Source organism: Chroicocephalus ridibundus, chromosome 4, assembly GCF_963924245.1.
Source record: "Chroicocephalus ridibundus chromosome 4, bChrRid1.1, whole genome shotgun sequence".
NCBI lineage: Eukaryota > Metazoa > Chordata > Aves > Charadriiformes > Laridae > Chroicocephalus > Chroicocephalus ridibundus.
In genome coordinates, this window is record NC_086287.1 from 25,461,631 (window position 1) to 25,533,719 (window position 72,089).

The window sequence follows — 72,089 nt, forward strand, 5'->3', positions numbered from 1 at the left end:
CAAATGCAGACAAGACATTAGATTCACATGTAGGAAGAAGAAAAGTGAGTCACCAGTACAATTTGAAAGGATTTTAATGAAATTTTTGCACTCAATACTTTTTATAACAAATGCTGGATATTTCTTCTAAAAGAAAATAGCTGTAGTTCAACTCCAGCTATTGGACCTACAGCAAGTATCAGCCTGTTCATTAGTTGCCCAGCTTAAATTTCAAGCAAACCAATCTATAATGAGTCTAGTCATCTCCTTTAATGCTTTAATTCTGACAAAGTATTCAATTCCCTCCTTGGCTTCGCAATGTCTCCAATTTTCAAGGTTTTTTTTTTATTAAAAATAATATAAATGATATGGATACGTTCTTAGGAATTACTTCTTTTGTTTTAAATGAGGTGGAATTATTTTAAAATATTTAATCTCATATAGTTATCAATTTTATGACTCTGCTTTTGTACTACTTTTAGCAAAGAAGTCATAATCACCATCAACAGATAGGAAGAGACTATGTCTCGACTCTCTTTGCATTTAAGACGGACAGATGCCATAAATTTTTGCAATATTGTGAACAATCCTTGTGTTTCTGATACATTAAAAATAATGTTTAATCCTATTCGATATGCGTTACATTCTCTTAGCAATAAGTTTCTTTTCTCAAGTTCCAGTTATAGAGCTGCGTTCCCACAACAACTGTTCTATTATCAATGAATAATGTTAATTGTTATTTTTGCTACTTCTACGGTGCTGAAGCTCAGGAAAAAAAATCATATCAACCATATTTTTTTTTCTTTTTGTTGTGGCAAGCTGACAGACACTTGAAACATATGTCATGGAAAAGATGTGGACAATGTATTGTTAGTTCTCACTTTTCAATTGCGTTGGTCGAACGGATAGCTACTGCCAGATAAGATCAAACAAAAATAGTTTGGTGCTAATAATGTTCAGTTTCATGGCAAGACCCCTTTTATAAGCTTTAGGAAGTAAGTATGAAGTCATCTGAGCAGAAACCAGGGACTCGTCATTTGTTTTTCTCTTTGAACAGATCAACAATTCAAGTCAAATGTCATCAATCCAGCTACAGCAACAGAAAAAGCAGAACAGTTCACTAGTTATGCAACAATAAAAGAACACTGAGGTATTCCCTGACAGTGTAATTAATGTCAAGACATGACATTTGGGACAGAAGAAAATAAATGAATTTATCAGTGTAAGTGAAATCTCCCCTTCAATTAAGAGGGAGTGGCATTGGTTTTAATTACACATCAAAATCCAGTGCTTTTTAGATTACTGAAAAAATTCGTTGCATAGAACTTTAATGCAAGTGAACTTAAAATTGTCAAGAATGTGCAATGAAACAAAAACGTATTGCCCATTATTATGTCACTGACATTAGCTACAATGAGATTCAGCCTAGAAGCATTTGTTATTAATACTTGGTAATATATTTTAGATACTTGGGAAAGGAATAATATCTAGAAAACATACCTAAGGAAAAGTGATTGTTAGCTTTAACAATGAACTTCAAGAAAAGTATCTTTTTTCCTGTGTGAATACATTGAGAAAAAGTATTGGCAGATGGCATTATTGTGAGCAATCATATACACTCCATTTAGCTGAAGGTGTACCTGCTTAGATGGTGAAAATTAATCTTTTTGTTGGTTTTGTGGTTGACTGTTTCTTTTATGAGAATAATATATATCAGGAAAGTATTTGATTCTAGCTGTCATCTGACCTGATGTAACGTCTTAGAAAGGAGCTGGCACCTATCATATCTGCTCTCAATGACAGGAACAAAATAGACACACACGTAGTGTCAAAACCTTTTCCAATCACTTTGTTCCCTCTGCTGGCCTTTGCGAAGGCTACTCCAGTTTCTGGGGTTCACTGATAGAAGTGAGGTGTGGTGTTTTGGGTTTTGGTTTTGTTTTTTTTTTTCTGTACATTATCAGCTCACTGACCTGGATTCACTAAGTCAAGAGAAGGTTTTGTTGCTCATCAAATTGGGGTTGCTGTGCTACACATAACTAATCAACCCCCCCGTCCTGATTGCCTCTTTATAGCCTTATGTCTTTGTAGCTGCAGGAGCTATTTATTATGTTAAAAAGTATGCTATTTTTTAAACAATCTTTGTGGCAGAGTAAAAAATCATTATATGAAATTATTTTTTAAATTGCTGAAATCAGGGTATTTTTTTCCTTAGATTCTCAAGAAATTTAATTTCTATCCACGGCAATTTTAAAATTATTCAAATATATATTATTCAGTTTCTCAACTGAAATCATATGTGTTGGAATAAAAGCAAGTAGTCTGTACAGATAACTATATAACTATATATATATATAACTATATAGTAGTTAATGTACTGAAAGTGTCCTGTGATGTGTGCTGTGAAATGTCAGTATTGTCTCAAAGTCCAGTCTCTGAAATTATTCAGCCTTTGACCCACGTGCATTTCTGTTTCTTAGCTATGATTTATTATTTTAGATATTTCATTAGGTTTTAATCAAAGTGTTGGAGTCCTGCAGTCAACTAGCTCCTAAATGTGAAGTAGAACTCAATGAAGGGAAAGGGGAGTTGAACAATTCAGCTCACAAGGAACGACCCCATGTAAGATCTTTATTTCAGGTAAAATCAGAGCAGAAGACCCCCACTCAGCCCTCTTCTGCTGAGAACTGGTACTGGGAAAATCAGCAGGAGAATCCATGTTTTTGAAAGACACCTTAGATACGTGTCTCCATCAGGTTGATATGGCTTACCAGAAAAGTGACAGTTGTTATCATAAAATCTGTATTTTCAGAAACATAAATGTCTTCAACTGTTTGATATTCTCAATTTAGACAAGCAAAGGTTTGAAGGATCTAAACTTTGGATTTCAGCAGCCGGGTAAGTTAACCCTGCCTACTTTCAGTGGCGTCTCTCTGCACCTCTTTGAAATGGTTATAATTTTAATTTCAAGGGATGTTGCAACGGCAACTGTCTGGAAGACTGAAAGTATAAGTTAGATAAATAATTAAATAGTAAGTAGCTTTTGCCATTCTTATGTTCACTGGTTGCCCTGTTGCCTAAAACTGCTAATATGTTATTTTCAGTGTACTGGAAACGGTCTTCCAGAAATCAAACTGGAGCCGTCATACACACACATACTGCCATGCCTGCCCCATTCTCCCGGCAGTCTTGAATAGATGTGGTTTCTAAAAGATTGTTATTGCAGTTAAAAGGATTATAAATTTCATAAATTCTGATTATGGACTTGTCTTTCTTTTTATTGATCCTTTTGGGGAGACTAATTCAATAACCTAGATGAGGATGTATCCGCATTTGTTGGGAAAATTTGTTCAGAGCTATGAAAATGACATTGTGAAATGGCTTGACTGGTCCTTTGCCAACATGCTTCCCATCAGGATATAAGCAGCAGCGTAAGACCTCAGAATTGTTACACAATGACAAAATAGCAGGTAATCATGCTGCATAGTTTTGCCCTTTAAAAGATTGTCAATATACAGTAAGGTGGGGTTTTTTTCTAATGCTATCATAATTATACGTTATAGAGCTAATGTTTCAGGATTTTGGTTTCAGGAAGATCTCAGCATCCAAGGACGTTGACTCTAGTTTGTTTCGTTGCAGGTTATGTTGAGTTTTATGCAATATAGCACACGAGAAGTTATATTGCCAGAATACGAAAAAGTTCTGGAACCAAATATCTCTGGGAGAGAGCGTGCTCTGCTGAAATCCATCTTTTGATCCCTGTTTTGCCATTTGAGCTCCATCTGACCCTTGGCAAGTCATTTAATGCAGAGCCACAAATTGCATAGCTGTTTAGATCCAAACCCAATATTCTCAAAGCCCTCAGCCAGGGCTTATTGTAATGTCAAAATTTCCAAAAATACTTCAATCTCTGGACAAGCCTAGCAACACATCAGTTTTGCACAGTTGAGCAGCTTCAACCTATACTTTCCCCTTCTTCAAAGGTAATGCAACAAGCTCCCTTGAGAAACAGTCTGAAGCAACAGCAGGAAAGATTGAGACACCAGTGTTTCTACCCAGCATAAGTCTGTCTGGATGACATGAGTTTAGAATCAGGCAAAGAGGGAACTGAATCCGGGTATTGATTATCTGCACAAGTGATCCAACAGTAAGGCTACTGCAGAAGAAGAAACAAAGCCACTGTTCTCTGCTGACAATGCCTGCCCACTGTTCCAGATTGGAAAGGCTTAGGAACCTTGCAAGGAGATGAAACCGTCAGTCCTACTCACAGAGACACCAGACTGCAAGGTGCTCTATGAACTACAAAGGCTATAGGCCAGGTTCATGCATTCCTCCTTGATTATCTGGCTTATTAAAACAAAGAACTCTCTCTAATTATGAATCCCTGTAGATCACAAATAAAGAAATTTAAAGCATTCATCTTTCTCCAGCATAACTTTTTTATTTTCTCTTCTAATAGAAGTCATTTAAAATTGTAAGTTCAATAAAATGAGCTGCTCTTATCTTAAAGTACCCATCACTCACGGTCATGAAGTAATGCATTTCAGCAGTTCTCATGGGTGAAAGGCACAAGTGCACCAGGCACAGGTGTCTCGCACTGAGCCCATTACTCAATGGGAATCTTGTACATTATTGCACATCTTGTACATAATTACCCAGTTAACTTCTAGTTAGAGACACACCTAGAATTTAATGTCTAAGTCAACACACTTCATCCATCTACTCCTCAAAACAACCTTGATGTGGACCAGATTTGAGGGCAAATTAAAGGTTTTTATGTCATGAGTGGAAGCTTTCACTAAGCTATTCAAAACCACTTCCCCTCCTCCAACCCTTCTCCCAGAGTATTTGTTTCTAACCACTTTTAAGGTTTTCCTGCTTGGTTAAATGTTTCATGGATAAAGGTGAGTCAGTACCTGCAACAAAAAAATTAAGAGCTCTCAGGAAGGCTGAGGAAGAACTGAGATATTTACATGCAAAAGTTTACTGTATAAATCCTATCTGCAACTCAATACTCATCCTGCTTCTGTTTTTGACATACCAGAAGTGCTTAGAGTTATGCGTTTTTATGGATCCCCACATTTCCCAATCTAAGGAGCTAATAAGGTCCTTACTGTATTCACATTTCAACCATTTAGGGCTTGGAAGTCCAATATTCTTACCTCTAGATTTCATAGTAGCCTAGAACTGATTCCATTAAAAAAAAAAAGGTTAGGCATTTGTCAAAGGATGCTTAGCAATCACAGCAGGTTGAACTACCTTCAAAATCGTTATCATGAATGGAGGAGGTTTTTGGGGGTAGTTCTCTTTTAAATCAATAGCAATGATACCTCTTTTAATATAAACTTGACTAGAATGAATGTTTTCACCTGAGAGGGAGATTTAATCCCCCTTCTCCTAACTTGAGCTGGGTGGCTCTAAACCTATGTACTTTGTAGATATTCACACATTTTTCAGCAGAGTAGTTCCAAAATTAGCCAGGAGTTTGAACGGGTGTTTTAAGAGTTACTAAATTCTAAGATCTACTAAATTCTGTTTATTACAAATTGCTTTGTATCCCTTAGCTTTTTCCTACCGTAGCAAGCTCAAATGTGAAGCCATTCTTTTCCTTGAACTTTTAATTCACCAACCCTCTCCCCGCCTCCCTTTAAGTATATTGCATTCACATTCCATTAAATAATATACCCTCTTTTTCTTTTTTTTTTGTGTAGGAATACAAGCAACTTTCCCCTTTATCCTTACATTCTTCTTTCAATGTCCTCTGTCAGAATCTTCTAAGCACAGCACATTTTGATACATAAAATATTGTGGGCATACCTAGGTAAAAAGTCATATTATGAGTAACTATGAAAAAGAATTTCCTAGATTTTTCCCAGAGAAATGTTAATTGCCTCCCTAGCTCAGGCAATATTTATTTACAAGGGCAGAGCAGCTTGGTGATTTTATTTTGGAAGAAATATGCTCTATGCCTGCTGCAGGAAGGCTTTACGTTGATTCTAGCTGCTTTTCTTAGCTGTCAGTCTGCTGTTCTGCGTTTACCTTGCAAAGATGCAGCAAATCCTTACAAATCTGATTAAAAATTAGTTTGGTCACAGCTGTCAGACCTGTAAAAAGGAATGTGTATTAAAAATCCAGTGGTTTAAATGTAAGTGCACTTAGTCCTTGGAATGAATGAGATAACATGGGTAATATTACATATCGGGTTGCATTTGCATTCCAGACTTAAATGAGATCTATCCATTTCACACGGATGTGAAACTCTGTATGTTAGTATTTCTAAAGTTTGCAGTCATGCCATTCCTTAAAACCTTCTTTGGAGCAAGGGAATCCTCATTTTGTTCCAAATTTTGGGGGGGAATACCTAGAAGCTCTATCATTTGCAGCATATTTTCTTAGTTCTCTTTCCTGGCATCATTATATCAGACTGATCCATGGGACAGGCTATATCACCAAGAGCTCAATATTGTATTTACAGAGTTAATGGGCTGGAAATGACCAAAGTACCGGGTTCATAAACTTACAAACAATTGATTTGCCCACTCTCAATGATAAAACTATGGCCCCACTCAAAGCCAATGAAAATCCTATACATTTGTATCCTTTCTAAAAAATGGCTTAACATTCCCTAAGTCCCTTATACATCTTATACGTTTCAAAAAGCTTTACCTTTAGCCTAAATAAATGCGGTGTATTCTATAGGGCATTCCACAACAGCCAGAAAGAGATTAAAATAACAAAATTCCTTCCTCATCTATCATTTCTATGATAATTTTATAGATATGTATTACAGTAAATTAATAAATGAAGAGATACCAGTATGCAAGGCCCTTGATGCACACACATCATTCCAATAACTGCTAATGAAAGTTGCTTCCTCCACCCAGAGATAAAAGAAAAAAAAAAAAAAACAAAAAAACACTCTTCTTGTTCTGAAAGATTTTAGTCCAGAGTAATCCTTGAGATATTTACATGAGAAACGAGGTTCAGGCTTCGCTGGATAGCTGACCGTAGCAGTTCTTAAACACAGCAGGCAAACAGCTTGTTGATAGCACTTGTTAGTTCTGAGACAGTGTGCAATTTCAAAATAAGAGTGTGATTACTCAGTGCTTTATGAAATTTGCAATAAACAATTACGGAGTGATTCAGCCACATTTTTAATACCTCTCTACTAAGCACATTATAAGGTTCTATGTAATTTAATTTTTCTGAATGGATCATTTATAATTTGAACACAGCACATAGTCTTTTTGTTCTTTATAAAAGTAATGCAATCAAACCTAATCACCATCTACAAGAGGTGGTATCGATAATAATATTAGGTCTGGGGTTTTTATTACAATTGTTGCATTCTAGCTGAGATCAAAAGGTTAACTCTCAATGCGTTTCCCAGTTATTCACAATTTCAGCCTATTGACTGAGCTATAGATCAAGATAGCAGCTTCTCTTTGGCTAAAAAGAATAGAGCCATACTTATTTCCTCATCATTGATTAATCCCGAGTGAAATTAATGCTTAATAGCTGCATTATTCCAGTACATATACATTTTGACCTTCTTGTTAAAATAAACATGTCCTTCAACAGCATTATCAATATCATTTACTTGAAGAATCTTCTGGTGTTTGGGGAGAAGGAGTATGCCTCTATTTGCTAACAAACAATTGGATTTTGACCTTTACAAAAGCAGCCTTTGTGCCTATGTAAGTACAGATTTATTCATAAAGCATTTAGAAATTTCCATTGGTACACAGGGAAGAAAAAAAGTGACACTTCTAAATATGGATAAATAAGAAAAATAACAGTAAAAATGTTTGTATAGTAGCACAAAATTTAATTACTCGTGCATTCCCAAACCATAAGCATGTGCAAACTTATTTGGTATCTCCAACTTCCAAACAAAATTAAATAGGTGACCTTCAGCATCTGTCCTCATTGTGCTGCATGGCACCAGTATCAGGAATTAGCATTGCTTTTCAGCAGCTGGACCCATCACTTCCTCAAAGGTTTGATGAAAACAGGTGAAATCTCTCACAGGCAGAAGGACTGTGATGCTAATCTGCCACATGCTGCCAATGAGAAGCTGCCCTTGGACAGGAGTGAACAAAATGTGTGCAATGAGTTTGGAAGTTATCTAAAGATATATAAAACGCCATGATTTTCAAAAGTGACTTTAGACACATCACTCAAAACATTTGAGAAGGCAACAGTGAGGCAGGCAGTATTGTACCATTTATAATAAGAATAACCTCATTCTTAATCACAGATCCGACCAGTCTTCTGGAAAGTGCAGCATGCAGAGCAGAATGTACCAAAACCTGGTGATCTAAACCAGGTTCCATCCATTTCTCAAATGATTATTCCAGCTAAGAAGAAACCTGTCTCCCTGTCTGTTCAGTTAGCCCAATACTGCAAGCACAGGTGGCAGCTGGAACCAAAGCTGGGTAAAATGCAGTGATGAATCTGTTTCCTCACGAAGCCCTGGACTAAGCTTACCAGCACTCTTCACATCTCTCCCTAATTACCATTACTTCCTCTGTGAGCTCAGGAGCAGCCACTTTGGGTGAGAATGTGAATGGTGGGCACCTCAGAGCAGGATAATGAAACACATTTCCAAGCCAGCAGAAATACAGGTTAATTTTTTGGGGTGTAAGTTTTGCACTTTTCTCTGACTCACGGGCACTGGAAAATAACAAACGCAAATACTTTCAGAAAACAGTTAAGATAAGTGCTACCTCTGAATTTCCACCCAGACCTGTTTCCAGGGGTTCAGTCATAAAAAATACATCATCACCAAGATGTTTTCCTTTTGTGAATAATACATGCTTTATAAGCCTTTTGTCCTGAAGCATCACCACCCTTTTAAGAGGTAATTGTGATTGTTCCCATATTACAGATGGAAAATGATGCACAGCTACTGTGATTGACTTTGCCAAGGTCAGGAAATAATTTAGTGGTGCAGCTCAAAATAGCAAATTCCGAGTCCTCTGTTGTAACCGCTAGTCTCCATTTCCTCCATCAGACAATTGCCTCTGGGGAAAAAAGAAGATTTGAGGCTGTGGGGAGAGGACAAATACATATTTTGTAGTCAATACTGATGAAATCAGGTAAAATTCTTTACTCACTCTGCTCTACACTGGTTAGAAAACCTGCCGTGCTATCTACATGTAATCATCCTCTAACAGTTATTTCTGGCATTATCTTACAGGATCTTCTGTCACCTTTCCACTGACAAAGCCTTTATTTCTTATTATTACGTTACTTATAATGTGTGTTGCCAGCCCACTCAGCATGCTTCTTAATTAATTATAAGTTGTAATATGTTTCTGGCAGCAGAGACAAAGAGCTCTCCTGCTACCAGTGGGAGATTAGCAATCTCCTTCATTAGCAATTGTAAAGAATATTCTATTATTATTAATTACATTTTTTATTACTGTTGTTGTTATTATTTAACAGCAAGCTACATGCATCGGCATGTTTGAGATGGCAGGGCTTCCATTTTTATAGCAAGTTCTGCAATAGGAGCATTTCAGTGATGGGTGAACATCCCTGTACCTAGTTTTATTTGTTTAGATATTTAAAGGTATTCTTCACAGGGCTCTCTGAGCACTTAACAACTACATACTTTGTGAAGAGTACTCCGTCACGTCCAGAAAGATTCTGTTTCTCACCCGATTTGTTTGTATGTTTGTTTTGGTTTTGTTGCTGTTTGTTTGCTATATTTCCAAACTATTTGTTCTTCAGCAAATTCTAACAAAGATGTGAGTTTTCACTTTTCCTTAAAGTATTTTGTCGCCCTTTGGGCCTGTAAAAGAGAAGGCTGAACTTTAGAAGAACTTGTGGAGGAAAGATTGCTTTGTCTTCCACTGTTAGGACACACTATTGTCACTGAGGGCATTTCTTTTAGTGACAGGAATTTTTTTAGATCCCACTCAGTTCTGTGGTCCAATTACCCACGCGGCTTCCAGCCATAATAAAAGGAATGACATGGAGGTAGGAAAAGGTGTCTGGGGTGGGATTATAGTGGCGTAAACTGGTGTTACCAGTGAAAGAAATGGTGTGAGAGTGCTTTTTCCTTTGAGAATGGTAGCTTGCCTAAGTCGCTTTCAGAAGGCTGAAACATTTTTAAACATCTGTCCTTTTGGCTTCAGTATGTTCTTGAGTGTTTTTGCATGTAATGAAACAATGAACTAATTTTAAAAGATCTAATTCCTGTGCCCAAAACAAGCTTTAAGCTATTACCTGGTGCTTCTTTCCCCCTTATTCTGCCATGGGAAGTGTCTCATACCTGCAGGCAGATCATACTGGCGTGGCTGAGATGCTTATTGTCCTCTGTAGTCTGGACCAGCCTTTTTGCTAACATTTACTAGCACTGCAGGGGGGTCTGCTGAGCAGTTCAGCTAACATTTTAGGATGCCAGATATTGGCATTATCAGAAATCATCCAGACCTGTGTCCTTTAGAGGCATCTATAAATCAAATGGATTTGTCTCTTCAAAGGGGTTGGTAAGCTGTGGTTGAAGTTTGAGGCAGACAGCAAAGATGGTAACCATTTCATTCAGCCTATCTAAGTCTACTGGCATGAGTTAGAAGCACGTGATGCCAATACAAAATCCCTTAAAGTACAGAAACGTTCTGCTGATGCAACTTACAGAAGAAAAAGAGCCTTCTTTCTTAGTCAGGATAACAACTCGTAGCTGTCACCCACAGCGTCTGTACACAATTGTAATTCGCTCTCAGGGCTGATCACAGACATTTCTGAACTGAGGACTGTCATCAAAGAAGTCCTGGAGAGAGAATTGCAACCTTGCGTGTGCAGTAAGTGGCCATCTCTTATTTCAGTGTCATAGGTTTCCCAGAGTTCTGCTGGGAAAGTTCAGCTGCCAAATTCCTTTTCCGCTCCTCAACAAAGACAGAACAAGGCAAAGTTTTTTATATTGTATGACACTGGATCCCATAAGTTGTCATCACAATTAAGCCCCATTTTCACAAATCCCCCTACTGAATTCACACAAGGTCAATTAGAAGTAAGAGGCATGTTTACAGAGCTGGATGCAGACGTAACTGGGGTCCGCTGCCTGCACAGGGAACTGTCTGGTCACAACATTTATGATCTGGAAACTGTCTGTGCACTGACCCATAGGAGTAGCAGTACAGGCTGTATCTACATCTGGAAACATGGAGTATAGAACAGGAAAAACGTCAGTGTGACTATTGGCTATTTTCATCCATTCTGCAGTGGGTGATAATAGAAATTTCAAATTGAATTTCCAGGAAACATAAGAAAATACAGATGGAATCATACAGAGCAAAACCTCATCTGGATTATAACATACTCTATCGATTTGCCATACCTGAGAAAAGTGAATTCAAAGTGATATAGACTGTGCCATCAAGCTTTCTGCTTTTGAAGGAGGAAACATTTATGGTGGTAGATCTGTTACTGCTCTCCTACATATTCAAATGGCCATGGCATGCAGCAAATTGGCTACTGCAAGGTTTCTAGGTAGCCTTATATGTGGTATAATACTGGCCTAATAATGTGTAGATTCTTGTCCTCTACACAGAGATGTATTTTATTTGGGGTTTTGCTTCTAGGAGGAAGAATCTTGACTAAATCCATTTCAAAATACTTCTGATTCTGAGCTTGGGCAACCGGACCATCCCTCAGCTGAGAGACATCACTCTTATTCAAGACAGAAATTCCCCTTTTTTACCCACCTGCCACTGGTACTTGAAAATATGATATCTTCACCTGACAGAAGTACATAAAGCAATTACACTTCCAATAGTATTCGCCTTAAAGCTTTTCAAAAGTATTGGATACCAAGATGATAACTCCCACACTGCCTATGAAAGGATGTTTGATAAGTTATCAACAAATAGCCTCACAAGTCTCTTCCAATTTCTGAGATATATATTTATCTTTTCTTTATTCAGTTGGACAAAGTACTACGATGTCTCACCCAAAGATAGAAAGCACGTCCAAGAGATCAAAAGAACCTGTAATCTAGTTTCTAAGTTTTGACCTTCAGTATCAGCAACTTCCTTCAGTGTTCATAATTTCACCAATACACCGTGGAATTTTACAACTTAATACAATAGGTTTGAGAACACAGAACTGCTTTCATTGGGGAAGATGTAAATCATAACGTTTAACAAACCTTGATGATCCTTCTATGGCTATTAATGAGAGGTCATTTATGATGGTGGTGATTATAGCTCCCAGAGCTGTGGTCGGAGTGATCAGAATGTCTGTTCAAAGTAGGATGGGATCTGAGATAAAGATCCCAAACAGACACTCAGCAAAGAGAGTGCGAACAATGTGATAGAAACAACCATAAATAAGAGAAATAAAGCACTCTGCATACCTGAGCTATGCTGGATAACATCTAATCCCAGGGCAGCTGTCTTTGGAAAGGACTGTTCGTTTGCTTATTTGCAACATTTTGATTCGATCATCTATCTTTGGTTGACTTTACGGCGGTAAGCAAATGAGAGAAAACTTTGTGATACTGCACAGAGCGGTTTGCTATGCAGAAATCTGCATTAATGTCAACTTACTAATTTTTATTATATACAAAGCATTTGGGAAAGTACAGCTTGTAATGTCTGCAATAACAGTGAAGGCATGTCCAATCCATCTCATTACTCCTCTTTGTTAAGGGTAACTCATGCAAAGTAATGGGTCAGTCTAGCGCCCACGAGCCTCTTAGTGAGGATCTAGGCATAAGAGGTAGTAAGAGAATCAAGGAAATTTCTGCAAGAGAGGCTGTCAGGTTTGCAAGACTGCTCCACAGAAATAACATTTTCCAATGTTGGAAAGGAAGAAAAGAGCAATTGGAAAACCTCAACTATGTGGTGATGCATATGGAAAAACATAGATGTTTCTCAGTTTAATTTTCTATATTACAATGTACTATTTCTCTGGTATTTTAGTTAGATTTTCAAATGCAGTGTATACCTGCTCTACTATGGGAATAGTTCTCACTTTCTCATTTATCTGAGCAAAATCATATTAACTTGCAGGTAGTAATGACTCTTTGAACATACTCTGATACTGAAAGAAGCCCTATGTCTTTGGTGAGAAGCTAATAGGGAAAGAGAACGTGGGAGAGCTTATTTTGGTAGCGCAAGCCCAAAGCAACTTAAAGCGTTTGTGGACAGCTGCTACCAAACTGAATCACAGTTAGAAAAGTTTTAGAGTTAGAAAAGAGTTAGAAAACACCTTTCTTCCTAAAGCGTTCAACATAGTCAAGATCTTTTTGACTACTTTGAAGAGGCCTCATACGTGCATGAATTATACAAGCAGAACTAAGGGACAATGACCATTATCCTGGGATGGGGCAGGCACCTCACCAGCTATTGCAGGAGTTTCAGATGTCAGTTGTCACAGCATGCAGTCTCCTGTTTTCTCTGCTGAGTATCCTGGTCTCAGGTAAGTCCTCAGTAAGTCTCTCCTCAGTTTCCCCATCACCTGCAAAAAGGTAGTGGTAACACCTGCTCACCACATACTGTGTATTTGCTTCTCTTTAGGATTTCATTAATCATTTAATGGCTACAAAGCATACAGGAGATGTTAACGAATATTCACAGCAATTCAGAGGTGTAAATTGGTGTTTGCTAATAGAATTTTCTCACAGTGCAACACTTTGCTTACCAAAGTCTGTCACCTGATGCTATTATAGCTGATAATTGAGTCAGTCTCATCAGGAGCATTTAAATATATTGGACAAACTTCTCTTGGGAGTCTTTTCATGCTCAAATATGTTATTTTGAATGCTGCTGGTGAGGTATTTTTTACTGTTTTGTATTTCCTAGGTAGTCCTCAAATCACTCTGCAGACTTTGCTTTGAACTTAAAGGAGGTGCCAACCAAGGGCCTTAGATTTTCTGTTATTAAGTTTTCCTGGCATTAGGAATTTAAATCAAGACAATACTTCGTCACATACAGAATTTTCTCTCCTTAGGAGCAGCAAGCGAAAAAAAAGAGGTGATTGATGTTATTCTTTTTTATAAAATTCTTCTGCAGTCTGATATCCGTGATGGACACATTAGACCACAACTATTACCTCTTCTTGCTCCAAGGCCAACCCACTTTCTCTGTTATCCAGGAAAATACATGAGTAATTAATCCTTGCAAGCAGCAGCAGCAGAGGAGACTGATTAAGCGTATTTTAGTATTACTCTGCACTTTTGTGGAACAATACGATTGAGTATTCAGAAATCTTTTACAAAGGAAGGTAGTTGAACCTCAATCTAAATACAGGTTTAGAGGTGGGGTTTTTTTATTACTTTGGGTACACCCTGCATATGCTTACAAAATATCTCCTAGATCAGGAATGCCCAATTCATGAATATTTTGAGTGCTTATATGGTAAACTGTCAAGTTCTTGTTAAGAATTTATAGTTCATTAAAGAAGTGAAATAAAGAACAAGTTGAAAAGGGTTCTAAAAACTTAAATTAGTTAAGTAAAGTCATGTTTTCATAATGCAAAGTGTTTTGTGACTGTACAAGCTTAAGGTGCTACTGCTGTCATGTTTAAACTCAGCTTCTTGTCAGCTGAAGTGACACAGCTTTTTAAAAGGCCTCACTGTGAATCAAAAGGAGAAGCTTATCTGACTCTCTCCTAAAAAGAAAATAAAACAAGTTATATTTTCTGTTAGTCAGATGAATTCTCCATGCTTTTTCATTACACTGCCCTTCAAACATTTGTTTAGATACAAGTAGGAAGCAAAGAACAAACAGACAGCATTGTTGATAAATACAATGTTTGTCATACAGAGCTATGGTCTAAATCTTTTCAGTGAATCCGGTTTTAGAAAACTTGCCTAAGACAGTTCAAATCCTTTTTATAGACACCAAGAGTGGGAATCAAGTCCTACTGATTCAAATGTCAAACAATATTCTAATAATTGATCTAGTTTTCTCCCACATAAACCCATTTATAATATCACCTATTATCATTATTTGATTGTAAATCTCATGCTATTCAGTGTTCTGAAAGCTCTCACTCTTTGCATTTTAGTGAAATAAATTTCTATCTTCATCCCCCCAACTTCCCCAAAAATATATATCCAGTCCTTACTTCTGCAGACCGAAAAAAAAACCCGAAAAGCTTGAAAATAAAAAAACCAAGATGCGCTTAGAAAGAACCCAAATATGCAACCACTATGGTCTGCAGGAAGCCACGGTCTGGAGGAAGAGACAGTGCCTATGGTTTTTAATGGGTAGAATCAAAAACTTGGAAAATTTCAAGGTTGGCAATGTTATGCTAGAGCCACCAAAGCTCTTATTGGTTAACAGCAGCTCAGAACTTCACATAAAGGCAAAACATTGCTCTTCAGACCTCTCCAATTATGCCTTCTACAGCTCTGAAACACTCAGGGTCTATTCTAACCCTGATTCCACCCTCATTTTCTCTCCCCATCCTAGCATTAAATATTTCATCCTCCTATTCACAGAATGAGTTTTCTGTTCCTTTTTTAAAAAACGTTTTCTTTCTCTTTATTATGAATTATATGTGCAGTAAAAATCCCTTTCCTCCAGTCACGTGACTATGGCCATTAAAAATCATATGTTCCTGAGGAGATAATGTACTTACATTGTTTTAGCATGAAAATATCAATTGTACCTCTGGTACACAATGCAATCTGCTCAATAGTTTGAAGCCAAAAGATCTTGTTTTCAGGTATTCAGTGCTATTACACTGATTACCTTCTGCTTCTGTTGTTGTTTATGTTGATTGTCCTCATCTGTCTAAATTACAGGTGTGGCTATAAAGTTCCTAGGAAAGCCTGTCCAGATCCTAGCACAGAATTTATTAACAGCTATGAAGAAGACTCTTCCTAGAATATCTGAAGATATGGGTATGGGTTGAATTAGTTAGTATTGTGTGCACGCCCTTCAACACATTTGGTCTTCAGGACCCCACTAAAGAGTCTCAATGATTTAGAGAGTCATCTGTAACTGGGGATGCAACAGTAATCAGAGGAGCTTGGCTGATATTGCTGGGTCTCTCTGGGATGGAGTTAATTTTATTCATAGCAGCCTGTATGGTGCTGTATTTTGGATTTGTGACTGAAACAGTGTTGATAACACACACCAGTGCTTTGCTACTGGGGAGCAGTGCTTGCTCTCAGGATTTCTCTTTTTCCCACTCTGCTACCCCTGCAGCCAATAGTGGGGTGGGGAACACGGTGGGAGAGGACACAGCTTGGACAGCTGACCTAAACTGGTCAATGGCATGTAATGTATTGCTCAGCAATACAAAGCAGGGTGGGGGGGAAGGGGGAGCTGTTTGGAAGGTCTCCATTGCTCAAAGACTGGCTGGGCATCAGTCTGCTCGTGAGAAGTGGTGAGTGATTTTCTTTGCATCATTGTTTTTTCCACTCCTCTTTCCTTCACTTATTAAATTGTCTTTATCTTGATCCATGAGTTTTCTCACTTTTGCTCTTCCCATTCACTTCCCCATCGCACTTGGCAGGAAATAAGCAAGAGGCTGTGTGGTGCTTAGCTGCTTGCTGGAGCCAACCCACTGCAGTTATATTTAAGAGGGCAGGAAAAAAATAATAATGTGGAACTCAAGCCATTTTCGATTTTAACAAAAATTACTTTTTCTGTATCCAGCATTGTTCACAAATGTCCGTATTGTCCCTCACCGGTGTCCATTGCTGAAATCACATTTAACACAGCTCTGAAAAGTAACACTCCAAGACTCTACATCCCCACACAAGGCTGCTGATGTAAAGCAAATCTCATTCATCTGAAATCAGAGAAAGAATTCCTCCTGTACTTCAGTCCCTACCGATAAACGCTGACATTCTGAGTTAATCCTCCTCTTTTTCATGTTACTGAATCACAATACTGAAGATTGAAGGATGTCTTTCCCCAGCAGCCCAGCATCCTCCTATTGCCCAGATCCTCACAGGAATGTAGTGGTCATCTGAGGAAGTCTGCCATGAGTCTTCTCTGGTGGTCCAAAATCCATTACTGTATTTTCTTGTTTTCCTTCATTTTTCCATGCTGTGACCTATCTACTTCAGTAGTATTCAGAGTTGCACGTAGAAAGAACAGCTTTTTATCCCTGAGATCTGTTATTTTTTGTTGCTTTGGAAATCATTTGCAACTCAGACGGGTCATTTAATATCTCAACAGTCTATTCAGCTGTGCTTGTAGGACTCACTGAGCCACCAAATGTCTCCAGAGAGAAGCCAGAAGAGACAAAGTGAGACAGCAGGAGATAAGCAGGCCAAGGACCTTGAAAGTCTTCTTTGTCCTCTTTTATCGAAGAAAGAGTACTCCTAGTATCACAAGGACTCAGGAATACTTTTTTGTTTTTGTTGTGTGAAACAGGGGGAATGGAATAGTCCAGAGTTGTTAGTTACAAGGCAGATTTTGCATTCAAGTCTCTCTTCTCTCATGGAATTCCACATTGAGGTTCATAGGTGACCAGTTACGTTGTAGGGATACTCCAGTATGCACACATCAACATCTAAATGGAACCAATAAGAGTTTTATTATTGCTAAATACTTATTTGCATAATATGCTAGTTCGTGGATGGATAGATAGATAGATAGATAGATAGATAGATAGATAGATGCTCTTTTCTAGAAGCATATACCATTGTTTTGCACAGTAGCATCGGCATCAGATTCTGATTTGACAGGAATAATCATCAGTTTAGATAAGCAAAACTGGAAACATGATCCATAGAACAAGGGATCAACATGCCAATTTGTACAAAGTTGGGCTGCATGGTAATTCAGGTCTGAGAATTTGCTTATTTGCAGGCTTGCTTACCGACTTCTCACGTTTTATCTAATACGCCCAAGACTGATTTAGACCTGCTGCTCCACCATCATTACATCACTCTTCTTTGACCTAACATCTCCTCACAGCATGAGACCCTCATGACTCAACATTGCATTCTGACATGTAGGGCAAGACAGGAGAACATTTATTCATGTGTCCATCTGAATATCTTCACATAAGCTAGAAATTAAAAGGGCAGACAAAAGGGTGTAAGAGTGTTGTGTCCTATGAGAACACTGAGAGTCAGGTTTTATACTTTTGAATTTTATTTCCAAAGCCTCTGGGAGCTCAGAGGCTTAATTTATCCAATGAAATAAAACAACCCAAGGACTGTTCCCAAATCCTGAGGCCGTGTGTCATGGCTAGGCTCACAACCATGTGTCTACATTTTCCACTCCCAGAACTGAGTGGTCATATTCAAACTGCACGGTAGGAGTAGCGATTGACACACACTATCCCATGAAATGAGCCTGGTCATGGTTTATGAGAATAACAGTTGACCCAAGCCAAAACCATCCCAGGGAATATGTGTAGGCAGTGATTAGGCAGTATGCATGGCTGTGTATCAGGGCCTCAGTCTGATCACTGGCCCTTCTTTGCTTACTAGTTGAAATTCCCAACACTCTGAACCCCAAGGTACAGAATAACAGATTTCTAATTTCTACACACAAACAAGATATAAAAGTACTGTTATCTGGAAGAAATTATAGTGGTCTTGAGCAAAATACTACACCTCTTGAGGAGGTGAATTCTATAAACAGTTTTATAACTTGTAAGTACTATCTACTGAGGTTTTGTTATATCACGTGGACATCCAAGTTTGCAAGTCTTGGGAGAACTGTATTCTGATTCTACCTTCTCATGAACAGTCTACTGTGCCTTTGGATTTTTCCTCTCTTTTTTTGCTACTAGTCTTATTTTGTGAACTTTTGTCAAAAATCCCCTTTGTCAAAAAAACCAACCAAAAAAAAAAAAACCAACAAAAATCACCAAACCCACAAACAAGCCCAGAAATGAAATCAGAAGACTGAACTCAGTTTGTGCCCAAAATATTTTACAGCAGTGTAACTGCATTGACCTGAGTGGAGGTAGATAACAATCAAGCAAGGCAGTTGTGTGCTGGTATCTAAATCTCCCTGCCTGTTGCGTTACTGTCTGTTTTCTTTTGCTTATTTATGTGACATTCTTTATCCTTCCAGAATATTGAGAAATTTCTTGTTTGTGTGCAACTCACTATCGTATTAAAATATTGTTCCCTAAAAAGTAAGTGTGTGACTAATCCATTGAGGATGCTGCAATGCTGCGGAATTAGATTGGATATTAGTACAGGGATATAGCAAGGACAGTTTAATGCATGTGTCGCAGATGAAAAATGTTATATTCATATGGTTATGGTCAAAGCAAAAAATGAAACAAGAAAAACACAGCTCCATAGTGAAACACTAAGGTCACACTGGGGACTAGACACTCCTTTCTATAGGCAGAATGGCCCACCAGAGATCTGAGGTTTTGTGGTATACATGTGACGTTCCTCAAGGTATTTTCCGCTCTGTTTCTCAAAGAAGCTCAACTGGCTTTTCTGATGCCAAAGGCATACGGTGCAGTATAGTCATTCAGTCTGATGTTCTCACTCAGGAGTCATTACCTCTTCGTAAATGATCTGTGCTCTTCTCTGGGACAAGTTTATCCAGAATTTGCTCTTCACTTATGATAACATATGAGTATATATTTAATACACAGACAAGCAATATGCCCTTGGTAATTGTAAAGTGTCACATTAAATTATATAATTAAAATTTGTCTGTTGAGGATTAACATATCACCTGATCACTCTGCAAAAATCTGTTGACATTGACTTCACGCTTTCTCATTATTTAAGTTTTCATTTCCTTAATTCACATCATCTTTATAACTTTTTTTTTTTAAAAATGTTCCTTGTTCATTCATTTGATGATTATTAACTGGTGATAGCATAACAAAACAAAGCTGGGGAAGTTACACTGTCAAATGCTTTTGATTTGGCCCAAGATCAAGCAAGGAGATGCTTCATTTAATGAGAATGACTCAGAAAGGCACAGGAGGACTGATTGTGACACCAGGAGGGAAAAGAGCTGTCAGTTATAGCGCAGAAGGTAAGTGAAATGTTTCCCTTTTCTACTGGTAAGACAGTCTGCACGTATGGTTCTGGGATGAATAGAGCCTAATCGCAGACAAATTTGTTCTTACTATGCCTCTAAATTCACTCTGCTTTTGGACATTCTGCTCTGGTGATACCCAGTTCCCCAAAATGCTTGAAAGTGAGGGACACAGACAGAATTCCTCTGTTACGAGTGTAGGTATACTTTAGCAACTTTTTCTAGATCTGTTTATGAGTCTTTGTATATATTGTACATGCCTATTTATGTCTGCATACATGTGTGCGTGTGTGTTCAAGATCTTGAAAGACACTTTGAGTATTTGCATGAATGTTTGTGTTTTCATACTTTGGAAATAACCTATGAAACTTAGTTTTTCATCATGTTCGCTTCCTTTTTTAATCTCTTGGAAACCTGTCTCTTATGAGACAACCAAAATCATCTTCTTCAAGGACTGTGCCTTGCAGTGTTTCACACCATAATTCATCTCAGTCAGCCTCCAAAAGTAACTGTAAATAGACTGTATTTCATAATGCTGTCCATGTGCCCAGTATCCATTCGATTGCTGTCTCTGTTGCTCCGAATAATGGAACTGTTTTACATTTCCATCGCCCCTGTGGCTTCATATTCAACATGAGTTCAGAAGCTCTTTGAAAGATCGATATATAGGTATGCATGTAAATAACAAATAAAAATCAGAGGGCTGGAGCACCTATGCTATGAGGACAGGCTGAGAGAGTTGGGTTTGTTCAGCCTGGAGAAGAGAAGGCTCCGGGAGACCTTATAGCAGCCTTCCAGTACCTGAAGGGGGCCTGCAGGAAAGCTAGGGGGTGGCTGTTTGCAAGGGCATGTGCAATAGGATGAGGGGCAATGGCTTTAAACTAGAGCAGGGTAGGTTTAGATTAGATATTAGGAAGAAGTTGTTTACAATGAGGGTGGCGAGACACTGGAACATGTTGCCCAGAGAGGTGGTGAAGGCCCCGTCCCTGGAGACATTCAAGGCCAGGCTTGATGAGGCTCTGAGCAACCTGATCTAGTTGAAGCTGTCCCTGCTTACTGCAGGGGGGTTGGACTAGATGACCTTTAAAGGTCCCTTCCAACCCAACACATTCATTCTATGATTCTCTGATTCTAAACCACAACACGTGACAAATGGGCAGCCAGCTACCTCCATCCCTAGACATATGTCTCAGAGACTTGTACTGTCACTGTAAGCCAGCAATTAAGGACTCTCTAAGACTCGGTTTTGGAGTGTTAGAAAGCAGGCATTCTTTACTGCAGCGCTGGGCACACAGGGGATCACTCTGCCTAGTGTGCACGCCAAGTTGCTCAACTACAGAGGTTATAAGCAATCAGAATATACATATTCATTACATTTCCCAGAAATGATTAACATATTCTTACTAATCACCCTAGAACTCATTAATATATGTAAATGTCATTGACGCATGCGCATCCATGTCCACTGGTGGTCTTCAAGGGTCCTCTGGTGGTCGTTGATAGTCTTCCTCACCATGTCCACTGATTGAACTCATTCTTCGCGCATACTCAGTGTGTCTTTTGGTTTAATTTGCAACTCTTGTTTTCACAGAACTAGTTTATTCTAGCATCTCTCCCTGTCTATTCTACTCAAGGATACAATGTCTCAAGACTTCCTTTTATTCCACTAAACCTAGGAGAAGTTTAACCCATCCGCTTGCAAAGCATTTCAAACTGAGCTACATTATTCCAGTAAGGAGGGAACCATATGTTCTTTTAACTCGGTATCAGTAAGGCCTGAGGGGCTTTTCACCCCAGCGTTTCTTGCTGTTCAAGGCTACTCTATCACCAGCTACTGTATCAGTACCATACAGACACTGGTAATAAAAAGGTAATACGCACACAGTAAAACAGCCCAATCGCACATACAGCTAATGCAGATTATCCCTGGGACAAGAGTTGTAGCCCTAGACCACGGTCACTGCCTAATGTGGCAGTAGGCTCTATGTCGCATGCCGCAGCAGTGCCTGTAGTCTACATGATTCCCATTCTGTGTGAATATATCTAACATTTACCCATCTAAATGTTGTTCATCCAGAGAATGGAAAGCTGTTTTACCCTTACGCATGAACACACAGTAAAATCGTGCAGTAAAGCAGTGTGCAGAGCAGCCCCACAGAGCTTGCACCCATGTGGCGCAGAAAGGTATAGCATCCTGGGGAGACACACATGTCGCACGCAGGCAAAGAACTGGCATTCTCACAAAATTTTGAAGGACTCATTCTCCTCAGTTCACAGCTCTGGTAAATGGGCTGCTGCAGCCATACCTTAAAATCTATTTATTATCTTACGCACACACTGTTTTCTTTTAAAAGGTGCTGTGCAGATGAAGGGGGCTATTCATGTGTCTTTCTCAGTTAATTTTTTTTTTCTTTTCAATTCTTTCCAATGTATTTTTGATTGTTTGCTATTCCTCAAAGGCCAAAATTCAATATGTAAAAATGCTTTTAAAAAGATGAATCAACTTCTAATGTCAAATTCAATAAGCTTAGCTACCACATTCACATCCCAGTATTATATGAAGAGAAAAGGCAATGATGCCCCAAATTTCTACTCTTTTCAGAGACACTCTGAGTTGAAAATTAAGGATAAGTTATTGAAGTGCTTAGAAACCAAATTGATATTCAGAAAATGGACCTCACATAATGATTTTTCCATCCAGTTTATTTATTCTGAGTCCAATAGCCATTAATACACTCTGAACTCCAGGGAAATGAAGGCACAAATGTAGAGTTATTTTCCTTATCTTGTTTGCAGGGAAAAGCTGAATTTCAGGTCTTCCAAAAGTAGCATAATTAGGTATTGTAGAACTGCTTCTTCCCATAGCCTTGGTGCATTGTGTGCCTGCAGGCCTGGGTATGGACTGAGGGTCTGCTTGCAGGTGGCACTGCTGGGAAGCACCATCTCCAGTAGGCAAAGCTCCTCCTCAGGTTCTTCATAGCTCAGAAGATGGCTCCGACAGCCCCAACCCCTTGAGGACTGCAGTCCTGCTCTGTGGCTGGCAATGCCCCATGCCAGAGATGGCTGGCTGTAATTCCTTTATAGGTGAAATGATCCGTGCAGTATCAATACTACTACTCAATCCCTGCCGGTGAACCTGGGCAAGCAATGGAAAAAACCCCCTCAGAGTGAACTGAAAAGGACTGTGGGTGGAGAGACTGAGGGAAGGGGGTTTGATAAAATGAAGACGGAGTTATTTGAAGTTATAACAAATTATTCTGTTTAATTTTCTGAGTTTTTTTTTTTAATTTAAGAAAAACATTGCTTTTTAAACAACAACAAAAAAATTAATCTTGACAAGAAAAAGCAACGCTTCTTTTTTTTGTTTGTTTTTACCTTGTGTTTCCAAAATGAAATTTTCCAGGAAGGATTAAATTCCCTCCACTTTAGACATTACAAGATAGGTGTTGAGTCCTAAGCTTATAAGCATGCTTATCCTGGGACCAGGAGGATTTGTGAATAAAGCAAGTACTGTCTGCCAAAAACCAAAAGGAATTCTTTTCAAATGTCTAAGGGCAGGATTCATCTAAGTCAAAGTCAGTCTAGAGAAACAGGCACTTTAGATACCTAATTTAGAAGGTGATGGATTATTCCCTAGAATTCCGTATTTCTTTCTTCAGTGTCTGTGAAGCGAGCCTAGAGTGACCAGCTTACTCTCAAATGTGGAGCTCTAAGGCATCTATGTTAGGACAGGTGTTTTCCACTCCTCAAGATTTCAATAGTCTTTTCCCCATTTTTTCAGGCATACATTATTTGCAGAACCTGAGGATTACTCTGCTCCCTCAAATCCCATTTGTACTATATTTCACTTCAGTCAAAAAAATTCCTCTGCTGAGTTCATTTGCTCATCTGATGCAGTGAAGCATCAAGCATCTGCTTAAGTCAAACCTTGTGAATATCTCTAGTCGCGGCCAAGAACTATGCCACATAAAGTTTACATTTGTAATTTCTTTGCTGAATGATGTTCAGAGCATGGACCTTATTAAGAAACCAGTCCAGACAGTTCACATGTTGTTTATGCATGCTTTATTCAGCTCTTGCTCTGATACTCCTTATTAATAACGCAACATGTATAGCTTCTTTACGTGTACTGCTCTTTCCAGTAGTGGGTATATATCTATTAAGTGTCCTGAAGTAGGATGAAGATTCAGTCTGAGAATGAATCATGAGGTGTGAGTTTTGTAGAAAATGTCCTGTTAACATTATTGGAAACTGGTTTTATTTTGTGCTCTCTGGATAAGTGATACTTCTAATTTCAGTGCTCCTGGTTCTGAGTTGTATGAATGTGAGGAGCACAAAAAGAATGAGATGTGGACTATTGCATGCCAGTACAGTAATTGAACTAATGTTTTATCATAGAAGAATCTCCACCAGTCATTTGAGGCTGTCCACTGTAGGTATTTCTTCAACAATTTTTCAGACTGTTTACATGAAATAATCAGCGTTACAGAATTATTGCTGTTTCCAGACCAGTATATTTGAGATCAGGTAGAAAAAGTCCCACCTCCCCTTCCTTTTGATTTTAGTGTCTTAACAGAGATGTCTTGATAAAGGTAAAGAATTATACAGAGAAAGATCAGGTGCTGTGGGCGATCCATACGATACCACTTTGATTGTTTAAGAGAACATAAACTAAGGCTGAATAATTATGCAAAAGATAAATCATCTAGCCATCTAGTTAAATCAGAATTACAATGGCAATAAAGGTACAGTTAAATTCTTTTTGATACATTAAAATTGTGAGAAATTTTAATATATTTAATTGGCATTTAACAAGATAGCTATAGCAAGTTAATTAGATATCAATTAACATACTTCATAAATGTCAGCATTTTTAACAATTAAGCTCACATTTAGAATACAGTTCAGCCATGGGTATTGCTGGATACACCAGGTGTGACTGACAGCACTAGCTACGTTAAGTTTGGTGACACTTCTGCTTGTAAGACTTTCCCTTCAGATACTTAGATCATGGTCAGGATGAAATTGGTTAGAATGAAATTACCTGTCCCCTTCCCTTCCCTTTTCATGTTAACTATTGGTACTTAATAAATATAAAGTACTTGGTCCCCAGATCTGACAAACTAGACACTGATAGCTACTGGATAATTTTAATGTTACTATCTCTGTGCCTCACCTTCACATCTCTAAAATACTCATAACATTATGCTGATGGTTTACAAATGAAAAAGGTCTATCTTCACCATGATTATCACTTGCCCTGCTAGATTTGTTAATTGATGGTGCTACAAAGTACAAAGTCGGGAAATTAAACCTGGAAGTTCTCTAAGCCTTTAACTAACTACCACACATAAAAAAAAAACCAACAAGAATTCAAAAAGTTATGCGTAGCAACTTAACAGAGTCACTTTAAAAAGTCAATTGCAAGCAGAAAATGTCAAAACAGTTTGCCAAGTAAGTTTATAACACTTTTCCATTTTCAATAGAGTTTCTTAATCATAAGGTTGCATTAAAATTTCTATGAAGATAAGTGGATCTGCTTCCTCCCCTCCCCCCCTCTTTCTTTTTGCTCCCAGACACTAAGATAAAGGAAACGTCTGGCAAGGTTTTTCAAGATACCATTAAATGAAGAGTGTTGATGGTTCTTTTAGATTTGCTTTGATGAAAGCATTATATAACTTCTGGAATTACAGTGAGAAAGATAGAGACACTTGGGCGGGGAAAGCGGGAGATAGAATGGGAGACAAGGAACAGAGGAAGGCTGAGATGGGTGAAAATTCTCGAGTAGTCCCATGTCTTTTCTTCTGATTTATTCTCATGTGCCCTATTTGGAGACTGTTTGCTGCCAGAGGTGTTCAATATTACCAGCAGGATTTCCAGAGTCGTAAGCAACTAGATCCATTTGAGATTTTAGATAAAGGATGGCTGAAAATGTTAAAATAGTGTCATGAAAATGTGCAAAGTAGCAGTCTGCATGTTTCCAATAAGAAAGCTTTTTCATTTGTTCTGATATTTCATCTAACACAATCAGAGAATGCTTTCATGATGTTTGCGTGATCTGCTTCTGGGAAGACAGTGCTCTCCCACCCATGAGAGTGCACTGGGCTCTTCTCTGGAGTTACCAGGAGATGGCCTCTTGGAGTCATTGTCCTACTTGGCCAGCAGTTAATACTGAGGAGTGTTTAGGAATATGGGATTAAATGGATTTACTTTGGGTTACAGGTGACTCACCCAAAGTCTGCAATAAAGCCCACATCTTTTCTAGCAAGGATTTCAGTGGTTTCCACTGGTTTTAGCGTATAGACTGCTTTGCACCTATTTGGTAACCAAAAGCAATAGTACAGGATTTATGAGACTAGGAAGACAAAGCATCACATATATAAACTTGCTATATATATCTATATATATATATCTATATATATATATCTATATACACACACAGCAGCAAATAGACCACCATATATAACACAAAGTATTCATCTCAGTAGTCCTTTTAAAAGCAAAGAGAATGACAACATTCTACTGAAAGTTTCCCAACGTTGTTTCAGTTTTGCAGGTACTTTAAAACTCAGATAAACAAAATTCAACAACAGCAACACACTGGCAGTTAGTATGCTATGTTCTTATTTTCTGCATCTTTCTCAGTCAGGTTTTAGTCCCTAGTGCCTCAATGGCTATTTCACCACTTCCCTTGAGAAGGCATTCTACACACATACAAATGCCAGGTTTAAGACATTGCACTTGATATTTCTTGTATATTTTCCCACTGTTAGGTTTACTCAAAGTGATGAACCAATTTCTGCTTGGAACGTTTACTGCACCCTTCCTCTACTAAACATTTAGAGATCAAAAATTTTAGCAAATAAGCATCATCCTCTCCAGCAGCTGTGTTGTAATAACACCAAACATGTTGATTTCTGTTAATTTTTCTTTAATGGTTCCTTTGGGCTCATAATAATTCTTTATGTCCTTTCCCAGATTTCCCTGTTTTTTCAGTATTATTTGGATGCCAGAGAAATGATACAAAATGTTATTAGTGTTTTAGAAAGTGGAACAAATTCTACTTCGACCTGGAAATCTATAAATCTGGACAATAAGTTTTTGCTGTTTGACTACTGACATGTGTGGATTTAGTCCAAATTAAAGACAATGTAACTGAGAGCAGAACTGTCCCTTAAAACACAACCCAAGTAATCAAGGACTAAATGTACTGTATTTAGATTATTTTTATGAACTACTGTACTATTTGCATTTTCTAAGTCAAACTCAAAAACAGTAAAATCAGTAAAACTTAAATATGCAAAGTTTGGGGTTTTTTTCTCATAAGAAACACCTAAAAATACCTAGAATAAAAAGAATTGTGTAGGGTCACTAAACATCATTAGTACATATTTACCAAAAATAATCAGTATGGACACTGCAATTTATACCTAATTCATAAGAGTGACATATACATTTTGATTTTTCTAACCCATGGTCACACTTCGAGGGACCTGTGATCAGTGCAGATATCACTTAGACAATAATCTGCACAGAGAATAGACATTTTCAGCTCCAGATTTTTCAGGTAGGCATGCTCATGTGCTGTCACCGTGTTACTTGACCAAGTCTGACACTTGCTGGAGGGGAAGTATTGGAACTCAAATGCACAAATGGTTCATTGGGGTCTGATGCATTTTTAGAGCACTTCAGAAGTCATTTGCTATTGAAAATTGTATGCAACACAAAGTTGTAATTTCATGCATTAAAAAAAATGTGATATTGTCACTGGACTTGATTTTTGGTTTAGCTATATATTTCCCTGTACTTTAGGAACAGTTGGTACTTTTGATTACAGGGTTTTCTGTAAATTCAGAGGACAATAAGAAAAAGAAAACCAAAAGATAATCTATAGAGAGAGGACAGTTTGTAAGTGTCTCCCTTGCTTCTTTGTCATGAGAACTAAAACATCTTCTGAAACAAATCCTGGGATGATGGAAGAGATTAGGACTCTTCGTATTCGTTATGCTGGACCTGTAGGTTGGCTCTGTGTTCTGATCAGTAAGAGTGTTTGGAAATGTAGAGATTGCTACATGGGAAGCAGAATTGTAGTATACTGTGGTTTGCTCCTGTATGGATTCGCTGCTGTCTAATAATAAGATGCACATTTGACTGCTGCCTTTCAAACATGAGTTTTGGTGGACTATCTTGGCCCTTGACAGAATATGTTTTATAGCTGAAACTGTCCAATAGACTAAAAAGTCATTAAGCCAGGGAAGAATCTGGCAGATGGGTACACAGAAGGATGATTTCAAAGGCTTTGTCTGCTTAGAGATAGGAGGAACCAGCATTTTTGTTCCTGACCAGTTGTGAAAAAGCAGAAAATATACTCTCCTGGATACTTATCTAGGACATTCACTGAATCTAAATATTTCACAAGATCACACTGACTGAGGAAATTCTTCCTTAAAGAGAAAGTTTGTTGACTTAATTTTCTGTTAGCCTGTGTGGCAGAGAAAAGAAATTCACAGGTGTCATAAGCGTTCTCTCTACTTAGTGGAGAAAGTTCAACATCTTAAGAGAGTGAGTAACATCTTGGGGAGGTAGATTCATCTGCTAGGATGCTTTGCTCCATTAGCAGTACAGGGAGCTAATAACCAACCAACATCCTAATTAATTTTTTTCAGTTAAGGAACTAAGGTGAGAAGGGATGAGCCCAGACCAGAAAGCCTAGAAACCACAAGACTCGTGCCTTCTCAAGAGCTTATGCTCCAAAAGTTCCAGACTCCACTTCAGTTTTCCAGGTTTGTGGCCCACAGGTCTACGCAAAAAGCTATCATCCCACTTTGCAGCAATTCTTTTAGTTTTCTTTCTAAAACGAAATGATTAAACCTCTTCATAGTTCTCTGAGACAGCAAATTGACAGTCATCATCCATCAGTTACATCCTAGTCAGCTTACAGTAGTGGTCAAGATTCAGAAGGGTCATTGTTAAGGGCTGGTTGAAAGAGCCATTCAGAATTCTGAGAGTTTTCGGAGACTACTGAAATTAGGCAGGGCTCTGATGTGATATGGTTATCATAAAAGCATTCACTAGTACATTTTTCCTTTCAAATAGCAAGCACTAGCTGCACAGAAATATTGAGAAAGCTTCCTCTAAACATATTAACCCAAAGAAGACCTTTCGTCCTTTATTTTGAATGCCAATTTGGTGGAGAAACGTGATTTTCTTCAAACCAGGTTCCTTAATCCCTGCTATGCAACCTCTGCATATAGTTCCAAAAAAGTATTTTTATGAGGGAGGCAAAAATACACCTAAGAACTGTTACTCTTGTACAGTTCGACTCAGTTCTTATTAAATTTTTCTAAACTGTGTCTAGAATTTTATTTACAATTATTCTGGTCACAACATATTAGAAAGTAGAGAGAATCATCCACGTTCCAACCCTAATTGGTAAGTGAACTAAGAGTTTTTGATCTGGTGCCATCAGCATAATTTGAAACCAGGTGGTATTAAACCAATTAGATTTTTTAATTGATTTTTGCATTTTATGCAGTAAGGGAAATTCATTGATGTTCATTTTGGAAATGAGGTAACAATGACTTTTGAAACATTGCCAGCTAACAAAAAGTAAAGTCAATATCAATTCATTAGCAAATTAATGGGACTGATTTTATTGTAAATAGCTAACAACTGTGCAGCTGGCAGCCTTGAGTTAGTAGTCATTCAAAGAGAATCAGATGTAAGTTCTGAAAGTAATGGAAGAGTTCAGAAATAAATAGATTTTTTTAATCAAGATTTTTATACTCTCCTTGCAAGTTAAATATTTTTCACCTTTAAAAAAGTGTGTTACGATGACCTTATGATTTAAGTATGAAAGAGTTTATATTAGACCTAGACTGTGTCTTTAAACACAGGCCTAAATACAGTTGAGTGAGCAATTGTACTTCAAATTTAAAAAAAAAAAAAGCAAATTATTTCATGTTTCCGTCAAAAAAAAAAATTTCTTCGCTTTTTTCATACAAGAAGGAAAAGTTCTTGAAATAAAATGTTTGAATGAACTGGGGTTTTTTTTAGGTTGATAAATAATGTTTTGGTTTGAGCGCTTTTTGTTTGCCTTTTGCAAATGAAGACTTTTTTCTCCTTATTAAACTGAGGTACATTTTGAATTGAAACATCATTTTGAAATGGCAGGTGGAAACCCCTAGCATTTTTCTGGTTTCCACCAATTTTTCTAGCTTAAACACTATGAAAAATTCAAAATGAATTTGTGAATTGTTTCAGGCAGATACATTTTTCACTAAGAAAAGCTTTTGCCTGGAGTTTCCCCCAGCTACACTCCTGAATAATGCATTGCAGGTAGCTTTGCCCATGAGAGCACAGAGGCAATTGTACATTTCACAGATGTTCTTCAGGATATAATCCCTCCAGAGCTCTCTTTGGAAGGAAATCCAACTTTAGTCCTTAGAAAGCCCAGCTCATTCTGTTTCATCACTGTGTCCAGCTGCTGCACTAGGGAATAACTGAAACCAAGGCTCCATCTATTCCCTAGTGCTTCTTGCCTTTTTTTCAGTAGGACACATTAGCTTGAACAAAATGCAACAGAGCCATTCAGCCATTCAGAATTGCTTTAGTCAAAAACAACTTGCAGGACTAATATTTTTTGATATATTGGGTTTTGAAAAAGGACGAAGTTATCATTAATATTTTGCATTCTTCCATTTATCAATTTTCAGTTCTTAGATATGAAAACGTACAGTATATCTAGTTATCCATTCAGTGTCCAGTACCAAACCAGCATACTTGGAGGCCCTTTACTACTAGGACAATAGAAAATTCTTTCTTGTGCCTAAATTTCCTTTAGCAGACCCCACTAGGTCAGCTTAACGTTAAAACAAAACATACAAACCAGATCCTCAGAAGCATTTAGGTTGCTATTTTAGATTACTGTTGCAATATTTTCAAGGATATGAGCCCATATGCTCAACGTCTTGACTACTGCTAAATAAGGCAGAACATGAAACAAGTTCTCTGATTTCTTTAGAAAGGGTGTTGCAGAGCTGCACTGAAAGGGTTACTCATGAAAGCTGATGGGTAATAGGCAATTCAAGATTTTCCAGGCACACCACGAATATTGACTTTGTGAAGCTGACTGGATGGTGCAAGCTAGTTCCAACAATCCAATCTACTCCATTCAGAGTACAGCCAGTTTATAAAGGCATGCAATCTGTGGAGGACTGTTCCAGGGTCACTGTGCTACAGCCCTCTTGACACAGCCAAAAGAAAGTCCTGAATAGAGGATGAGAAGTCTGATTACTGATTAGCTTCAGTGTTATTGCAATCAATTCCCAGAAGGAAGTTAGCAATCTGCCCAGCATCCAATAAAAGATTGCTATTAAAGGGCTATTATGATGGGAACACTCAACTCAGAAAGGTTTTGGGTTTTTTTTTTAGTTCTTCAAAAATCTGGTTTTTGAGGAGGGTTTTTGTGTTGGGTTTTTTTTTTTTTTTTATCATCTCAAGTTCTATTTAAGGAGTTTTTGGTTATAAGACTCTTTTACTGATTCTATGCCTGCAAAGTGCCTTTGTTTCATTTACTTTTACTGTGGCCAAGCTGCATGGATTATTTAAAACTTTATGCTCAAAGGAATTTCCTCAGAGGCGGTCCTCCTTCCACAGATCAAGTGCTTCTAAATTCAATTAATTAATGAGCATGTTACTGGTTTCTTTTTAAGCTAAACAGATCAAAAGGGTATTTTATCTATTTTCATAATAAGACAAAACATCTTAAAGTGGACCTTCCCAAAACAGTCCTCACCATCTAAATACACAAAGAAGCAAAACCTTCTTCACTGGGGTTCAAAATGAAAACTGTTTTGTGTTTCTTTTTTACCATGCAAAAGAGAATTAAAGAACGATGGACTAACAATCAGACTACCAATATGGAACGTGAGAGAGAAGTTAGTATCCTGCAACATATTTTCTGTTTAACTTCAAGGAAAATATTTAATATTTCAGTCTTGCTTTTATTCCCCCAGAAAAGCAAAGAGCTATTACCTTCCTTCCCAGGAGTGTGAGGAAGATTAACACATTAATACGTCAATACACTGAGGCATTCAGATGCTGTGCTAATATAAGAAATATAAATATCTTACATGATTACAGAGATTTACAACTTCAAAACTATAAAGAAACCTACTAAAAATGCAGATGCATTCAGTGTGTGCACAGTCTTAAATGTGTTAATTTGTACAGTTCAATATTCAGTTGCTCCTAGAATCACAGAATCATAGGGTTGGAAGGGACCTCTGGAGATCATCTAGTTCAACCCCCTTGCCAGAGCAGGGTCACCTAGAGCAGGTTGCGCAGGAACGTGTCCAGGCGGGTTTTGAATATCTCCAGAGATGGAGACTCCACCACCTCTCTGGGCAGCCTGTGCCAGTGCTCTGCCACCCTCAGGGTAAAGAAGTTCCTCCTCATGTTTAGGTGGAACTTCCTATGCTCAAGTTTGTGCCCATTACCTCTTGTCCTGTCGCTGGGCACCACTGAAAAGAGCCTGGCCCCATCCTCCTGACACCCACCCTTTAAGTATTTATAAGTGTTGATAAGGTCCCCCCTCAGTTGTCTTTTTTCCAGACTGAAGAGACCCAAATCCCTCAGTCTTTCTTCATAAGAGAGGTGTTCGAGTCCCCTAATCATCTTGGTCGCTCTCTGCTGCACCCTCTCCAGCAGTTCCCTGTCCTTCTTGAACCGGGGAGCCCATAACTGGACACAGTACTCCAGGTATGGCCTCACCAAGGCAGAGTAGAGGGGGAGGATGACCTCCCTCGACCTGCTGACCACACTCTTCTTGATGTACCCCAGGATGCCGTTGGCCTTCTTGGCCACAAGGGCACATTGCTGGCTCATGGTCATCCTGTTGTCCACCAGGACTCCCAGGTCTCTTTAGGCTGAGCTGCTCTCCAGCAGGCCAGCCCCCAACCTGTACTGGTGCATGGGGTTATTCCTCCCCAGGTGCAGCACCCTACACTTGCCCTTGTTGAACTTCATAAGGTTTCTCTCTGCCCAAATCTCCAGCCTGTCCAGGTCTCTCTGTATGGTGGCACAGCCTTCCAGTGTGTCAGCCCTCCCCCCCAGCTTTGTGTCATCAGCAAACTTGCTGAGGGTGCACTCTATCCCCTCATCCAGGTCATTGATGATATTGAAGAGGACTGGACCCAGTACTGACCCCTGTGGAACACCACTCGTCACTGACCTCCAACTAGACTCTGTGCCCCTAATCACTACCCTCTGAGCTCTGTCTTTCAACCAGTTATCTATCCACCTTACTGTCCATTCATCAAGCCCACTCTTCTTAAGCTTCCCTATGAGGATGCTGTAGGAGACTGTGTCCTAGTTGCTATTGGATCAGATTTGCATGTTTCAGAAGTAAAAAGCTGGACTTTCTCATTATCAGTGTTGCAGGCCTGGCCAATGGAATCTGAATATCTATCACACTGATGCTGAGCCTAAAATCACTACTGGTAGTGTAGACCCCCCAGCTGAAACACAGCAAACTATTTCATCAATGATATCTATAGCAACTTCAACAGGTGTAAGAGCTTGGAGCTGCAAAAAAATTTCCAAAATGGTTTTTGCCAGTACAGGGAGTAAATGATTTGAAAATATCTGAGCAAATGATGTTGAGCTAGAAAATGCACTTTTTCTCTTACTTCTCTGTTTCAATTTTTATTGCATATAGCAAGGAATAAAAATATATGGTCAAACAAGAAAAGTCAAGAGCACACTGTGTGGGGAAAAAGGAGTTTAAGGGGAGCTGCAGTATAAATGTTAATGTAATACAGAAGAGTTATGCTCAGAATTAGGTATCGTTAGGTATAAATACCATCACTGAGCCTCAGTGCCTTTTGAAGCGATTAGTGAGAGAGGAAAGCTGCCCCGGGGTGGCTGCCTGGCTGCAGGCAGGTGCAGGCTCTGTAGAGCTTTGCCCAACTCTACGTATGGTCAGAAGTGACATTTGGGTGCTAAGTGAGTTTTACCAATGCAAAGTTAAGCGTGATGAGATTTTAAGCGTATCAAACACCAGTAAGAGTCTTGAGGACCTAAATTACAGATTTACGTGCCCAGAATGGCTGGTAACCCTTAGGTGTATCTTCTGCTGTTCACGCGCAGCACGTGCTAGTTTGTTTGCACCTGGGCTCTATCTGGAGCTTTCTTGGGGGGAAACTGAGGTACAATTGCAATAGTTTCAGTGATACTGCACCCTATTGGCAACAGAGCCATGACTTTGTCAATCTAGCTCCACAAATCTCCCTGTTTCAGTCTTCTCACCTGTCATATAAGTAAAAAAGAGGTATTACTGTAAGACCATAATGAAGTTTGAGTCATTAATATCTGCACAATCTGGTTAGATGCTAAGAATAAAAGCCCTAAAAATGTTCCAAAAATTTAGAGTGCCTATAAAAATATTTTACTGTCAACCTTTTACAAATAGTCTTCCATATTGTTATGGTAAAAGTATCACTTAACAACTACGTTTAACAGCTAAATGTTAGCTAACAGAAAAATATCTCCCTGAGGCTTGTCATACCTGGGTTTGTGTCAAACCAACACAAAATGCAGGTATCAAAGCTGTGCGATCTCTGGTTGCAGACTCAGGTGTGCGATCTCAGGTTGCGGGGGGCAGGAGGGGGGAATGTTCAGAGACATTTTCCATTATTAATGCTTATTCAACAGTAAGTGCCAGAAGTGTACATATTGGGTGCATTACGAACAAGTCATCAAATGAGAAGACAAAAGCTTTTCTTTGTTAATAGTTCAGATGAGTTATTCCACTAAAGGGTTTGGGAAGGTATTGAAGGTCAATTGTGAATTATGCAGAAGATTATGTAAAAATAAGAATAAAACCACAACTGAAAGTACAAATCACAGAACTGGTTTAGTTACTGTCACTTATGTTCAAATATAGGATGATTTATGAAGCAGGAAACCATTACAGTGGCTTTGGATTATTGATTTCGATCAAAAAAAATGTGACAGGCAGGGGTGGAGGGGAGCGGGAGCTGTTTCTTCTGTATCTTGCTGTTTCTGGTTACACTTACAATTATGCCACCACAGAATTAAACTGCTCAGACTCCTTGTTATCAGTAAGACATGGCTCTGGTGTGTGACTATTGCCTTCAGAGGAAGAACTTTTGAAACAGGGGAGTTTCACGTTTGGGAACGTGAGCTACTATGCTGCTGTCGAGGTTGAGTGCAGTGTAGCAAACAGAGGAAAGAATTCTGCCAGTGCCCCAGAAGATCTCAGGTGTTACCTCTCCTTTGAGAGAGCAGCAGGGTCAACTCTTTTGTAAAGGCATTCTGTCATTCATCCTTAGAGGAGTTTTAAAGATCAAGGTCACACTTTTTATCCAGTCCTGTCAGTCTTCCAATAAGCTTTTTCTGTCCACCTTCATCCTGAATTGCACCGTGGCATCTTTAGGAGCTCCATCAAAGATCTCAATAGATCTCTGTAAACTTACTCTATTATCTCACCATACTTAAAAAATCTGTGATATTTAAAGTCAAATAAAAAAAAAATAATAGCAAGGGTTTCATCATGAATTCATGGTAACGTGGGAGATGTAATCTCCCCACTGAGAAAAAGCAATAGAAATAATTGAGATCATAAGGACTCCAACTGCAATTCTAATATGGAATAAAACTTCTTTATTTGCAGTTATGCTGAAAATCAAAGTCCTCAATGGGAAACATATCCAATCACATTTATCTATTTATTTGACATATTCCATAATGAGAAGAAAAATTTCTGAACAGCCCTAACAAATAAAGGACTGTCACTGCACCTGCTTATGAGGCATCTTTCATTAATGTAGAATCCAGCCGAGGGATATTAAATCCAGATGAAAATGGAAAAGCAGAATTCACTAACAGGTGAGCTTTTCCCAAATTCCTATGTTTGCCTTCCAAAACTTAGTGAAAGAGTCAAGGGTTACCTCTGTGGAAGAAGACTCAAATAATTTATGGAAATGAGCTCTGTTTCGCTTATGGCTTAGCATTGCTAAATTTGCAACAAGGAATTGTCACTGACTTCTTCAAAGAGTTGCAGGTTCATAGGTGCCAGAATGGTCAGACCAAAATTTGGTATCTAATGGGACTTCTTAGGTCTTGAGCTTTTACACCATACAGTTTCAAGTGTTCACTATATGAAATTAATCTTGATGTTTAAAGCAAAAGGTATGTTAGGCAGAAAGATGAAAAACTGAATAAAACATTCCATGTGAAACACTAAGGTGTTTGGTGATTTCCTTTCAAGTGATTTTGTGTTTATTGAACTTTTTGTTCCTCTGGGATTTAACACCTTGACTATTTTTGAAACAGAAACAAGAAAGCTGAAATGTTTAATTTTTGAGTACTTTTGGTGTTTGTGATTGCCATCATCTTAACTGAGAAACTAGATCATCTCCACAATGAAACATGTCTATGAGGAAAATTTTAGGATGTGATACCACATCTAGAAACTCATGAGGAAATGTTACTAAGAAACACCAAGAAAATACTATTATGATCAAAGCTGTCTTAAATTTCAATGAAGAAGCTGATAGAAACTCGCTATGTAGAACAACGAAATAATAATTAAAAGTTTTTGGGGAAACAATGGACAAAACAAAGGTTTGTCTAAATCAGCTTTCTACATTCGTCAACACCGTTTTAAAGTGGTCAGAAGTGGCACTTTATATAGGGACTGGGCACTACTTCACAGAAACATAACTGCAAGCAGTAGCACACAGAAGAGAGAAAAATAAGTAATCAAAAAGACAAAATGCCAGAGACTGAAAAGATAAAGGTGAGAGAAAGCAAAGAATGGGACTTGTCTGGGCTGACAGCTGGCAGAAAAGAAGGTTACAACTGTGGGAAAATTAACTGAATCATGCTGGTTTATTTCTTCTGTGTTTACAGAAACTGTATTTTATATGTTCTTTGAAAATAAATAGGATGATGCCAGATGTATCCCTGACTCTATCATCACGTTATTCTCCCGAAATAACCAGTCGGTAAGATATCTACTGTTTTTTATCTGTTACAGCAAAACGGTAAGCAATACTAAACAAATTCCATGTAGACAGCTTATGCATTATACATGCTTCATGCTCTGGCTTAATCCATGTAGTTTTACTAAGAACATTTTAAATAAAAATATTTTATTAATGAAAGTAACCAAATCTCACTATAAGCAAAACAGCTGTATCAGACATCTTTCCACATTTAGCTGTTGAAACTTTAGTAATAAAGCCAATTTGCCAACATTATACATTAAGACACTATCCCATTTGACAGAAAGTCAATATGTGGAAGACCAGGTGGTTTTCTTTATCTAACACTTGACAAGTGTGTATGGACACTTTCAGTTAACGGATAACTTACGTGTTCAGCAGTGTTTCCCTAGTATTCTTATGGAGAAACCATTACGCCTGTCAATGTTTTTCTTCACTGCTGAAAATGGGAATGTGAGCATTGAGCTGCCTTCATTAATAAATCAATGACCTTTCCCAGTTCCTTTTTGTTTGTCTCTCTGTGTAGCAAACATATGGTGTAACTAGAAAGCGCCTACTCAGGTTTGGATGTAAAATTCTCAGTAATAGTAAAGCTGAGGAAAATGCAGTTTGGCAAAATTCCTGAACACTTTTCTGAGACAGTGACTTTGCTATTATGTCCTTCTCATCCATGAGATGTGTATGAAAAATGATGATACTCTTACTCATCTACAGAGATAGGACAAGTCATTAAAATAAATCCAAGTACTTGTTTCACTTTCTGGAAATCAAAGTGTGTTTGTATCCTTGTGCGTATTTTTATCTTAAGTCTAGTGATAGAGGAAAAAATATTAGGCCTTTTTTGGTTTTGTATAAAGAACAGACAAACTGAGGTTTTTGCTTTGATTTGTTTTTTTAAGGATTCATTTATTAATATTTATTGAGATTAGCTATGAGGATCTGGAGCTTCATAAGGTGTTTTACATGGCCTTCAAATGGTATTCAGTTAAATACAAATAACTGGAATGTCAAATGTTATTCCTTAGTATAATTTGTTTGTCATCCATTAAAATATTAAATTAATCTTACAAGAAAGCAAAAGCACATTCCATGTGATTTAAGTGACAAATTCCTCAGCTTACATACTATCTGAAGTACATATTTAATGAATAACTGTCAATGCAATAGCTCAGTGAATATTCAGGAATTAAATGTGCATATAAAAATTAGATTCATTTGTGAATAATTCATAAATAAAAAGTGAGAAAAACAGAAAACAAATGTGATTTGTGTTAGTTCAGACAGATCAACCTGATAAATGGAAAAAAGGAATTAGAAAGGAATATTTGGGAACTACCAGGAGACTATAACAGGACTCGATATCAACAGGTTGCTTTAATAGAACTACTGTCATCTAGTGAAATTACACAGAAAGTAATGATGTGAGGGGGACAGATGATTTTGCTGGATATTGATATTAAGTTTTCTTTAAGCAAGGAAAAGTCTGGTTACCATACAAATAATTTCTGAAGTATCAGCACTACGTTGCATGCCCAGCTTGTCATGAACACCTGGGTAAGGACGTACTTGCATCCGTAGGTAAGGATATACTTGCATCTAGTTCTTTTAACACTCATTCAAGTTATTGTTCATTAAGCCTGCTCACAAGATTGACTACACTGATATACTACTGTGTCAGGGCAATACTGATGAGTACTTTACAGATTGTGCGCTATGTGCGATGTCTCCCTCTCACAGATAAAATGAAAATTTATGAAACAGCTCTATCTTACTACAGGGAAACAGAAGTGCTAATTCTGACCCTACTGTTCTATTAAAGGCAAAGCAAATATCCTCATGAATATTTAAGTATGCAAAAGCAAACTGGTGCAGCAGATCTATTTCCACATGTATTTCAATGTTAAACTTGGGCAAATAAAATAAAAACAAGCAGTGTTATAATCATTTTATACTTCAGATAACTGAGTCCCTGAATTAAAGCAATTTGCACTAATTTTTTTCGTCTTTTGCCTATGTGATATACCAAGCCTATTCCAAGTGTTCACATTCTGCTGTTTCTTTCCCAAAGAACACTTGCCTCTCTCAACATGTAAAACAGAGCTATTATTATTATTTTTTTTATATATATATATATTTATCAGTGTGCAACCTTGAGTTCTGTTTACAGTGTGCTATGATGATAGAACTTGTAATCTCTTCATGGATTTCTTTCTAGTTCTCCCTAGAAGCTTCATAAGTTTTTGCTGATCTCCCTCAACTCTAGAGGAAAGTATGAGCGTGTATGTGTATCTTCACCCTCTGCATGAAGCCTGGACTTACATCCTGGCCTTGGCTTCGCCTGCATAATGATTCATTGATAACATATATTTACATTATCTGAGGATGACCTCAGTTTGAGTATGACTTTCTTCTCCTTCCCTCTGTTCCCAGATCCTACATCAACCAAACAGAAGTCTGAAACCACAGCTGGGGAAAGAAACCCTCACAGCTATAGCAAGAGAAAATATTTGCCCTTCTCTCCATTCCTGCCCTTCTGCTGCATTCCCAAGGTGGGGGCTCAGAAATAGCCTTCTCAGAATGCGTTTCAGCTGTGACATATCATTGTCTGTTCAAATTGAAAAATTGAGCAGACCTGCCTTCGGTTTTTAATCCAGAACTTTCCCAAATGACAAGACCAACTCAAAGGTAATGACAGCCTAATATTTGGGCTCCTGCAGAATTTGAACAGAAATGAGTTAGGGATCATCCAAAGCATTCAGACTCATATACAGTGTAAACATAACCACCGGTTACATTTATGGATGAAGACCCAAGATCAAGGTGTACTCGCAACTACCTGATATGTTTTGAACCTCATTTTTTGGTGTACACAACAATATGTATCACTTTATATGTGAAAAGTACTATTGATTTTGGGGTGTATTTCTGACAGTTCAGCTCTAAATCTCTATTTGTACTCCCAGAACTTCATAACGTGCCACAGGAAATCCTAGAATAAAAAATGTTTTGATTTAAGCAACCTTCACAGTGGTGGACAGTTGAGGCAGGACGGTCTTTCAGTGTTCACTGTGGAATGCTCTTTGCAATCCCTTGTCTCAGTGTCATCAAAGCAGGTGGTGACCAGCCACCCACCAACTGTCCACTGAATGTGTAAGGAGTCCTGGGAAAAGCGAAGACTTTTTTTTTAAAGGGAGAGATGTTGAAAGCAGATTTTTGGACTTGAGGGAGAAGAAATTTAGGCATAACTCATCATTTTAAAAAGGAATAAATATGAAAAAGATCTATTTCTAGCATCACACTGGCACTTACACAAATCAGTAGTGTAGCTTTAATTTGTCCTTCTAAGAGTCTTGGAAAGAAAAGCAACACCTGTAAAGCACTGAATAAAAATAGTAGTTATTTTTTTTGCCAGAGATATTAGGCAAGTTGAACGAAGTGTATAGACACTTCCCCTGTCCCTCCTTCCAAGTGCTCTACTTTAAAGTTATAGCTTGCTGCTACATTAAGAACAAAACATAGTTATAAATTCTGGTTCAGAGTTGTCAGTAATAATCTCTCAAGAGTGCTACAGCCAGCAGGCTAGAACGTTTAGACTCACTGTAAAGTGGCAGCTTTGCCAGGTTTTTTTTTGTTTAAGAAAAGTACAAAACAAGGTAAAACACACACTTTTCCAGTGGGTTTCACAGTGCACTGGCAGCCAAAAAAAAACCCCAAATAAATCAGAGGATTCAGTAAGGCATTCCATACTGAGTTGGAAATAGTTTATATCTTTGTCACAGTTTTCAGGATGATACACAAGGTTCTAGATTCATTCATATGTTGGCACTACCCACTCTTAGTCTTTATTCTGACTTTTCACCTGTCTTACAACTTAGTCACATTATACACTGGAAGCCCAGAGCAAAGGGCTTTCCTCTTTGTCTTCCAAAGAGGAAAAAATGTCAGCAAAATACAACCATTTGATTCAGTGTTTTGGTTTTCTGTCCATAACGCCCCAGGAATGGCAAATAGGTGCGTTCTGTGTTCAGAGGCACCCACAGCCTCAGTTCCACGGCTGTCTGCTTTGTACATACTGAAACCCAAACTTTAGTGTGCCTGTGGGAGACCTGCTCCAATCTGTTCCTTTCCCTTCCCAACCTGACATGCTCAGCATCTGCTGCACTCTTCGTTCTGGTATAATATTTTTCCATGATAAAGCACTTGTAAAGCAGAAAACTAAATGCTGCTTTTATAAGCATCTGTACAGGTAATTCTGCACGTAGCAGAAGGCTTCCCTTAGAGGTGCTTCAAGGTCCAACGGGCAAGTGAAGAATATCATGTATAATTCAAACCTGAGGAAAAGCATAACTACCTATATGATAACCTAAGAGTTAACCCGTTACCACTGAGAAAAATATTTTGGGATCTTCTAAAACGTACACTGGGTCGTCATTTATATTTTTTTTTGTCTTCTCAATTTATAGAGGACAACTTTGAATAGGAAAATGCAGGCAAAATTTCCTCTGGAGAGGAAATATGGGACTATGGAAAGGAAATATGGAACACTTAACATTAAACCAGAATGTAATAAACATAAGGAAGTACTTCAGCTAATAATTCCTTTGCTCCTATTTCCTGTTTGTGATGTCATTCAAGTATCTGCCATGTTTAACATGGCTGTCTTTTGATGTCAGAAAGACCCAACACCTTTGACAGGTTGGCAAACTTAGAAGACACTAATATCTTTAAAATAGTATAGAGGTTGTTTTCTACTTCTGTTTCAGCAGGTTCAAACTGTCTTTTTTATCATTAATCATTATGCTCATAAGAGATCCTTCAGAATATTAAAAGAATATTTAAGATTTCAGTTTACATAGCTTTTCTGATCGACTGTCAAATGATCAGAAGCATTAAAAGGTTTCCTTTTATATGAACTTTTCATTTTCACAAACCTCAATCCATTTTTTGTTTAACACATGGCAACTCAGGTCAGCTTTAATGCGTTTCATAGGACTTGCAGTCTTAAATTATCTCAGTCAACATACTTTTTCCTGACAGCTAAAGGAAATGGCCAGGCACTAACTTCAGTGCAAATAGTATGTATTTTCATTTTAATTCTCACCACAGCCACAGTAAACAGTAATCAGTAGGGATGTAGAAAGCAGAGTAGACCATCTCCTCTTGACCTGTGACATTTTCTTTCAATACATCAAATGCTTCTCCCAGCACTACTGTGTGCCTTTATGACTTCACAAGATTGCCTGAATTTAAGTTAAACTGTTCTGTTTCAGTCAAAAAAGTTTCAGAATGCAAACACTTTGATGCAAAGGAGAGATTGCTTTGTCTAAACTTCTATTTTCAATTTTTGTTCTTTCTTTCCTTTTAACAAATTTTCTTTATAATTGGCAATTAACCTTCAAAACCTCTCTGGGTTGTCATCATCTGTCCAATGGTGCTCTCTCTAAAAGAGTTAAGAGTTAATCGCACACAGGAAGAAGGAATAGAGGAAATGCTCTCTCTATGAGGCTATTGAAACCATTCACTGTGTGAGTAATTAAAACTTCTGATAGTGCACCTATATTAAGACAGGTTCAGTGGAATGTGTCAGAAAGACACCGGAGTAGATGGGATCTTATTCTGCAGTCTTTCACCTGCAGAGCCTGGATAAGGTCACTGACTTTCTCAGTCATTCTCTAGCTGCATGCTGAAACCAGCAAAGTTGATTAAAACCTGATTAAAGCCTCTACAGAATTCAAGTCTCCATCAAAAGACTCTCATATCTCCAGGATATGGAGAAGGCTGAGGTACTTAATGAAAGAAAGAAGGAAGACCCAGGGAACTATAGGCCAGTCAGTCTCACCTCTGTGCCCAGCAAGATCATTGAGTAGATCTTCCTGGAATCTCTGCTAAGGCACATGGAAAATATGACCGCGACTGGTGACAGCCAACATGGCTTCACCAAGGGCAAGCCATGCCTGAACAATTTGGCCTACTATGACGATGTTACAATGTTGTTAGATAAGGGAAGAGCAACAGACGTCATTTACCTGGACTTATGCAAAGCGTTTGACGCTGTCCTGCATGACATCCTGGTCTCTAAATTGGAAAGACACGGATTTGACGGATGGGCCACTTGGTGGATAAGGAACTTGATAGATGGTTGCACTCAAAGGCTTGCATCTCAATGTCCAAGTGAAAACCAGTGAGGAGTGGCGTTCCTCAGGGGTCAGTACTGGGACCAGTGCTGTTTAACATCTTTGTCGGGGACATGGACAGTGGGATTGAGTGCACCCTCAGCAAGTTTGCCAACAACACCAAGCTGTGTGGAGCAGCCAACATGCTGGAGGAAAGGGATGCCATCCAGAGGGACCTGGACAGGCTTAAGATGTGGGCCCGTGTGAATCTCACGAAGTTCAAGTGCAAGGTCCTGCACCTGGGTCATGGCAATCCCAAGAACAAATACAGGTTGGGCGCAAAATGGATTGACAGCAGTCCTGAGGAGAATGACTTGGGAGTGTTGGTGGAAGCTCAACATGAGCCAGCAATGTGCGCTCACAGCCCAGAAAGCCAACTGCATCCTGGGCTGCATCAAAAGAAGCGTGGCCAGCAGGTCAAGGGAGGTGATTCTACCCCTCTGCTCTGCTCTTGTGACACCCCGCCTGTGTCCAGCTTTGGAGTCCTCAGCACAGGAAGGACATAGACCTGTTGGAACAGGTCCAGAGGAGGGCCACAAAGATGATCAGAGGGGTGGAGCACCTATGCTATGAGGACAGGCTGAGAGAGTTGGAGTTACTCAACCTGGAGAAGGGAAGGCTCCAGGGAGACCTTATAGCAGCCTTCCAGTACCTAAAGAGGGTCTACAGGAAAGATGGGGAGGGACTCTTTATCAGGGAGTGTAGCGAAAGGATGAGGGGTAACAGTTTTAAACTGAAAGAGTTTAGATATTAGGAAGAAATTCTTCACTGAGAGTGTGGTGAGGCACTGGAACAGGTTGCCCAGAGAAGTTGTGGATGCCCCATCCCTGGCAGTGTTCAAGGCCAGGCTGGATGGGGCTTTGAGCAGCCTGGTCTAGTGGGAGGTGTCCCTGCCCCTGGCAGGGGGTTGGAACTACATGATCCTTAAAGTCCCTTCCAACCCAAACCATTCTGTGATTCTATGAAAATCACTAGGATATGACATAGTTTATTAGAAAAGATCACAAACCAAACAAAGAAAGGAGTGACCAGACCATAACAATCCATCCAGGAGAATGTAGTATAGATGGCATCTACATTATTCCAAACACTACAGTCTGTTAAAGAAGTCTGAGCATATCTTGGTACATCACCTATTCACTGAGACCAGGCAGCAAAGAAGCAAAAACCAGAGCTAGTAAATCATAGTTCCTCCCACATTTTTCCTCTGTCTGCCAGGTCACATTGAGTTAATCTCACAGTCATGTGGACTGATTTTTCAGTTAATCAGCAATTCTGGGAAATAAGAAAGAATATAATGTTTAGGGGCAAATTGTTTCTCAGAATAGTGAACAGATCAAAACATCAAAAATAATTTACGTCAAGCCACAGAACGAGTTTGTTTTATACACAGCCTTGCTCAAGTTTCTTTTAAGAGAACTGAAGGACATTTTGAAACAAAGTCAGCTTGAATTAAAAAAAACACAAAATGTTTCAATTAGCAAATACTATGGAAAAAAAAAGAGCCCCTTTAAAGAGCCCCCTTTTTTCTTCCCAAAAGAAGCAATTTGGAAAACCTACAATGAACTTACTTACAAAGTATTTTGGTTATGAAAAATGTCCAACAGCAAATATTTGATGCAGGTTTTCAGTTCTAATAATCTCTGCTTTCTGGATCTTCACTGGGAAACCTAGCATCAGTGTTGACTCTCATATGTATCTTAGCCTTCCATTTGGCCACCAAACTGCATGAAAACAGGTAGCCATTCTTTCTTACCTGAGAGACTGTTATGTCTCTAAAAAACCTTCTCTGTGTTCTATATCTAGTTATCTATATGTCTACACCGACATGATGATACAAAATCAGGTTTAGAGAGTCAAAACATAAGAACTGCCTAGGAAAACCCGTTTACTATCATGACATCTCTTAGTGACCAGACATTAACCAGAATATTATTAGCAATTGGATCACTCCTGATGACTGGACTTGAGTAAGGCCCAGTGTATGCATGCAGTGAAAGATGTCTAATTCTTGCCTCTGTGCGCAGTGTATTACCCCACAGAAACTTGAAGCCTGATTTCCTAAGGGCTTGGTTTTGCGGTTCACTGACCGTACCAGAGCCGCACTATGAATGAAGCTGTTACCAGATATTACAGGAGATGTGTGAGAGAATTGTGATCTTACTGCGGAAAATGTTCCAGCATTCACCTTATTACACACCCAAAAATCCATAAAGGGGGAAAATGCCCATGCAGTGAACTCTGACCAGTATTTATCCAATAGTTGAGGTATTTACTGTATTTTGTTCTTTTTCCCACCCCTGCATTGATTCTCTATTGTCCAATAAAGGCTGAGGTCATACTGAAGCTTTGGTCTTACTGTAAGCATTAACAAGCTGTCTTCCCTCTCTACAAACACCTTTTTATGAGAGGTATAGGAAAACAGCATTCTGGGATTGACAGCCCTGTGTCTGACTGAATTGAAACAGGCTAACGGGTTCCAGATTTAACTGTGTGAGGCTGAGACAGTTATGCGTACAAATACAGAAACACATTCCATCCATGTGGTATCTTAAACTCTGTTTACTTAGGAAGGCAGAAAAAATACTGCAGAGGCTGAATTAAGTGACTGACAGCGTATCAAGATGAACCAACTTAAGATGCAGAGAACAAGACTATTAATTTAATATTTAGCTCATTGGACAGCTATTGACATCACAAAAAAGTAGTCTTTTACAGACTACCATCAGCACAGATGAAAACAGTCAGACTACAGTACATAGATTTCAATTCCTGATTTGATAATAGTGTAAGAGAGAAGAATCAGACCCCACTATAAATTCCCTCGTATCCCGCCTGACCATTAATTACAGCATAAACTATGTAACTAAAATGCAAGAGGAAAGGATTGTTCTCCATATCATACAGATTAAAAGGGAAGCTTACTAAGGTGCGATCAACTAATGGAGCTGTGCCACTTTCCACCAGGATCTTGCTCATGCTCTTTATATATTCTCTGTATTTTCAGCAGCAGGTCCTTAAGGGAATGGGGTTTGCCTTTACAGCTCTTAGTAAGTGAAATGTCGTTAGTCCCATCCTGTCACCAAGACTGATTAGTACCTCTGAATATTCTCTGCACTGCACGTGGGGAATTATACATATTCATCCTCTGGTAAATATTTACCAAACCCATACAACATACCTTCGTAAACATTTGTCTCCTTTCCATTGGAAAGGTAACCCCTTGCATATGGTAATAGCATCTCTTGAATTAATCCTCCATAAACAAAAATGATTTATAATTATACAAAACTATAATTATGCCAGGCTCCCTGCAATTTTGCACATGGGTGAAGAGTGGCTCAGGGGGGGTCACTAGAGTGGAACCCCCTGTACCACTGCCGTATGCTAATTGGGCTCCTGAAAAGTTCAGAGAAATTATTCTGTATGCCAGCCTTCATCTGCCAAGTAACAATTATGTGTCCCAGCAGGGAGCAAAAATGCTACCAAACACAGCAAATACACATACACATTCATACACGGCAATAGGATAAAGATCACGAGGAGGAAACAAGGCAAAGAATACGCTAATGAATGAAATAAGAGAATCACTTGACAGAAAAACAGAGTTAAGGAAACAATGACACTAAGGAAAAAATGCTGACAGAAACCTCAGCTGACCTACAGCAATTGGCTACTGGATACAGAGACTTTTGTATCCAGTTCACAGGGCCAATTATTTGAGTACAAGTGAAAAATGTTTGTTTCTACCTAATATAATCCTTGGGTGGGTAGTGACCTCTATCCCCCAAATCTTGTGTGTGACTGAAGCTTTCATCAAGTCAATGAATTGCGTAAGGCTGCTAATAGCAGCAGCAAAGGCTTTGCTTTTTAACCCAAGATCAGATTTTATTTTCTGTCAAGCCATCTATCTCATTTTTTATCTGTACAGGTGATAACGTATTTGGCTTTGAGTGGCTTCTTTCACACATGTCTAAATGGAATCTCACCCCAATCTAATTTATTGTATCCCAAGAAAATTCACATTCTTTATTGCAGTATGTTTCTTCCTGTTACTTTCACTGTCCTTGCATTGCTTCCCTAATTCACATTGGATCCTGTAAAAGTATTTCATACTTTATCTTCAAACTGTCAAAGCACTTGAGCAGACGCACAAAAGTAAGCACCGAAGTTGTCCCATCCTGTTCTGTGGGATTGCTTACCAGAAGAAAGTTGCGTACATGCCTGTCTGACTGGCTGGATGATGTTCTAACATTCAGCGAGGAACCTCAATGTGCTTGCAGCTGTTGGGCTGTGTATGGTGTAAGCTTTATTAAAACCAGTTGTACAGCCTGACCGACCCAAGTAGTTGCAGTTGGAGTGGGAAGGATACAAATGACCAAAGAGCGTCATCAGCTAAGCCTTAGAAAAACAAACCCGCCTCTTTCAGGAGTAGCTCTTTTACAGTGATAACCCCTAATGGCTTTTCCGTCTCTTCATTTTTGAGATGATATAAAAGAACAGTAATGTAATTATTAATGCTTTGACAGATTTTGCTGGGTGAGGAGCATATTGTTAGAAAGATCTCAGAGGGCTGAAGGCAACAGTGAAGTAGGAAAGGCTCTGCTTGATCTGTTCTTCACGGTTTATCATCAACAGTTTTGCCTGGCACCAACACTGTAGCTGTACAATGGCCAGACACAAACTGAAAAAATCAGGTCTCTCTGCTCATTAACCTTTCCTTTACCCACCTTGTCCTTTTCTTCCCCAAATTCCATGCTAAGGAAAGCATCACAGTTTTAACCTGTTGGATCTCTACTTAATGTGTCAAAGGCCACAGGTAGCCCTTGAATTAAATAATCCCATACTTTGACTTCTACAGTGAAAGGACTGAACAGGATCATTGGCCAAATACTGCAAGCAGACATAACTACAGTGAAACTTGGGGATTGGGCCAGGATACAATTTGCATGATATCTTAATAATAATTTAAAAAAATAATGTTCTAATTACTAAACAATCATGGTTGAGTTTTTTTAAACAAAGCTTCTGCCTTTGCCTAAAATAACAATGTTTTAATTTGCTTATCAAAGTAGTTTATTCTTAATGAAGGGTAATTATTTCCTGATTACCACAAGCCTATATTCACATCTGCTATTAATCTTCTGACCAGTTCATCAAATTGGACTAGTTCCAATGATAGAGATATAGCCATAGTTCAGCTACCTTTGCTCATCCATTGACGGTTAGCAAACCACCATGGATATGTCATTTAATTATTCTGCTGTATTTAAAAATTTTTTCTACAGTCACTTGAATTTAAGACAGAGTTAAACATGCTCTCCAACATAAGAAATACAAAATAAGCTTATTGAATCTCTTATTAAAATGCCTCATCAAAAAGTCTTTTTCATTCAGGACATAACTGTGGTTTTCCACATCGTCTTGTTCTATCTGGCTTTCTTTTTTTTGCAAAAACTTTAGGGTTTACCACAAACTAAACTGATAAAATTAATTGATAAAATGATAATTTAATTTCCATTCCTTTGTTTTTCTTTGGATACAGCGCTGCCTAGAATAAACAGTCATAAAAAAAAATTATTAATACTGTTACCTAGCATTTATATATTATTTTATACCCTTTAATTCTATTGCAAATTTTAATGAAGTCTCAATTAACCACTCTAGAATAATCATCCATAATTTATGGAGGCCTATAAGCTAGGTGTACTTCCAAGATTTGCCATAGGAGCAGCAATATTGTACTTCTTAAGCCTTATTTTGCCTTCAGGTGTCCCAGGGTGCTGAGAGTCGCCAGAAACAACCATGGACAGGCTGTTTCCACGCGCATGCAAAAGGTACTATGTCAACAAATAGGCAGAGGCACATAGGGTTTTCTGCAATGTCTTATTTACTCTGGAAGGTAGCCTCTGTTTGCTGCTTTGCTCCACGTGCGGAGGGCAAATATGATCACAAAGCAGCTAAAAATTCAATAGAGACAAGATATGAAAAGGCTTATTGAGATTAAATGAACTAATTGGTAACCAAGAAAAAGTGATTCCTGTCTCTGCATTTCTCTCTTGCTAGATACAGAGGGGTTTCTCATATTAATATTGCCACAGCTCCTCTGGGGTATTGGGTGGGGTTTTTAATTTGTTTGAGGTTTTTTACAAATGCCTCTAGGCTTCATGTCCTGTTATTGCTGGTTTTCCAGACAGCTGCCAATGCCGTACTGATGTCCTCCTTAATATCAAACAGTCTTGCATTGCTTCTGCCCCTGATTTGCTCACCACTGGAGGGCTTGTCTGAAAAATCTCCTGGAGTGGCAGATTGTGTCTTTCCTTTGAAGCCTATAGAAAACCATGTCCTCTGATGTTAGAACCTGAATAATATGAATGCTGTTCTGCTCCCCCTCCACTCTTAGTGTATCATCGCTAGTAGTCAGGTGAAAGCAGGCCAGCTGACAGGTACCTAGAAGGCCTGTCCCAAAGAAGCGTTGTCATTTTCTCGTGAAAAATTCCATCTATTTTAGTAACCTGGTATTTGTCAAGCAGTCATGCTAATAAAGATGGGCCTCAAAAAATAACGTGGCTTATGCTCCAAACACCACCAAACTGTTAAAATGTACATGTCCTAAGCCAAGATAGAATCTCTCTTCATTTGCCATGTGTGCGTGGTGTCTGTGATTTCCAAAAGCCTCACCCACATTCTGTCACTTTTTTCCTCAAGGGCCTCAGCCTTGCTTTTGCCGCCATTTCAGAAGTACTTCAGGACACAAGGCAGGGCAAGACAGAAATAAGGGGATCAAGAAGGACCTGTGCTTGCCAGTTACTTTGATTAATGAAACTCAATACAATTACACAAAACAAGTGGTGTATGGGAATCATTTACCACTTCAGGGAGCAATTATGTGAAATAGGAAAATGTCTTTGTTCCTTGATTTTGCTAATGGTGTACTCAGAAGAACAAAGAATGGTTGGTCATTACTTGCCAGAGTAGAATAGTCTTGGATTGACAATGTGCCAATGTTGAATGGAAATCTGTAAATCTTTGCAGGAAACCACGGTTTCCAGGCTTGCGTGTCAGCAGAAAGCAGAACTGCCTATCCCTGCTGAGAGAATTTGTTGCCAGCACACACAAACTGTCTACGTGCACGTATGTGTATAAGAAAGACCTGTCACAGAATAAGAAATAGAGAAAGCAAACACAAGACTACGATCTAAACAACAAAGGTAAGGAACAGAGGGTGAAGGAAAAAATTAATAAGGAGAAAATGGATGAAAACAGTAATGTCTTTGAAATTAGTTGCCTAGAACTTGGCATTTCCCAGCCATTGCCTGGGCTATGTAAAAATTCTCCTACCATTTGGTTTTGAACTATGCTAGGAGAAGATACATGGGAATAATTCTGCTTTCCCCATTTTCTTTGTGTTCCTCCTCTCTTTTTTCTCTGTTGCAAGAACTACTAAATATATGACATGTATTAGAAACCCCAACATGCCCCTCTGCAGTGATTCTGGTTACTTTTAAAACAATGAAATTCTAATGAAACTGAAATTTTTTCCAAGAATATTGATAAGGGAAAAATCTTTAAGTTTTAAAGCTGAATATTATGTTTTCCCCTTTGAACCTTTTACCTCTTCATGTACACAAAGCCACTGGAAAAAAAACACAGCATATACTCAGTCAAGGAACAACATTAAAAATCGGGTACACCACACAGAAATGAAGAAAAAAAAAAGCACACTCATTTTCTCTAACTTTCTAACCTTTGATAGGGTCTCTGTCTACCTGTGAAGTTGCTAAGCTCTAGAAACACAAGTGGGATTTAAGTCTTTGCCATTTTTTTAGACATCAAAATCCACTTTAAAGATGCCACTCACATTTTCAATAGCCTGCCTGGTGATCACCTTCCTGCATGCCAAAAGTGGAATCATTGATATAGCAGGGAAACAGAAAGCTAGTGGAATACTCAGCATCAGGTGGGTTGGACTAGATGACCTTTAAAGGTCCCTTCCAGCCCAAGAGATTCTATGATTCTATGATTGTTAAACCTCTTGTCCCTTGTGGTTCTAATTCATATCAAAGAGGAGGGTGACTCATATGTCACTTGGACTCTGTAAGTGGTACCAAAATATACACTGTTATGTTAAGAAAAGAGGTTGGGGACCATTTTAAAAGTTTACTCTGACATTCTCAAGTGTTGTTTTTGCTGATTAAATATCTAACATTACAAACATGAAAGAGGTAGAAGACTGATAACTGTACATGAGCATGCTTCTTCGATATGTATGTTTTATTTACATATTACATTATTAACTGAGTAAATCGAATACTTAATATTTGGTTAAATTTTTTTTTGCCTTTTTTTTTCTTTTCTGCAATCTACTTAATAAGGTTGCATTTCTTGAAGACCCTATAGCCACTGGAGAGGCAAGTCACTAAAGATTGAGATCTCACACCACTAAATGAGGCTTTTGGCATACTAACTAACAGAGGATTCCTACAAAACTTTTGATTTTGAATTGAAATTCTCCCTAGAGTTAAGTCTGATCAGACTAGTAATTTCTTGAAATAAAGAGCTGGTTGTACAACAACAGTGAAGCAAAACAAGATATTCTAAAACTCTACTACTTCCTAGCAGGTGTTTTGCCTTTCAATGCCTTGCTAACAGCAGTAACACTTATATGCTGATACTTTGAGCCACGCTGTATCAATATCATATTAGCTACAGCACAACAGGGTTTACAATAAATCTGCATGTTATTAATGAGCTATTAAACGTCACATTGATTCAAGGACACACTTCAAAGTAGTCCTGTGATATACTTAAATGCTATGTCAGCAACAGGTAGTCAGTTGAAAGCTTTGTTTCAACATAAGTTTGTGCTGCACTGTCTATGATTAGATTGAGGAATTGCATCTCCACAACCCACTAGCTCATACTTTCACAGACCTAAAACAACCTAAAAATGTTGAACAAAATGAGGGAAGAAAAGTAAATACAGTAATTTAGATCAACTGATACAAAATCGCTTTTGTTTAACACAGTTCATGGCTTTCATTGCCTTTCTTACATCCCAATAAATCTAGGTAAAGTAGGTATCTATGCTAGATGTACATAAATAAAGTCTATTTAATTTTACCTCAAAGATAAATTATTAGGTGTTTAGATTTGGTCTTTTCATTAACTAAAAAGAAAAAAAAAAAGAGGGAGAGAGAGAGAGGGTTGCTTTAGAAACTCCACGCAGGAGAGCAATAAAAACATCATTGTCTCTCTTTATAGAAAATGTTTATCATCATCAGAAGAGTGAAAGGGATGGCTTTGTTATTTTGGAAAGACCATAAAGAAGAATGTTTCTTAGTTCTACACAACCACTGCATCTCTGAGGTTTACTATGGACAAAATCCCTAAGTTCTTGTTAAAGTCAATGGGCCTTTGCTGTCATGACTAAATAAATCTGTCAGCTAACTCACTCTGAGACAGCAAATTTATTACAAGGTTTAAAGAACCTGTAGCAACTCCCCCTGTCCCACAGTTAGCACAACTAATGCATCAGATGTTCAGCAGCTGCTGTGTGCAACTAATAGCATCCATCATGATAATGCATAGGACTTCATCTTTTCCTTGATTATGCTCACAAAAGATAACAGATTCAGAAAAAGCAGTATGCCACATCCTTAGCATGGGTAAAATGGCACATCTCCTCTGAAGTAAATTGTATTACGCTGAATTGCATCATCTGAGTGCAATAAACTGACTTTAAACAAAGTTGCCAGACAGTGCCTTCCTGGGGAGATTTTTGGTTGTTACAGAGTTCTGGGGAATTTTGTTTCAATTTTTGTGTTTCTCCATGGTGGAATTAGGTCATTCATCTCATTAGAATTTTACTTGGGTCTTAAATCTCATTCTGAAGAGCCTGCAAACAGCTACCAGATCACTGCAGGGTTTGATCATCTTGCCGTTGGTTAGAGCCATGACCAAGCAGAGGGAAGCTCATCTATTTCGTTGCCTCTGCCGCTCCACTGATCAGCTTCTAGAAAGTTGTCATTGCTAAACTAATTTGTCCTTCTGGGTCTCCTTGTAGTTAGGAAGTGTTGTTATGAAGCTTTCAGGTTTATAGCTTTATAAATACCAAGTCAGAAAACCAAGACACATTATGATTAATAAAAAGTTACACCTGAAACTCCTTAACCTAAATGCTAAGTATTTACATTTCAAAGTGCTCTTTGCTTTCCAAAAGAGGGATTATTGGAAATTGTAGGGTTTTTCCACATTGTTTTTTATTTCACTGCATTCCTGTCAAATGGGCTTTCAATTAGCACTGCAGTCCTATGAATAAACAAATTTCAGTAACATTTTGAAAGGCCATAGGTAGGTGACTTGCTCCAAAACCTTGAATGACCACGTCAAGTGATTAGATTAATCTACAGCTGATGACATGGTGGTCTGCTTAACGCCTAAATAAATGCTTAAATCCTAGCCCAAGTTAAAAGACAGTGATGTCTTAAGCTATTCATTATGATTAATGCACCTCTAACCAATACACTGTGAACATGTTTCTCTCTAATAAACCTGCCCTAATTAATTAGTACCTGTCATCTTTATTCCTTTCTTCCCCACTTCAGTCAATTCTAGGAGAAAGAACAAAAACTGTAGATAAGGAGTCACGGCATGGCATTTTCAGCCTGGAAGCAAGCATTCCAGATCAAACTATAAAGTGCACCAAGAAGACTGGTGCAGTAATATTGCATTAAGGTTACGATATGGACATATACACAAGAGAAGGTGGCATTTTAAGCACACAGCTTTTGTTCCCAAGGCAGCCAGTTGTTAACTTTTCAAAAGTAACATGGTCTTCAGAGCTGTTGAGTTCCTACAGGTCCTGTCAAATTCAGCTCTGAAACTTTTAGAACTGGGCCATAAATGCAATATGGAGTACTCTCAGCACTTCAAGCTAAGATAATATGTATATTACACAGCTGCAAAACCCTTTTTCCCGACCTTTTAGAATGTATTTCCTTTGGCATTTTAAGTTATCTTTCCAAATACAACAAAAACTATTGTGAAAATTAGGATTTCTTATTGCATCTAAGAAATCTGAAAGGATTCCTCATCACCTTCCCAGAATTCTAAATGAAATGATTGTGCAGCAGTTCCTAATGTGAACAAAGCCATTCAATGATGACAGTTGAATTGCCCATAAATCCTGAATTATAAAATAGTGATTTTAGAAAATGACGTCATCGTCACAGTTAGACAAATAATAGGGCTTTTAGTAGTCATTTTTGATTTATGCATTTCAAAGTAAATAAGAAAATAATATGGATTCTTATGCTCAAAGTTGGGAAAGAGATAAAGACAGGCAATGCGACACACAAAAGACCGCTAAACTGGTCACTAATGTCAGGAACAAAACTGAGTTCACCTGGGCAATAGTCTAGAATGCTCATCTGCTAGGCTGTCCTTCTCCTCTCTTCCATGTACATATGCCAGCATTAGTTGTTATGAAAGAAAACTAGCTTTCATAAAGTCTTGAATGTCCTTTTATCTAATTAGATAAGTCCCTGCTTTGCTGCCGTTGAGACCAGGAATAATCCTATTAGAAAGAAGAGAGTTTAAAGAGCTGATGTGAAGGCATATGAAATCCTTATGAAGGGCATTGGTAAACCTGTCCTATCATCCTCTTTTAACCCTGTTCATCTAACAGAATAAGAGAGAATTTCAGGTTTAAAAGAGGATAATCATAAAGCAAGCAAAAAGCGTGTTTCGCTTGACATAACATAAGCCTTTGTAGTTTAGTACTGAAGGAGTCCTTTGAGATGGGTAGAATGGCTGTCTTTGAAAATGCAGGAGGTAATTTAACAAATTTAGTGAAGTTTAATGGAAAAAAGAAAAAGAAAAAGAAAAAGAAAAAGAAAAAGAAAAAGAAAAAGAAAAAGAAAAAGAAAAAGAAAAAGAAAAAGAAAAAGAAAAAGAAAAAGAAAAAGAAAAAGAAAAAGAAAAAGAAAAAGAAAAAGAAAAAGAAAAAGAAAAAAAAGCCGGTGTAAATAAGGATCAATTTCAGCAAGTTTATGGACTGGCATGAATGTGATTCAGGTCAGAGCTTAACATGCATGTTAAAAGCTCATGATTCAGGACCAGTTCTAGCTGGAGCAACAGGAAGAAATGCTTAGAATGGAACATTTTCCAAACTGGAGGGCAGTATTATTCATGCAGGGAAGCAATTCACCTTTGTCTGAAATACCAAGTAACAGCCACTGGTGGAGTCAGAAAGCCTGATGCATATAGTGATAGATTACTGTCAAATACTGTGTCCTCAGATTCTTATTAGTGTAAAATACTTTAAGCTAGAAACCTCACTAATATAGTAAATAATTTTCACTCACATTTTCTTCATTCATATTCAGGAGAAATAAGGTGTTGAGGCCTCAGGAAGTGAGAAAAGGAAGGGGGAGTTAAATCCATCCAAATTAACTCAGCTAACGCATGTTGGACAGCCTAAGGTTATTAAGAATTGTTACTGTATTGTCTGTTCCCTCTTAACTGATGAGATTTCATAAAACTTAGGTTAAGGGCATTCTCAATCTTTCCCCTTTCTTCTGCTTGAATGTCAATTTACAAAGTATCACATATGCATAAGATGGCATGCAGAAAAATTGAGTGAGACCAAAGTCATGTGAACAGGCAGGAAACATAAGTCTTTGCTATTTCCTTATTGGGAAATAATACGGCGGTTCTTTTGCAAGTACATTTTTGCACATTAAAGTTGATTTGTCCTTTACTGAGGATGCATGTCCTGAAAAAATCATGCTTCTCATATTTTCTGTCTGTTCGATATCGGTTGTGGCATCTAGATGATCTGTCAGAGGCAAGTATGAGATTATGCTGATGTGCTTTGCACTTGGTGAAACTTTCAAGAAAAAGACTCACATGGGAGTTATCGTGGATAACTTAGTGGAAACATCCACTCAAGGTGAAGCAAGGAAAAAGTAAGCAGAATATGAAATAAAAGAGAGGCACAAAACAGTAGACAAAACACTGCAATCAGACATCTTGAGTAACAGGGCCCCCACTCATGTCACCTTTAAAAAAGATGGAATGAAATTAGAAACAAAACAAATAACAAAGATAGCTAGAGATATTAGAATAAAATGTATAAGTTTTCCTGTGACTTGAATTTGAACTCGGTAAAATTCTTAGTGATTTTGCACGACCTCAGAAGAAATCAGAGGAAAGACTATGTAACTCAAAATTGTAGCTCCCCTGCATAGTCTTCTCTTGCTCTTGAAGTGAAAGACTCTTCCATATGCCCAAGTAAATAGCCCACATTTAATTTCTTGCGTTGTTGGAAGCTTTCCATTCTTCCAGTCTACCTTTGAGACTGGCATGCTGGAGTAACTGGAGTTAAAGTGCAATGCATTCACGGCATTTCTTCCATTGTTCATCCACCTGCTGAAGATAGAAAGTAACAGTGGTCTTCCAAATCCCAAAGAAACCAGTCAATTGGAAAGGACACAAAGAGGTATAACTAATCTTTTAGTCCCCTTTACCAACATATAGACCTAGCTAAAGTTAAGCACAAAGGGCCATTCTTTAGTTTTCCTTCATTCATGCTTTCTCCCCCTCCTCAGGTTCACTGGCATAAGCATGTGCAAAATGTCTTATTTTGCATTTTTTGGTCTATTTTCACCATATTCTCCAACCACTTCTTTTTCTCTAAGTCTTTAGCAACAGATCTGCAACATACAGGCAGGAACATCCTAACATACAGCTTTGTGCAAAGTGAATGCATATCTTGCTTTATGAGCTTCCCCAGTCAATTTCTTTCTGGAAAAAAAAAAGGAAAGAGGATTATGTCACAATCTTTAAGTCACATCTTTTTAGTCACAGTTAAAAGTTCTTGGATAATACATTGCCATTTATTTGGTGTGTTATAACAAATATTCAGTGCCTCCATGCCTCCATCTTTGGAATACATTATTAAGCATGGAATAATCCTTAGTTTAGCTTTTTTGAAATATTCTTTCATTTCTTTCCCAAAGCTCTAGGTATCATCACAGAAAAACACTCTAGCCTTAGATAAACAAAGAAAACTCACTCCATTCTTTACCAACCACCATCTCCACTTCAAAATTTGTAAAAATGTGTGGTGATTATAAAAAAGGGTCACTTTTTTCAACGGTGGCCACACTGTTAAACTGGTTTATCCCAAAGCTTTTCATACAAACAACATTTGTACACGGGATGGTCAAGTTGACAAAGACCTACCTATGCGAGCAGACATTCTAAACTTTTAACCCTTCAGTCTGTTGTACCTTGCTGAACAATAATCCAAATAAAATAGCAAACCTTGAAATGAAGATTATAGGGGTTTTACTATTTATTTAAACATCGTATCTCTTGTCCTTGCAACACTAAACACGTACTTTTTAAAGACATTTAGAGTCACAGTCTTCAGCATATAGCCTTTATTTATCCAGAGATTATCAGGACTACTGGGAGTAACTCTGAAAACTGCCTGACTTTTCCCAAAAGTTCTGAGGAAGCCTGTTCTGGAGGACGAGAATTGTTTAAACACTGTGTCTTTAGTAACAGGAAACTCTTGGAAAGTTTGCCCAGAACAGTTTCTGTTTCTCTGTTTATTTTGCTACAGTAGGACGTAAAGGAGCTTTGTTCAAGCCCCATCTCTACCAGTAACTTTTTGTGTCATCTTGCAGAGCTGTTTTATCTTCGCTGTCCTTTTATGAACAAAGCTAGTCAGCACATGATTTTTTTAATTATTTTTTTCCCTCATGGAAAATGTCATTATAATAATGATCAGTCATGTTCATTTTTGTTTGGCCAAAAGATTTAGCGAACTATTCTAACTTTCCTTCAAAATTAAATATTTTTCAGGTGAAAAATTCTAAGCAAAGACATTTTAAATTAAAAACTAAATTATAAGTTTTTACTTGCTTATGAAAAGCTTTCATTTATAAGGCATGTCATTGCTTTCTGCAGCGGTACTCATTCAGCTGGAAGTCCTCTTCACTTCAAGAAAAATAAAATCTTAATGGAAGTTTTAACGTGATCTCTTTATATTTCTTTTCCATTTAAGACTGTAAGTTTTCTGGAGTACAGGCTTCGCACCTTGTGTTTGTGCTGCACCAAACACATTGACATTGAAATCTTGTTTTGAAATTCCTGGTGCTTTCCTAAAAAAAAATCTTTCTTATTGTGCCCACCATGAGGCCAGAGAACCGCAAGGACATCTGAACTGGAATCACTAGCTAACCATTCAAGGAATATTAAGCGTGGTTTGTGCCACTAGTACTAACTTTTCAAAATCATGCAAGTCGGATAATAATGGCATCCTTGCTGAGTTGCTGGGAGTTTTTTTGTTGGGTTTTCTTTGTTGATTTGTTTTTAAATAAAAACCCCAGGACGAAATGATCATTAGAGAAGCTAAAAGCAAGTCTGACATAAGAACAAACATGTCCACTTAAGTCTTAGAAATTATAGGCTTTTCTTCCTTTTCTTTTTGGTCTCTTGCGGAAACATTATCATTTGCTTGAATCTTAACAAGTGTGATTATGTAAACAAATCATCTGCAGAATATCTTACAGGTTGTCACTCCTTTCTTCTTTCCTCAGTAACCTTTTTCCTTCTTAACAGCTTCAGAAAATTTAAGTTTGGGATAGAGAGAAATACTAACCTTTTCCAACTGTTCTTGCAATCACAGAGCTTAAGGCAGACAGAAAGGCTAAATTGTGGGTTGGGCAGCTTTTTTTTTGCCATGGGTCCCATCTGGAGGTTCACATAGCTTGTACAATGTATGAAATACAATCTGTTAATTTAAATTATCTTTAGAAAGAGTTATCCTGAGTGACAGCACATTACATTTTCTTAAGACAAGGTCTAAACCAGGAAATTGTTACTTGGGTTACTTTACATCTTACCAGTGGAAAAGAAGGTAAATTGCTTATCTCACTGCCACAAAAACAGTGAATTCAAAGGTGAACACGGAAATAATGTTTGCAAATTTTTCATGTAGTATCCTAAAATTAAAGGTATGGTAAGAAAAGACCTGGATTAAATTTTTTATCACTTACAAATCTTCACAGCCTTGAAGAAAGGAAATAGTCTTTCCTACTCCCCACCTCTTCAGCAGGAGGGTCACATTGCTGGGACATTGTAGATTTTCCTTAGTTAATGTCTGACTCCATATATAAACAAGCAGTAAATCAGAAAGTCATATCATGTGCAGTAGCAAGTTAATAAATTTCTTTTATAACAACAAGAGTTCACTTGCTTCTCTTCCTGGCCAGCTTGGTCACTTCTTTGAGCAAAAGTTTCCAGCACGAAATGACTTTTTATTCTGTTAAAATAGTATGTGATATTAGCCAAGAGACCAATTACTAGCAAAACTGCCTCCTAAGTTTTGCTGTTTCTTTACTCCAAGATGTGTGTAATCATTTTGTGTCTTCCACACGTCAACGTATGTACTTGTGCCAGGGAACACTATACATTTTTTTGAAGTGTCTTGGAACCAAAACAGAAGTTTTGATACTGTTCAAGTAAATCCTAAATAATATTAAGAGAAATTACTTTGGGGTTTATTAACTGTGCAGTATCAGAAACTACCTCCCAGAAGCAAATGGCACTCTCTTAAGAAGCAGAATTCTATCCAAACTCAAATTTTGCTGAGTTCAGGTTCTCCATGAAGAGACATCATGGAGATGTCTCATCATCAAAAAACAGTCAAAAGGAAAGCCTTCTGATGCAAAAATCATGTAGTGAAAAATGAAGAAAAAGAAAATAAAAAATGAATGTAAGGAGAGGGAGAACAAAGACTAGGGAGCAAAGTCAAATGAAAAAATAAACAAATATACTTGTCCAAACTTGAGAGTGACAGAAATAGTTCTGCATATTCCATGCTGCATGTACGTGAGAAATTAACAAATTTCACAGAAGATTTTATATTCTCTACCACAGCATAATTGTAAATTGGGTTTGCTAAATGAGATGGCAGACTGCAGATTAGTTGAATATCTCGTGAATATGATTCCATATCTTCAGCTTTTCATGCCAAACTGCTGTAAGTTTCGTTGAATGCACTCATTTAAGGACACAGTTAAAGAACTGTCTAAACAAATAAAACCCCAGTTACCCAGAGGTAAATAGGCCAAGGTGAAATCTACAGGTACTTCCATACAAATATGATAAATCTGAAATTAATACTTGCAAGCAATGATGTTGTCGAGGAGAAGCAGCAGCTGTCTGTTCCACAAGAGAAGGGGAGCTGAGGGTGACAGCAAGGCAGAGCAGTGGCCCCACAGCACTCCAGCAAGGGAAGAAGAGCCAGACCAGTTTCAAGCACAGTCCAGCGATCACCAGACAAGACCAAAGGTAAGTCCAAGGTCAAGCCAGGAAGTCCGTAAGGCAAGCAAACAGTCTAACAAATTATATATACCTAATCCAAGCCAAAAAATGTCATCAATTTTATGTCACCAAATGATGACATAAAAAGCTTTTTAAAAGAATTTAGAAGCATGATTTTAAAGGAATCAATAAGCATATAGGCTAGGATGATATAGCCTGGGTTTTCCAAAAGCTCTGACATTTTCCTTGGCCAAGCACTCCTAAAGAACTTTTAGATCAAGGGACATGAAAGAGGGTCTGCCGATAACTACATCACTGACTAAAAGACAACAATGAGACTAAATAGACAATTTCACACAACCTGATGGCTAACACTGGCTTCCTACTGCACAATTCAACATCTTAAAAATTACTGACAAAAGCACTCTAATAAAATGTCATAATCTATAGATTATATAAAATTATTCATAACAGTAAAAACTGCAGCTGTCAAGTAGCTGAGGAGGACATTCTAATGCTAAGGGACAGTTCAATAAAATGGGAAATGATATTCAAAGTTGATAAACCTACAGCGTATTGCGAAAATAACTATACATACACAATGTTAGTCTCCAAAATAGCTACAATTGAGAAAAATATGTTCAATTTAATAATGACGATTCTAATTTCTCCATTGTACAAGACAGTCCATAAACTCAAAATACTGGACAATTTTGGCCCTGAACTGGTTCCTGAGGTATAATTCTTTTCTTCGTGACAGTGGGCAGTTCAATACCAATCAAAACAATGCTGTTGGCAAAACAACAGAATTGATAATTGGCAGTGAGAAAAATCTTGATTGCATTGCTGAGGGGGTTAAGTGTCACCAGACTGCCCACCACGTCACTATAGAGAAAACATAATGAAGGCAAATAAGATAGCTTTCACAGAACCTCAAATCCCAGTCAACTCTCAGCAGAGTAAATTACTTGAGATCTGTTTGAAGACTGGATGTCTTCTATTAGGTTAAGTTAGCCCAGTTCACAGATTTTGGACATGAATCAGAAAATGAGGAGAAAGGGAGGGAGGGAAAGCAATCTGCATAGCAAGCTTATGGAAGAAAACAATCTACAGGAGGAAAAAGTTTGTAGCAATTAGTAGGAAGACCATACGCATGTGGCTTCTTTGTAAATGTATTTTTCAATAAAAGATCTATTTAACTGTACAAAGCTGTACTTTTCTACAGTTTTTAGAATTTGGAATTGACCTGATAGTAAAGTAAAATGCTCTTCAAAAGCATGTTTTTGGATAATGGGAGAAAGTACATTCTGAGTTCTGAAGGAAAAATTCCTAGGAAAATAAGACTTAATTCATAAGTAACTTGTAACTTTGAAAAAGCATATTTGAAAAGATGTAGATCAACGTATTTTATACCCAGGGTTCTGAAATGGGCTTACAAGCAGTAATTATATGTTTCTCATGTGAACTGAAAATCTACCTCCTCAGTTACTTTTAATTAGAAAAAATATCCCGACCCCATATTTGTTTCCTGGGCTGCAACATGGATAGTGCTGCCTCTTCACTAAATGGCCGTCTTGAATGGCATCTTAATTTCAGAATTTAGAGAGAAGTGGAATAGCCTAAAAAAGTAGTCCATATCTCAAAGGCAGTAAAGATTTTTGACCCCACTGGACTTGAAATGCTAAAATAGGCAAGACAGCTTGATAGAAGGCAAAATGAACAGAAAACCGTGCTACTTTTTAGATGACAAAGAGCTTTAATCTCCTCTGGCGGCCATTAAATGAACAAAAAGGAAAGTTTTAGTGTTTGACAGTGCAATGAAAATCCACATGCAATAAAAAACAAAAGGCAGCTACAAGGAGCATCAGCTGCCAAAAAGAATCCGTACATGGTACACAAATGAGATTTCACTGGGGACAAGATACCATATATTTAAGTGATATTTAATCTCTTCACCCCCCCATTAAGGTGATTTTTATGTTTTCAAAAGCAGCAGGATGTTATGTTTTGCATGATATTCAGGATGGTGGACAAATAAAAGCAGTCCTGCCTATAATAAAGGCTTAGTTCCAGTCACAATAATTTCGTTCTTGTCAGAGTTAATGCACAAGCATTCACTTTACTGCTTACAAGCAAACATTAACACATTATAAAACTGGAATATTGGCTTGAAACCTAAATAAATAAAGCAAAACTGCAGCTTTTATGGAGAAAGGGATGTTACTATGTGTCAATCATATGAATGATGCCAGTACACGCTGGTAGGTAATAAAAAAACCAAGTATTTCACTGTTGGGTCATTTCTCACATATTGTTACTGCCTGGCTCCCAGGCTTAGGGGTCTGACAATGCAGAAGACGACTGTGATATAAACTCAGTTTATTTTGTTAAGGCTCAATATGAAGAGGATTTTTAAAATTCTAATGCAGTTGAGTGTGCTTCTTAAGAAATTTGACTGTAATTAAAAGCTGAAGTGAAATTTAGTCCATTGACTTTAAACCTCGCTGTCTGGAAAATGACTAGGGAATAGAAACCGATGTTTATACCCTAAAAATTATTTTCCCAGTCTTCATCAGAATTAACCTGAAGTGGGTCAATTCCTCTTGTGAAAAAGCAGACAAAATTCCTGTTCCAGCTGCTACTCAGACAGTCTCTTGCATACTACAGAAGAGCTCAAATTTCTCAGACATCTGCTTTTTCATGAGGAAAAGTGTTTCTTAGTCTCTTGTCTTTACATATAACTGGAGGTGAAAATAAAACCTTTTCATAAAATTTCAAACTACTTGTATCTGAAACAGTCTTCTGATTGTATTCATACTTCCTCACTTGGTCTGTTGAGCTGTGCCCCATACACAATCAGATTTCATCTGGACTCATTCAAAAGCCATTTACATCAAAAACCAGCCTGGATAGCTGACCATAAACTCAGCTCCAGGCTGATCAAAAACCCAAACTAAGGTTTTGGAAAACTCCACTAAGATTCTGCCAGAATACAGCTGATGTTTACTTCCAACTCTGATTACATTTGACCTGATCAACGGTCAACCAATTCAATTCAGGTCAAATTATTAGTAATACCTTTTAAAAGACTGTCAGAAGGTATTAAAGATTAAGAGAAACCTAGAGACAGGAAAATTAAACACTACTGGTGTGTCTCGGGTAGATACACAGACATCTTGGCCTCCTCTCAGGAAGGATTTGAAAGGCCCTGCTGCCTGTACATTATGCAAATGTGAGCTCACTGTCTAAATTACCTGTGGCGATCTTCAGCCAACAGTGAATAAAATCTGGTAATTATATCATATTGATATGCACAGTCCAAGAGGAAGAGTTATTTTCAAAGGTTAATTATTTACATAACCCCTCTCTCTTCATCTTTCATTTTCACACAAACTCAATCTCTGCAAAAAAACACACGGAAAAAGGTTTTCTTTTTTTACTAGTAAAGTTACTTAATCAAAGAATACGAGGGCTGCATTCCACCAAACAAGTACTAAAAGTATACGGATGACTTTTGAATGTGCATGAAATACATTCAGATAATGCAGGCCGGAACAGTAGTCCAATCTGCACATAGCCTAGTAAAATTACATACTGAAATGATCTGATTTTTTAAACTATCAAGTACTGTATCTGTGAATGCATGTCCGGTTTTGCATGCACTTTTCTGACACTATTTTGAAACACTATTTAGAAAAATGGTGACAGGAAAGATGCTGTTTAGGAAACTAGAATTCAGAACTTAATTAAGACAAGTATCAGAAATTATTTCCACAAATGAAGGTTTAATATTCATTATTTTCAGTCAAGACTGTGCTTAGTCTTATGAATTAATGTTCTTGTGAGGGTTCTGTGTCATAGCATATAGAATCATAGAATGGGTTGTGTTGGAAGGGACCTTTAAAGGCCATCTAGTCCAAACCCTCTGCAATCAGCAGGGACATCTTCAACTAGATCAGGCTGCTCAAAGCCCTGTCCAACCTGACCTTGAATGTTTCCAGGGATGGCGAATCTGCCACCTCCCTGGGCAACCCATGTCAGTGTTTCACCACCCCCATTGTAAAAAATTTCTGCCTTATATCTAGTCTGAACCTACCCTCCTTTAGTTTAAAACCATTACCCCTTGTCGTGTCACAACAGACCCTATAAAAAAGTCTGTCCCCGACTTTCTCATAAGCCCCTTCTTATAAGGTATATAAACTTCTCATAAGGTATATAACCTTCTCATAAGGTACTGAAAGGCTGAAATAAGATCTCCCTGGAGCCTTCTCTTCTCCAGGCTGAACAGCCCCAACTCTCTCAGCCTGTCCTCATAGGAGAGGTGCTCCAGCCCTCTGATCATCTTCGTGGCCCTCCTCTGGACTTGCTCCAACAGGTCCATGTCATTTTTATGTCAAGGGCCCCAAAGCTGGACACAGTGTTCCGTGTGGGGTCCCAGAAGAGCAGAGTAGAGGGGCAGAATCACCTCCCTTGATCCACTGGCCATACTTCTTTTGATACAGCGCAGGATACGGTTGGCTTTCTGGACTGCGAGTGCACATTGTCAGTTCATGCCCAGCTTTTCACCCACCAGCACCCTCAAGTCCTTCTTGGCAGGGCTGCTCCCAATTCCTTCATCCCCCAGCTGGTCCTGATGCTGGGGCTTGCCCTGATCCAGGTGCAAGACACTGCAACACAATTACATATGAGTCACAGAAGTGGATGAAATATGAAAGACAGACAGAAGACAATGAGGGAGGAAGTTTTGAAAGACTTTGGACCTATTGGTATGATATCCAGAGACTGGATGTACAAGAAATTTGTTTATCATGGAAAGTACAAACATGTAAACTGTACATACCTTCCTCAAGTTTCAGAGAAGGAAGAAAAAAATAGAAGCATTAAACCATTCACAGTCTTTTTTACTTTTATTCCCAGAGGTTTACAAGAGTGAATCTGTTAGTAGTTTCAGGGAAATTAATCTTTTTTTTCCTCTCTTTTGAGGCCAGCATGTGCAAAGTCAAAGTTTCCTTTCTATAATTCTATATCTTTTTTGGTCTCTTTGGGAGGAGTCAAAAGAATATCTCTTCAGGACTTTTTCTCCTGACTCAACATGGTTTCGATGTTCTTTAATATCTTTCTACAATTACTTTTCAAGGGAAAATACATTTAAAATGTCTTCTTAGCCTTACAAGTATGTTGACAAAATGAGCTTCAGGATTCCGAAACTGAACCTCATGCTAGAATTTCAAAGGCAGGAGTAGCATTTAGACACTTCACTTTCATTGAAAGTCAATAGGAGTTAGTTACCCAAGTGTCATTTGAATGTCCATCCTGAAATCTTAATAGAGAGAAACGATAGCATGGAACCTTTTTCTGATCACACAGGTCATTTTTCTTCCAGGTCATTAAATTTAAACCTTGGAAGTACTACAGATGGAATATAAATTTGCTTGCAAAAACTGTGCCTTTTTAAAATTTCAGGCTGGATGTTGAAATGTTTTAATCATTTCTAGTAAGTACAGGAAAATGCAAATAAGTGCATTGATATTTTATAAATTCATTCTGAAGAATCCTAATCCCAATACAAATGAACTGACTTGCAGTTTTAGAAGTCATTTAGTGTAGTTTACACATTATCCATTTAAAAATGTGCATTTCTCTCAAGCAAAGTTACCCGATCAAACCATAAAGTCATAGAAATGCAGATTGGAAAAGACCTCTGTAAACTTCTCATCCAACCTTCCACTCAAAGTGTGACTACTGCCAACACTAGAACAGATCAGCCATGGCTTTGTGTAGCCAGGTCTAGAAAAGCTTTGAGGATAGAGGGAGATTACGGGTATTATGCAAATTTCTGGGAGGAATCTCTTTTTTGTCTGAATAAATGTTTCCATTTTTCTAGTTATGGGCATGAAGGTTAGCAATTAATACTCCTCTTAAGAAATTTCATTTGTTTTCCAGTTTTTAAGGAGACTAATTAGGTAGAAATTACTTAGAAAATCCAGGACAACATGACTTTGCTTCTCTCATAACCAGCACTTGTTTTGGCTCACTAAGAAAGGCACCAAATACAAAAGTTTGAGAATGTCTGACCAGATGTATTAAAGAAATAGAAAGCTAAATGTTATAATTTCCAGAAACCTAATAAACTGAGCTGCATCAATTCAACATGACTTGTTAGAGAAAGAAACTTTCTGATGGGTGAAAAGACTCCAGAATAACTGATTCTAACTGTAACTAGTGAACTTTTTGATCAAGTTACTATGATTTATGTGGCTGATGAAGAAAAATGGTAATAAGTAGTTTTTTAAAAGCTCATTTTGTTTTCTGAGTAGTTGTGTAGGGGAGACTTCAAAATGTGAACAGAGTGCATGAGGATTTAAAAACCAATCTAATCTAAACCAATACTAGTTCATTTTCCTTAAATAGGCAGGACACGGACTATATAGAGGCTTGCCAGGAGATAGTTACAGAAACTAGCAAAATGACGTATAATAGTTTTGATTTTCAGAGAGATAAAAGCTTCCCCATTTAGTGTCTCAGGACCAAAGCCAGAATTAGAAGGGCACTACATTCACCCTATAATGGCACCTGCAAGTAATAAGGAAACCTTAATACCAACACAGATCCTGGGGCTGGAGAACTAAATGAGAAGAACTGTTTCTGAACTTTGGTAACTGTGGTAAAAGCATATAAGGACTTTGTTAAGAGGCCTTTAGCCCAAAGGAATAAAAGAATATATTTGTGAAAAGACTTTTATGTTGATGGATACTTGAAATATTGCTACTTCTGAATTTGCAAATCAGAAGGCTGCTACCAGAATAATTTGCTAATGATTAGCTTCTAAAGAATGAAATAAAATTAAAGAAGATCTATTTAACGGATCTTCCATTATCATGACCTTTAGAGTTCAAGGATTCAAGCTTTTAATCATAAAAAATTAAGGAAAGAAACTTCTGTGGTTAAGTTGATGGTGAGTTACTCACAGCAGCACCTGAATCTGAGTGATAAAGCTTTAAGAATCTGGATTGCAACATCATACTACGGCCATATCTACACAAGCAAACCCATACTTAAGATCCAGGGCTTAACTTTCCTTGGATCAAATACTGATCTCTGTAATCCAGACGTGCAAATACTCATGCGTGTATATTAAGTACATCGACACTGTAAGTGACATTCACTGGTTTAGTGCTTCTGCTTTCCACCTGCCCTCACTGTAATCTGCTGACAATTTTGTCTTCTGAGCTTTTAAAATCAGGGCAAAATGAACATATTCAATATAGAATTACTGTTTTAAAATAATAACAGGCAACTCACAGAAAATTAGCCCACAACATTGATGCAGAAAATGGGCTGCATCAGAGAGTCACGCTGTTGGCAACCACAATCAGACACTGCCTGTGCCAGGCCTGTGCCTGAGACACTTGCAAGCAATCTGGCATTTTTTTCTGTTAGAAATAGAGTGGTAGAAATCTGTTTGACTTTACATGAGTAAAATACAGTCAGGGATGCTGATACTCCTAACTTAAGTCTTATTTTCTCTTCATATTAACATGGCACTATGTACCATGTTTCAGATCTTACCTGATCTGAACCTTCCTGGAAGAACAATGCTCAGGAACAAGATGTGACTACAGTGGTGCTAAGAAGAGCAGGAATATATAAAGTATGACTATTGTAGCTATGTAACTGAAATAATATTAACTGGCGAGATAATAAAGTAACGAGTAAGGTAGTTGCAGTCTCACAGTAGAATAACGTGATTACGTAATGCACCTGTGGAATTGCACGGAGAAAAAGAAAACATCAAAAATTGCTCTGAAAGCTATTTCACTTTAAAGAAATAGAGTGATGTTCATGGCCCCGATTTGCATACATGTTTGATAAAAGGACAACGATAACGCATGAAATAAAAATGCATCATTGATAAATGCCACCCATCAGGACAATGCATGATACAATAGACACACAACAGATGAGCAACCACAGTAAAGAGGAAAACTGCAGAGCAGATGTGGGCTCTTAGGTAACTGTTACACTCCGATACACTTGATACCTATCTGAGTAACCGAACAAAGAAATGTGTTGGACAAATGCTGAATAAAATCAAGAGAATGGTTAGAAAGGATGAGTGACACTAGTTCCCTAAAGTCATAAAAACTGTCTAGGGAAGCAGTGAGCAGGGAGTCAAAGGCTACGGCTCCAAGTGGAGGTGGGGCCAAAAAAAGAAAGAGTGGACTGCACCAAGAATTCTTTCCTGACAGCTGCTTCCTCAAGGGTATGGAAAGGGATCTCAGGCTAAGTTTCAGTCACGGTTAGCTTTAAGGTTAGGCCTAGGGGACAGAGAGAGACAAAGAGTAAGGGTGAGCTGTACCAAAAATGCTCCCTGACAACTTCTTCCCCTAGTTTATGGAAGAGGGTTTTGGACTAAGCCTCAGCTCACTTGAAGCCTTGGAGTTAAAATTAGCATTAGGTAGAGACAAAGCCAAAAGCTGTAGGTGTAGGGGGGCTGCAAGGCAGCTGCCAAAGGAAGGATTAGACTGCATCAAGAATTCTCCCCAACAGCTTCTGCGTCATGGCTTGTCTCATGGCTTAAGTCTCAGCCCACAGCTAAATTTGGAATAAGGTTTAGGGTTAGGAGAGAGACAAAGCCTAGAATTCCAGGTGGATTGGTGCTGCAAAGAGGCTGCTAGAGGGTTAGGTAGCACAATATTCTCCACTGACAACTTGCTTCTCTAGGAAATCATTCCGGTTAGCTTTACAGTTAGGTTTAGAGCTAGGGATAAGAAAAATTTAGAGCTTCGGGTGAAGTGAAGCTGGAAAGGTGCTGGCAGAAACCCTAACCCGCCTTGACTGCCAACCTGCCTCTTCAATGTGGACGTGTTGGGCTTCACTGGAATCTTTGTAACGCTGGCTTCCATCACCAGGGTGGGTGTTCCTATCTTGCCTACTGGTGTATTGTGGGTCTGGGCCCCAGCTGACAATGTTACTGCTTCTGCTGCCTTGTTATTTGGCTTCTGGCTCCCTTTAACTTAAATAGCTGCTGCTCAATACAGCTCCATGAATGTTTTGAGGTTTAGCTCAAGACCAAAACCTGGAACCTGATGAACGTGCTCTTTTCTAGCATTCATTGTGGAGCCCATTCCTTCCTTTGGAAGTTCTTTTTCACTCCCATTCCACCTGGAGCAGGAAGCTTTGTTTCTGTCTGCCAGTATTGCCCTCAGGTGTGCAGCTACAGCCACAAGTTCCAGAAATGGCTTTTCTGGAACTTGCCGTTGGGACCAAAAGACAGTTTGGACACATTAACCCCCCGCTTCCTGGATCATTAGGGCATACTAATCAGTTCTAGCCCAGTCACAGCTGAAAACACTGGTCTCCTGCAAATAGGTATAGACAAGCAACAAACCAACCTTCTCAAAGCATTCTGAAGTGTTACCAGACTCACTGAAGGAAAAAACAGTCTCCTTTGTCCTTTGTTTCTCCTCATTTCTCATTAAGATCTAAGAAGTAGAAGAGCAAAGGAAGAGTCACACAGCTAAGCTTAAACAAGGAAGGGGAAAGAATCCAGGAGGGGATGACCATGTGATTTGTGAGTTTCCCTGAGGTGTCCAGTGATAGATGGGAGGTTTATGGTTATCAGGGTAGGGCAGGCCTTGTGTCCTGGATATCGATCCCCACTTGCTTGAGAATTAAGTGTGCTATAAATCCACAGCTTCTCTTCCTTGTGCATGCTCAGCAAAGATACACGTTGAGGACAATAAGAGTGAACAGGAGAGATGGAGCTTGGAAAGAGGACGGAGTATCTGAATAGAAAGCCCTGCTTGGAAATACTTTCAAGCAGCTTCCCCACGCATCCTCCCCTCTAAATATTTTAAGTGTATTAATGCAGTAGTTAACAGCAGGGAAAGAGTAGAATGCTCCCAAGCCACCTAAGACAAACCATTCACATTACAGAAGAAACAGGGGAAGAAAAGATGCTGTACCATGCATTTAAATGGCCTTTTGGTTACTGCTGGCTGTTCATTTAATGGTTTTGTTTCTTTTATTTCTTTCCTTTATTTTTTCTCTCCCCAGCCTCCAACCTAGCTAAATAAGGTGTCTTTCAGACGATTGTTTATTTTACATCAAAGCTTTTATAGGTGTTAACTTTAGTCTCCCTTTGTAAATGCTTTCAGTTGGGAGAAATTTTATTTCAATGTGGGGAACTGTTGTGTTTGGATTTTTTTTCTCAAGAAGAAATTAGGTAAGAGAGGTAATATTTGTGTGAAATTAATAGACTTTTGAGCTGTCTATGACGTGTGAGTCATGTACATATGTTTGTATTTGCCATTGAGTTCTTCCAATTAAATAGCCAAATGAGAAGAATGTCATGACAACTAAGTGTGTTCACAGCAAAATAATCCACATTTAAGAGTTAGAGGGTGATTTTTGAAGCTGAATAAGCAAAATGCTTAATCTTGGGGTCCACACCCAAGTAGGAATTCATTTAAGAGTAATGAGGTAATTTTGTTATAAGATAATGAGAAATGCACTTCGAAGGGTGACAGAAAGATTTCTCAGAAAACTCAGATTTTAAAAAAGGAAACAGAAATAAACAGTGTGGCAGAACTTAACAGATACCTGACTAGAGCAGCAAATACAGAAAAACAAGTCCTGCACTTATAGGCAACCCATTGGCAAGTTGCTGGCATAAATCACTCGCTGAGGAATATTAGCTGATTAAAAATAAATAAAAGCTCTGATAAACTCACCAAAAAAAACCCCAAAAAGCTGCAAACATAATAGCAGTGTTTTGGATGTAAACTTCCAATCCACAGCCAACAGAGGAGAAAGCTGCCCAACACTTGTTTTCCCTAAGCTAGTCTCACCCTGCCTCTCTCAAGATATTTCAAATAAGCAGCTGGTGGAAGCACTGCTTACCCCGCCTTCAGTCCCAACGGGCTGGATTAGCACAGACTTATCATCATTAAAACTAAACAACACCGCAGCTGGTTAAGGTTCATCCACAGGATCGTCTCTGGCACTGCAGCACTGTGCTTCTGCAGGGGCAGACAGATCTGTGGGACAGCAAGTACGGTCCAGGGACAATAACTTTTTACAACTTCTAGCATTACTCTTTTATAAAGAATAATGTCAGCTCAAGGCTTAATTTCATCCTAGACATAATTTCACCTACTGAATCTACGTCATAACTCCCTTCCATGATTAAATTTTACTGGAAATCTCAGCCAGTCAGATTTAATACACAAGCCACAAAGTCCAAATCAAGTAGTGTCTCTCTTCTCTTTCTTATTTACTTTCAAAGACACAAACAGACAATTTTTTAGGAGATGTACAAGTATTTCTTTCTCATCATTTGTAAGCACCTGACTTCCTCATTCTGACATTTTCTAAAGAAAGCATTTTGATTTTCATGATTCTTTAAAATGATTCATTCAGAACACTAAACATGTAACACAAAACAAAACAAAACAAAAAAAAAACAAAATCCAGAATTTCATTTCCAAACTGTACAAACATGACAAAAAGAATTCTGAGGAGCAGAGGGGAAGGAAAAGGAGGAAAGGGATAGTCATTTTGGCTAGTAAATTGAAAGAACCATTATACATTGAATAAGTAGGGTAAGGGAAGAT